The 62,649-nt window shown below is 37.9% G+C and overlaps 1 long non-coding RNA gene and 1 pseudogene across 8 annotated transcripts; both read left to right on the top strand.

Moving 5' to 3' along the window:
* The first annotated feature begins 13,610 nt into the window (after positions 1–13,610).
* Positions 13,611–13,710, top strand: LOC138813028 (U6 spliceosomal RNA; annotated as a pseudogene).
* A 14,971-nt stretch (positions 13,711–28,681) lies between these two features.
* On the top strand, positions 28,682–55,175 carry LOC138813025 (uncharacterized). Of its 8 annotated transcripts, XR_011367687.1 has the most exons (9): positions 28,682–28,862; positions 29,478–29,525; positions 30,186–30,385; positions 33,229–33,333; positions 37,206–37,375; positions 46,492–46,579; positions 46,938–47,072; positions 53,938–54,172; positions 54,457–55,175. It is a non-coding gene; the product is annotated as an uncharacterized lncRNA (long non-coding RNA). The 8 variants fall into 8 exon arrangements; XR_011367686.1 differs by lacking the exon at positions 29,478–29,525 and having other exon boundaries at positions 30,186–30,468; XR_011367685.1 differs by lacking the exon at positions 29,478–29,525.
* Positions 55,176–62,649: the final 7,474 nt, after the last annotated feature.

The raw sequence follows: 62,649 nt of genomic DNA on the forward strand, positions 1-62,649 counted from the left end.
ATGGAATATTATCAATGTTACGGTTGAATGATTTGATCGTGAATGATGTCTCTACAAAACTGGACAGCATGACTTCAGGAGTCTGATTTTATTTAATATTTATGAAGCATTAAAATAATACTATTACAGGAATGCAATAATTTCAGACATTGACTGATTTACTTAATAGTTTGTTAAGGATGATAACAATAACATTAATTACATGGAGGCATAATAAATTGGTAGGAATGTAGTCTATATAACTGAATAATGCATAGACATCTCTAGCATTCTATCAAGATATATACTTATTAGCTTACTACCATCTGTATGTCAATCTGTTCTTATTTTCTCAACACCTGGGGCTCGATCTCAGGTCCAAGGAACTGCCTGTCAGCTCAATTTGCCTCAGGATGGCATGCTGACCCTCACCCATCCATGAATTGGGTCTTGTAGGCTGTGAGTTCAGATGCCAGCACTACCAAACAATGAATCGTGGAGTAAGAAGCTGATGGTGACATACATTTTCCTTTTCTGTGTAAGTCTTGGGTGTCAGGTATGAAGTGGAATATATATGCAGACCTATATCCTATGCAATCTATTTAATCACTATTCTATATGTCATAATAGTCAATAAAATAAACAATCAATACATGAATAAGACTAAAAATAACTACACTGAATGCAATATGGAGTCAACATATGTATGTAAGTATAAATAATATATTTACAATGTACATGAATAGGATGTTTTCTAATGGTGGGGATTGATTTCAGCCCTAAGGAACAGATTTGAATTTCTTGACTTCAAGGAGGCAAACCTCCCCTTCCCACACAGTGCAACAGAATTACCCAGACCATGAGTTCCAATCTCAGTCCTGGCAGAAAAAAAATGGCACCTTTCTACTATGTGACATCCAATTCTTAAGTATTTCATTATGCCTCCATTTAATGAATGTGATTGTTTAAATGCTTCATAAAGTATTAACTAAAATTGTTCAGTGTCCTATATATAATTGTGTATAATTTTATCCTAGAATCATTCAAGAACTGCCCATTCAATCATGACATACATCACATTCCATTGGTAATCATATGAAAAGAAATGAGTTTCTTAGTATCTCCTGCCATTTGGAGGTGGCAGGATCAGGATTCAAACTGTGGGCTCCAGCTCCCACCATTTAATCCCGAGGATAGGAAACTCACTGGTCTGTCAAAGAACATCAGTAAGACCAATGATTAGGCAGGCACCAGTGGCTCTCAGTAGTCCTCCTTGATACTTACAAGGCTGTGATAGGAGGATCATGGTCAAAGTCACCCTAGGAAGGAAAGTCTTTGTGACCCCTGTCCAACTTGTACTAACAAAGCCAGAAGTAGAGCCTTGTGGCTTCAGTAGTAGAGGGCTAGCCTTGAGCAAAATCAATTCATGGACTGTGCCCAGATCCTGAGTTCAATGTCTGGGATTGACAACAATCTAACATACACAACAATGGTTGCAGCCATCCAGCTAAAGCAGGTCACCCTCTTGTCCCCAACTGGATTGGACACAGTTATCTGGGAAAGGGGCTGCTGCCATCTTGACTCCGGCCATTCTGCCTGCATCACAGGATTCCGGCCACACCCCCATTCTTTCATGGTTTATTCTGACCAATGTGATACAAGAATGGCAGTCGCACCTACATTCCATGCTGCCAGGAAGCACCAGGATTCCCTGTTTGTTGACAACACTATCAGCATTTGAGGAAGATAGATGTGGCTGAGTAGTGAGCAAGAGACTCGAGGCCTAGGAGGAGAAGCCTTGCTCAGTCCCACCAAGTGCCTGCCTGTGCCCCGGCTCCCTGCCCCCCTTCACTATGGAGTAGAGTTTCAAACTTGGTGCTTCTGGCTCACACCCACAATGACTCTTGGGGTCCTCATGTAATGGTGCAATGGTGCACCTCTGGCCAGCTTGAGTCCCTGACCTGGTCCTGGCCCTCCTGTCCTCGACTCTGGACCTGAGTGTCCGCCATGCCTCCGCCATCAGTGCTCGCCCCACCTGGAGCAGCTGCCAACATCTTCTTCCAGCAGCACACGAGAGTGGCTGCCACACAGTCCCGCATCTCGGGACCAAATTTCTCCCCCCACACCAGGATCGGTGCCTCCCTTGTGCCCCACAGTCTGGTCAGGGCTCTGCCACAAGTGTGTACAGGGATGGGGGTGGGTGTTGAGCCGTGGATTCCATCCCCATCCCTAGCAGCCAGTGTCCCAGGAAATGGGGAGATAAATGGTTGGGTCAGGAGTGGGCGCCACAGAGCCCCTGGCCTGAAGCAGTGGGAGCCACACAGCAGCACATCTGCACCCTTCCTCTCCCTGGTGGGAATGTGGTGGCTTTAGTCAGAGATGGGAAGCAGCATCTCCACACCTGCCTTCTGGGGTCATTTCCTTTTTTCTGGGGGTAGGGTATGTTGGATGCAGAAGATAGGCCCCCTTGCTCTGTGAACCCTTGTCTTCTGTGCTCAGTCACCATTTCACCTGAAGAGGGTCCCAGAAAAGGTGCTGGAGGTCAGAGCAGAAGGTGAGTATCTGGGAAAACACTTCCCCCCCAAACACATACACATGGCCTGTCCCCCCCTTCCCCCAGCTGTCAACAGTTCTCACAGGGTTATCAAATTTCCCGGCTCTGCCAAATTCTGCTGGTGTTCCCGGTCCATCTGGTCTCCAAAAAACTCTGGAGAGGCACTGATCTGAGTTTGTGTGTATGTGTGTGTGTGTGTGTGTGTGTGTGTGTGTGTGTGTGTGTGTGTGTGTGTGTGTGTGTGTGTGTGTATGTGTGTGTGTGTGTGAAAGAGAGATACCGAGAGAGGCACAGAAAGAGAGAGAGAGAGAGGGAAAGAAAGAGAAAGATCATCTTTCTCCTTGTACAGCCTGACTGTGCTCAGATGAGTGATCAGTTGGCATATTGCAGGTGTTGCATGGACAAGTCTTCTGTCACCAGTCTGGATGTGTGTGTGTGTGTGTGTGTGTGTTTGTGTGTGTGTGTGTGTGTGTGTGTGTGTAGAAGTGTGTTGTAAAAAGGAGGTGGATGCTTTGTTACCGGCTATCATTAGGGAGTGCATGGGCTTTGCAGCTGAGGTCTGGGGACCTGGAAGGGTGAGACGCTTGAAGGGGACTCAGCACTGTTAAAATAGAAGAAGAAGCTGTGTACTCCCTTGGGCCTGATTGGTGGCAGTGAAAGCTTGGGAAGATCTGGGAGTGCAGCCTGCAGGGGGTGGCTTCCCAGGGGCAGAGAGAATGGCCAGCACTTAGTAAGGATATGAGCCCTGCTAGTATGGAGCGCAACAGCATAGGTCAGACTCTGGGTCTTCTCATCATGACCTCTGATGGCCGAGGTGAACACTATTTTAAATCTTGAGCTGTAATCTTCAGATATCAGCCTCCTGAGTAATAGGATTATAGGCATGAGCCTCTGGCACTGGGCCTCTGGTTCTTTTTGGTATATTAGGGTTTGACCTCAAGGCCTTTGGCTTGCCAGTCAGGTCTTCTACCATGAGAGCCAAGCTTTTCTGTCTTGGGCATTTCTGAGATGGAAACTTAATATGTGGTCTGGCTGGGCTGGATCCTGGTCCTCCTATCTGTGACAGGCATGCAACAGGAGAGCTGGTCCTCTGTAGTTGGGATGGTAGACATGCATCACCATGCTCAGTCATTGGTTAAGATGGATTGTACCAAATTCAGTGCATGGCAGCTGATTATTGACCACAGGTGAAGCTCTGGGTTGGGCCTCGACCCTTGGCCCTCAATCTCCTCATGGGATTGTTTCGAGGAAACAAGGGATTAATACAGAAGGATCTCTGGAGCAGGGCCAGGCACAGAGGGAGCGGCAGTCAGATATGGTTCTCAGCAATTCTATGAGCATATAACAGGAAGATACCCAGAAAGGGCTCAGAAGGTGTGTGTTATTAATGGTGTGACAGGTATGGGATTATGAAACAAGACATGGCTCTATTTCATTATTACCCTATCCCCATGAGGAAGAAGATCCTTCACTTTGTTCAGTTTTGCAGCTGGGGAAACTGAGTCATGGAGATGCCAGGTGACCTCCTCATGACTCCCAGCTGACAGGAAGCTTGGCCTGACTTCTCTGCCATGATCCCTAGGACAATGGGTCCTATTCAGTCCACATCTTGTGGTGAGAAGTCCACTGCTTGTCAGTTGTGGGGCTTGAACTCTTGGCCTCGGCAGTGTCCTCCAGGTCCTAGGCTCAAGGCTAACTCTCTACCACTTGAATCACAGTGCCACTTCCAGTTTTCTGGTGGCTCTTTGGCGATAAGAGTCTCACAGACAGTCCTGCCTGGGTTGGTATGAACCATGATCCTCATATCTCAGCCTCCTGTGTAGTTAGGATTATTGGCCTGAGCCAATTCTGACCTTCTCTCTCTCTGTCTCTCTCTGTCTCTTTCTGTCTCTGTCTCTGTCTCTGTCTCTGTCTCTGTCTCTGTCTCTGTCTCTGTCTCTGTCTCTGTCTCTGTCTCTCTCTCTCTCTCTCTCTCTCTCTCTCTCTCTCTCTCTCTCTCTCTCTCTCTCTCACACACACACACACACACACACACACACACACACAGGAATTGGTTGAATGCGTAATAGAGTAGGTGGCCCAGCATCCCCATGTGGCTGGAACCATGGCGGCCCTCTCATTCTGGAGGTAGGCTGTGGGTCAAGAGCTTTCTCGCTCAGTCTGTTGTACCAGCTCTATGAGGTAAGCCCTTCTGTGGCTGGCTAGACCATGATGGTTACTCATTGTCCATCTAGCCTTACTGAACTTAGTATTGTGTTCTAAGTCCTTTTCTAGTTAAAGTTTCTGGCAAAAATTATGATACATATTTAGGAATGAAAATGTAATGCCGTCTTAAGAACGTCATTTAGGGCTCTGGCAATGTGGATTCATGTTATGGTGATTGCCTAGCATGTATGAAACCAGGGTTCAATTCCTCAGTACACATAAACAGAAAAAGAAACCCTGGAAGTGGTGTTGTTCCTCAAGTGGTCGAGTGCTAGCCTTGAGCAAAAAAAAAAAAAAAAAAAAAAAAAAAAAAGCTGAGGAATAATTCCCTAGCCTTGATTTTAAGCCCCAGGCCTGGCAAAACAACAACAACAACAATAAGAACAACAAACATTCAGTTAGTAAATGCAAAATAAAGAACCCATACTTGGAATACATAATTGCTCCTTCCATACTGATACCTGACTATAGTCCCCAATTCATGTATTTTACCTATATTAGGATACTGTTTTTAAAAAAATTTTGTTCATTAGGTCACGGCAATTAATGACAGGAATGTGCTGAGATGTCAGGTGAAGATTAATTCTGGAAATTCAAAGTTTCCAGGCTTTTGTAAGGTCACTGCTAATCAGAATGAGAAGGGTAGCCTAAGTGAGATTTGGAAAACTTTTTGACCAAAAACAAGAAAGGGATACACAGTTGGAAGTTTGGGCTAATTTTGTCACTATGTTTTCAGAAGTCAAGTTTCCTATTGAAATGCAACTCATATATAAGCCTCAGTTGTGTTTTAAGTGCTCTCTTCATTACAGAACATTCCTAGATGCTAAATGGCTCATGATTCCCATCCAAAAATTCTAAAAGTAAATAAGCATCATTGTGTTGGATTCCAAAGAAATGATGAAGGATTACAAATGGTTAAGCCTCGAGAAATATCAAAGTACTTGTAATGTAAGAGTTTGTAGACCTTGCTAAATTAGAATTGAGATTTAAAATAAATATTTTGGTTTTGTTTGTAATTTCATATTCTTTAGGATACTACAAAACTCTTTTTAAGTAGAAGGTTTAATTGACAAATTCACAAATGATTCTGGCATTCTATTTTCCTAGAATATACTTTCAAGAGAGTTATAATTAGAACTTAGTTAATAGATAATTCCAACACTTCATGTATAACGTGATAATGTGAATAATCTAGACAGAGTAGCATACAATTAAATGACATTAATTTATAATTTTAGAAAATAAACAATTGTTTGAGGGTTTGGTATACTATGGTATGAAGAGAGTAATTGTGTGACATCTTTCTTCTACCTATATGTAATTCAGGAAGCCATTTCCTTAATTAAGTTCCACTTTACAAATTGAGAAAAACACTAGGTTTGGGATTTGTTTTCATTTTTGTTTTTGTTGCATTGGCTTGTCATAGAGCTTGAACTCTGGGCCTGGACACGGTCTCTGAGCCTGTTTATGCCCTACCACTTCAACATCATTGGCACTTGAGTCTGGCTTTTTCTGAGAAATTTACTGCAGATAATTATCAAAGAAACCTTCCTACCTGGGTGGGTTTTGAACCATAATTTTCTGATCTTTGCATCCTGAATGTCTATGATAGTGAAAAAGTATAAATGTATGTAAATAATGATTGCAAATGTTCTGATCTCAAAAATACCAATGGGGGGGGGGGGAATGATGCAGCTCAGTTTATTGTGGTGTTCTTTCCAGAACAAGAAGGGAATCACATTAGTAGAAATGTAATATTTTTTTCACAATAGAGATAAGCTATTCATTATGTGAATTAAGGAATTTTAAGGTAAGGTGCACCTTACAAGTTGGAAATTGTTGGGCTAGGATGAATTTATGGCATAAATCTTGGGACTGATGATCATAGAAATAATAGCTTACTCTGATAAAAAATATTGCTTATTCTTGAAGAATTAATTAGTACAGATGCTTCAGAGTTTTATTTTCTACCAGAATGTGGCTATTTTTCTGTTTACCTCTCAATCTGTTAACGCCCATTGGAAATTGTATGTATTGCAGAATTTCATAAGATGCGAATAGGTTTTGAATCTCTCAGATATGGAATGTTGAGAATTTTAAAATGAGTAGTTATCAACCATAGGAGTTTTGAAGAACCCATATATTCTGTCCTCTTAACAACTTATTTAATTATAAAAATTATGGGTTTCCTTAAAATTAAACTGTTTTCAGTTTTAGTAAGAAAAAGTACTAAATTTAATCTTTTTCAAAATATTGGCAAGTATATTGTGAAAATATTGTCTAGTTGGATAACATTCAAATTGAAGACTCTCTGATAGAAAAGGGGTAATTAATTCACATTAGATGCAAAATAGAATTATTATTTTTTTTAATTTAATTTTATTTTATTTGAGAACATACTGTACAGAGGGGCTACAATTACATGGGCAGGATAATGCATATATTTCTTACCAAGCATTGCAGCCTCCTCCTTTGTTTACCCTTCACCTCCCTTCCCCGCCTCCCCCCTCCCCCCACCCAATTATACCCCCCTCCCCCCCAACACCGACATTGTAAAGCTGGTTTTGACATGACATTTTGTACTTCTCATTGTTGCAACAGGTCCACCTGAATCCTTAAACGACTTGTTTGTCCCCATCTCGTCCACATGTTATACTGACATCAAATATAGTGAAAGCGGGGGTTACACTGTGGGGGAGGGACATACAAAGCAACAAAGAAATAATCTTATAAATGCGTTAGAAACACATGCATGAAAGAAACGAAAACATTAAAATACATATTTAAGGGTTCATTTTCCTAACATCACATTATCTGACCTTTTCCGCTTGACTCATACCTATACTGTATATTGCAAATAAGGGAAACCATGGGACCTATGCTTCTTTGGGCCTGGCTTACTTCACTTAATATAATTTTTTCCAAACCTTTCCATTTCCTAACAAATGGGGAAATGTCATGCTTTCTGATGGAGGCATAGAATTCCATTGTGTATATATACCACATTTTCTTGATCCATTCATCTACTGAGGGGCATCTGGGTTGGTTCCAGATCTTAGCTATGGTAAATAATGCTGCAATAAACATAGTTGTGCTGGTAGCTTTAGTGTGGTCTTGTTTGTAAACATTTGGGTAAATGCCCAAAAGTGGGATTGCTGGATCATAGGGGAGATCAGTAAATGGTGCTGGCAAAATTGGTTAACTACATGTAGAAAACTAAAGCTAGATCCTTATATATCACCCTGCACCAGAATCAAGTCCAAATGGATCAAAGACCTTGAATTCAAAGCAGACACTCTGAAAACATTACAGGATGGAATAGGAGAAACCCTAGGTCTCCTTGGCTCAGGCCGAAATTTCCTGAATAGAGACCCGGAAGCACAACAAATCAAAGAAAGGTTGGACAAATGGGATTGCATAAGATTGCAGAGCTTCTGCAGGGCAAATGACATAGCTGGCAAGATCAATAGAAAGCCCACCGATTGGGAGAAGATCTTTACTAGCCATACAACGGACAAGGGTCTCATATCTAAAATATACTTGGAACTCAAAAAATTAAACCACCCAACAACAAATCCTCAAAGAAACAACTGCCCAATAAATAAGTGGGCAAAAGACTTAAAGAGAAGCTTCTCTGAAGAAGACAGAAGGATGGCCAATAGACACATGAAGAAATGTTCAACATCCCTAGCCATAAAAGAAATGCAAATCAAAATAACATTGAGATATCACCTCACTCCAGTTAGAACAGCAAAAATCAAGAACTCTAACAACAACAGATGCTGGAGGGGATGTGGACAGAAAGGAACCTTACTTCATTGTTGGTGGGAATGTAAACTTGTTCAACCACTTTGGAAAGCAGTATGGAGGTTCCCCAAATAGTATTATTTTTTAAAGGTTACTACATAAACAATAATATTTACTGTACCAATACAATGAAATTATATTTTATACAGCTTATTTTTTAATTTTATTATCAAAGTTATAAACTGTAGGGTTACAGTAATTGTAAGTAGTGAATACATAACTTTTCAAACTTGTTAACCTTCCCTCATATTTCTCACAGTTTTCTTTCACCCCTTCACCCCTCACAAGTTGTAATGTACATTTCCAACATATTGTCTTGTGCGTATTGCTATTGCATTGGTTGGCCCTTTGTCCTTTGTTCCTCTTCTCTTCTCTAATTAAGGTAAATGAATACACAATACACAGGGTAACAAAATCAAATACAGCAGGGATAAACCATAGGGAAAAAAATCCATTGCTGTTCTTCTTCCCTTCTCTAATTAAGGTAAATGAATACACAATGCACAGGGTAACAAAATCAAATACAGCAGGGATAAACCATAGGAAAAAAACCATAAAAAATAGAAATCACATAGGACATTAAAAACAACAACTGCAAATAAAAATCTCTTGGATTTTTATCTTGGATTTCATTTTGCTCAGCATCAACAAATATGGTCATATATATGCATAACAAAGTCACTGGAAAATAATAGTTGCATGGACACTATATAATGAAAACAAGATGTTAATTTTTTTATGTTAAAGATGGAATTAGGATTGGTGAATTCGTGGTTCTGATAAAGGAATTTCAAAAGAGTTTAAATTTTAATTGTTCAAAATTTTTAACAACATAGCCTATTAAGAAAATTTAAAATTGCCTGGGAAAATAGGCTTTCATGCAAAGAAGTCCATGGAGACTTAGTAGAGAGGAAGCAATGTGGTTGAGGATGTCTCTTTTTCACACTAAACAAACAAACCTCAGAAACCTTGCTGTAAATCCTGTAGGTTCCCTTGAGAATTGTCTTTACCCTGGAAATATACTCTCACTGTGTGAAACAAGGTTGTAGTGGAATTTAAATACAAAATTCTTAAAAACATAAGATATCAAAATTTGTGAATTAACCTTTAATTATCAAACAGTAATTCTCTGAAAATGAAAATTTGGGTCAAAATATTTAGGGAGAAACTGCCCTCCCCAATGAAAGAAGGTATTGGGTTACACTTTTCTCTTTGTAACATTTTCCACAATGTCTTTGCACGTGAAGCAGTGAAACACAGAAAAAAAAATCTGATTGGATACATCAAACCAATGATTTCACATTTCTAAGTGGTTCACAAAATATAATATCCTTATTAACATGAGATAGTGAAGACAAATTACATAAGACAAAAAATTTTGGGATTAGAAAAGAATTAAAAATAGAAAAGGTTAGAAAATTGTTCTTAGAAGTCCTAGCTAAGCACGTTGGCTTCAGCAGTGGAGGGAGGCCCAAACTTTTTGATATAGATTGTCTTAATATTTTTGCTACCTAAAGTGACAGAGCTTATTTGGCTCACTACACTGAAGAACTGATTGAATGAAGACAGGAAAATAAATTCTACATCCAAATGAGACAACTTAAGAGAGTTTTAAAAGAGAAACCATGAAGATGTAGCAGTGGCTGAGGCTGTGTAGTCCGTCACTAGACGTAAAGCCAAGGACCAGTGATAAATTGGAATCAAGCAAGAGCTAAGAGGAGGACATAGAAGTAGGACATAGAAGCATTGTCCTTTTGTACCAGACACTATCTTTCAAGGTATGGGTAATTTAATTCTGTTCTCCTTCATACATCTTGTTGAGCAAATGCAAGCCCAAGAGAAAAATAATCTATTGAAAAAATTTTGCAAGGAATAACTTCACTGTTCCTGATATGGTATCTAAGGAGAGTCTTAAGAGAGAAGATAAAAGCAGTGTAGTTTTTAATTCGTCTAAGCATCATGTTAGGAATATATATCTTTGAGGTTAGAATTGATTAAACCAAAAAGTGATGGAGTACTTATTTTTCTGGGCACTTTAGACACAAGAAGACATTCAAGGTAACAGAAAAGGAAAATGTATAGCTAAATATTTGTGATCACAGAATCTTCGACTGGTTTTCTGGAGAGAAATGTTTACATTAGATTTTCCTCATTAACATAGATGTTCTTTCATGGCAACCAAATGCAAGAGGGAAGTTTAATGGACTCGCTTGCCCAATTCAATAGCATGATAAAAAATGGCAAGTAATATTTAGTGAATTACTTTGACTAATTAATTTGCCAGAACAAAGAAGGAAAAATATAATTCAAAATCGACTTAAAAGTATGAAGAAAACGTAGTGAAGAGAGATGAAAGAAAACATAGAGGATTGTTTTCTCTCCAGTGGAGCAATGGTTTCTTGATCTTGTTTCATCCATTCTATCTTCTCAAGCTATCAAGTGTGGCTGAGGGCTGGAGTATCCAGTTCATCCAAAGAAAATTAGCAGAAGAAAGATAATATTTGCAGCTGATGTAGGTGATTTATAACCTTAGACAATCTATTTAAACCAGTTCAAAATTCTCCCATACCCCAAACTGCCCTCTTTGAACAGCTTTATTTGCTTTTACCAAGAATGCCCTTCATTAACTCCTTACAATTTTGAGAGGTCATATTCATACTCTCTAGAGATTGCTATTTGGTTGTGATTTTTGCGTGTTTTTTTATTTCTTGTTGTGTTTATTAACTGAATTTCATAAGGTTGTGCAAGTGTGTTACAATTAAATATATCCATCCAATTATCTAATACTCCTGGATCACAGTGACTCCTTCTATCATTCTCAACTAACCCCTTCTCCAAGATTTATTTCTGATATATCACTTCCTTTATCACATGTGTATTCTAGCTGTACTTACCCTTTGTTCAATTTTTCATCTTTACTATTATTCCTCTCTGGTTTCAACTTCCTCTCTGATACTCATTCTGTTAAAATGTCTGATAATACTTTGAAAGGAGTTTCAATCCTGCATATACTTGAACTGATGTCAGCTTATATTTCCATAATTCACTCATCTGTAGTAACAATTTGCAAGAATGGAGATGCGAAGCACCTAGACATAATTGTATTCTCATCTATTTGGAAGATTGATCTTTAGTCAAAAAGAAAGTTTAAAATGGCATAGAATGTATTCCTAATTATCAATTTTTATAAATGGCTTTGTACAATGGTGTGTGATTATTTTATTTTACCTGGGATAATATTTTCTACTACTTGTAGGTTTTGGAAAAAGAAGAAAACTAAGATTTACTATTATAGAGGAATATGATAGAAATAGAAGACAGATTTTATGTTTTTCACATCTCTGATGAGTATTCATATTCAAGACATAAAGTCATATTTCTTACTATGTTATACAGATAGAGAAAAAATAAAACAACATTTGATAAGGCAACTATTTCTGACTATTGTCACTATTTGTGGAGCACATGGGCAGCAAAGATGGTTCTGAGAGGGAGTTGAGTGGGCAGAGCCCAATTTACTTTACCTTCAGTGCATAACTTGACCGTGGAAGTTTAGGTGCATGATAGGGTGTGGCCTTTACAGTGATTGGTTCCTCTTCCTCCCCTCCCAAGCCACGTGCTCTTTTTTTTTTCTTTAAAAAGGGCTTGCTCTGTGTTAATAAACGAGTTTACTGCTTGACTTGACTCCCTGCTGCGTCTGATTTTCTCCTGGGCTAAGGGAGGCTGGGGAACGGGCTACCAGCCACACTTACCTTTCCTTAGACCCCTTTTGTCTTTCGTGGGATGGACGAAAACCCAACAACTATTGTGTTGAAATTAACTTCATTAGCTAACCTTAGGGTTTGAAATATGGGAGGCTGATCTATTGAACACATTTTTGGAAGGCACCTACTGAACAACACAAATGGTGGGTGGTACTCTTTCTACACTTTAATGAATGGTTGAACCTGTTTGTCATTGGTGCTGGGTAAATAAATCAACTCTATTGTAACTTGCTCCCTACACTTGAAAAACTTGTAATGGCACTAAGTATCAACTACTTGTCAAAAGTTATTTTGGTGAATATGATTTTAAAATGTTTATTTGAAAAGGAATACACTTTCAGGAGATTAAATGTACGTTGTCATTGGTTTGAGAGTGACATTTTTATATCACAGAACCAAGTTTAACTGAAGTATCAATGTTTTGAAGCACTAAGGATCTTCTCATTTAATGTTTTTCTAAATTACATTTCACCTCTAAGTCAAGTTTTCCAAAAGTTGATAGAGCAATTATGGATCGATCATTCCAGGAACTCTTTTTTGGATCACTTATGCTGGACTGAAATATTTCATTACTCATTAGAGGAGGAGTATTAAAAATAATTTTATGACATTTTGTGATCTTGTTCACTCATATGGATTGGTCATATGTAAACTGAAAGTTTGAATTACAGCACTGTCTCTCAGATTTTGTGATCTCCTCATTCATTTTAAGTTGCCTTGCATTTCACAATTGCTTACTGATAATTCCTGCATCTCAAGGAATTGGGGATCTGAAATATAGGAAATGAGAAATTGATATGGGTCTTCAATTAGTTTCTGTTGGCATGTTGCATGGGCCTAGGTGAGAAATCTTGCCCATGTTATCTGATGATGCAGATAACTGGGTCCTGGGATCCTAGGATCTCATTTAGGAAGTAAGACCTCATTTGGGAAAATTTCAACTGCAGAAGTTTAGAAGTAGCTCTTAAGCAAGGCTTACTTTGAATCCATTGGCTCCACAGAGCTATCTCAGTTGGATAAATTACTACTTGAAACAGCCATCACCTTTAGACCTAGCTATAAATACTTGAAAGTACAATCAAATCCAAAATGGAAAATATTTAAAATAGGAATTGACAAAAACTTGCAAATGTGAGCAATGGACTGAACAATAAAATTTTTCGACTATTCACAGTATTTCAGGGAAATAAGATCAATAGCACTGTTAGAAACAATAAGGTTTCCTTGTAACAAATAGGCACCCAAGAATATAACCCTGTATAAAGATTGCAACATTAACTATTTAGTTTAGATGATACTATATGCTTCAGCAGCATGTATAACCAAATTACAACAATACAGAGATTAACAGGGCACTTGCATAAGGATGCTATGAAAATTTGTGAAGTATTCAAAATTTTTCATTCTTCACATACAAGAAATGAAAAACATTAAAAATTGATTACAAAATTACAAGTAAAATTACACGTAATTCATATAATTAATAGTTTGACATCAGTGTATTAAATCTTCACCTTAGAAAGGCCTTTATATTTCCTAACAAATGGGGCAATGTCATGCTTTCTGATGGAGGCATAGAATTCCATTCTGTATATATACCACATTTTCTTGATCCATTCATCTACTGAGGGGCATCTGGGTTGGTTCCAGATCTTAGATATGGTAAATAATGCTGCAATAAACATAGTTGTGCTGATACCTTTAGTGTGGTCTTGTTTGTAAACACTTGGGTAAATGCCCAAAAGTGGGACTGCTGGGTCATAGGGGAGCTCTATGTGGACTCTTTGAGGAACCTCCATACTACTTTCCAAAGTGTTTGAACAAGTTTACACTTCCGCCAACAATGAAGTAAGGTTCCCTTCTGTCCACATCCCCTCCAACATCTGTTGTTATTAGAGTTCTTGATTTTTGCCATTCTAACTGGTGTGAGGTGGTATCTCAATTTTGTTTTGATTTGCATTTCTTTTATGGCTAGGGAGGTTGAGCATTTCTTCATGGGTCTATTGGCCATCCTTCTTTCTTCTTCAGAGAATTTTCTCTTTAAGTTATTAGCCCACTTAATTTTTGGGCAGTTGTTTCTTTGAGGATTTGTTGTTGGGGGATTTAATTTTTTGAGTTCCAAGTATATTTTAGATATGAGACCCTTGTCCGATGTATGGCTAGTGAAGGTCTTCTCCCAATCCGTTGACATTCTATTGATCTTGCTAGCTATGTCCTTTGCCATGTTGAAGCTCTGCAACTTCATGCAATCCCATTTGTCCAACCTTTCTTTGATTTGTTAGGAAACAGAAAGACTTGGAAAAATTATATTAAGTGAAGTAAGCCAAGCCCAAAGAAACATAGGTCCTATAATTTCCCTTATTTGCAATATCTAGTATATGTATGAGTCAAGCAGAAAAGGTCAGATAAGGGGATGTTAGGAAAATGAACCCTAAGATATGTATTTTAAATGTTTTTTTTCTTTTTTTTAATTTAATTTTATTTTATTTGTGAACATACTGTACAGAGGGGTTACAATTACATGGGCAGGATAATGCGTACATTTCTTACCAAGCATTGCAGCCTCCTCCTTTTTTTACCCTTCACATCCCTTCCCAGCCTCCCCTTCCCCCCAATCCCAATCCTTCTCCTTTGCCCCCCCTCCCCCCCCCCCCGCACCGACTTTGTAAATCTCGTTTTGGACATGACAACTTGTGCTTCTCATTGTTGAAACAGGTCCACCTGTATCCTTAAACAATTGGTTTTTCCCCATCTCCTCCACAAGTTATACTGACATCCAATATAGTAAAAGCAGGGGTTATACTCTGGGGGAGGGACATACAAAGCAACAAAAAGATAATCTTATAACTGCGTTAGAAACACATGCATGAAAGAAAAAAAAACATTAAAATACATATCTAAGGGTTCATTTTCCTGACATCACATTATCTGATCGTTTCCCCTTGACTCATACATCTACTAGATATTGCAAATAAGGGAAACCATGGGACCTACGTTTCTTTGGGCCTGGCTTACTTCACTTAATATAATTTTTTCCAAATGTTTTTTTTTCTTTCATGCATATGTTTCTAATGCAATTATGAGATTATTTCTTTGTTGCTTTGTATGTCCCTCCCCCACAATATAACCCTGCTTTCACTGTATTTGATGTCGGTATAATTTGTGGAAGGGAAGTGGAATAACAAGTCGTTTAAATAAGGATACAGGTGGACATGTTGCAACAATGAGAAGTACATGTTGTCATGTCAAAAACGAACTTTACAACTTGGGGGGGAGGATTGGGTGTGGGAGAGGGAGGATAGGAAGGGATGGAAAGGGTAAACAAAGGAGGAGGCTACAATGCTTGATATGAAATGTACTCACTATCTTGCCCATGTAATTGTAACCCCTCTGTACAGTATTTTCACAATAAAAAAAGAAATAGAGGGGCTGGGAAGTTGGCTCAGTGGTAGAGCGCTTGCCTTGCATGCATGAGGCCCTGGGTTCGATTCCTCAGCACCATATAAGCAAAAAGAAAAAAGCCGGAAGTGGCGCTGTGGCTCAAGTGGTAGAGCACTGGCCTTGAGCTGAAGAGCTGAGGGACAGTGCTCAGGCCCAGAGTTCAGGCCCCACAACCGGACCAAAAAAAAAAAAAAGAAATAGAAAAAAGATAGGCCTTTATATGGGGCTGGGAAGGTGGATCAGTCTTAGAGTGCTTGCCCTGCAGGCCTGAGGCCTTGAGTTCGATTCCTCAGCACCACATAAGCAAAAAGAAAAAAGCTGGAATTGGCACTGTGGCTCAAGTGGTAGAGAGCTAGCCTTGAGCTTAAGAGCTGAGGGACAGCGCCCAAGCTCAGAGTTCAGTCCCACAACTGGGCCCCCCCCCCAAAAAAAGAAAGGCCTTTACATAGCATATCCTCTATAAAACTTTTGAAATTAGACAACATTTTCGTTCTATCCCAAAGAAATATAATACTATAAGGACCTAGGAAACAAAGGAATCTTAAACTATTTCTATATGGAATGAAACCTGAAAGGAAACATTAATGAAGCTATATATTATAAAGTAGCATAAAATTCAAAGTATTATATCTGGGGGACAATAAAATAGATTATGGACACTATACAAACATAGACTATAGAATATTTTAAAATATACTTTTTCAGACAAGCACGAGAAATATCTTTAGTTTCTGTATTAATTTCAATAGATAAGTTAAAATTATTTCTGATTAAAAAGCCACAAACTCTGAAGAAATCATTATAGATGTATACAAAAACACTTGAATACATTTTGACATCAAAGGCAGGCAATTCACTTGAAAGAATTCCACAGAATCCATGAATTTTTACAGTAAGTGATTGCTGTTATTTGTATTTTGAAAATATTTTGTATGGACACAAAGGATGGAATGGCATTTTTGAAATTTAAAAAAAGTAATTGAATCATTAGGACTTAGTGGAAAAATTTATGCATTCTTCCACAACTTCAAAGAGGTAGTGATACATACTTATCCTTTTAGCAATATCAAACGCAGTTTCTTCCAAATTGTTCTTCAGTCATGGTTTTATGTAATGTTTCATCAGTAGGGGATCAAATGAATTTTTGCTATCTTAATTTCCATCAGCAAGATTCAAGGGGGTCAAGAGGCCTTTACAATGGGCCTTGGAATCTGCATCATGATGAAGTGAGAAAAAAGCCACTCTGTTATTATTCCACTTATAAGCACTGTGCAGATATGTCCATCCATCTACAGTTATTGTATGTGCCACTTGAGCCACCAACTCAAGGACAATGTCTAAGTGTCCACTGTAGACTTCCTGATGAAGAGGCATATACTCATCGTCATCCCTTGTATTCACATGAGTGACCATTTTGGAAAGTAGTCTCGGCACTGTAGTAAGCCAATTATTTTCGGCAGCACAAAGAAGAAATTTGCTTGGATCCTTCTCTATTTTTTTATTGCAACTGATATCATTTCTCATATTTTCATCTTGTTCCTCATCTTTATCAGAATTGCCTAACCAGAGACTTTGAGTGCCAGTGAAAATGAGGTGTCCATGTATTTCCCTAATAGTTCATGTTGGTTGACCTGCTCAAAAATATCTGGTGAATTTTCTGCATCTTTTTTCACCATGTTTTATTTTCTCTTTTTCCATTTTTACTATTCTAAATTATTCTTACGAGAGTAGGGATTTGATGGAGAGCAGAGGAAAGATGTTCCTCCGTATTCAATGGTACAGACTGAAAATGAGGACTATGGCTGTCTTCATGTGCAGCTTATTCTAGGAATGAGAAAATATGAAATAATGCCTTCTACATTAATGATTTGTGAAATGGCAGAGCAGAAAATGAAATGATGAAACCAAAAATATAAAAGCAAAATAAATTAGGATAATTATGGAGCAATCATATTATCCATGAGAACCATGAAAGAGAGAGAGGAACAGAGAGATGTGCAAGGACCTACCTAGCCACAAATCCATGCCTCTGATCAATTTATAGAGCAAGCAGAATTTTATTTTTTAAAAAAGATGTAAAGAGAATTCATGTATTAACTTGAAATTTGTAAATTCACTTTTGTAGCCTACATAAAGAGACACAGATTTACTAATATACAGACAAGAATCTAAATCCTTGATACTTCTAGTAACATATCTCACTTAAATCAGTTGAATCACACTTTTCCTGTACAATGAAGGAATAGGCCCAGACTAGGAAAGCAGCTAGAGAAGGCAGGCCAATTATATCTGTCACAAAAACTTTGTGGAAAATGGTATTTAGGATTACTTACTGGTGATCCACTTGCACTGGAAACATGATTCTGACCTATTGCTTGCTGATTCTGAACTATTGTTTGATCATTATATTCTCCAAGAAGAAAAAGTGAGAATTGATAACAAAGGACTATAATGCATTTTGATTTCTCATTAAGCACTTTCAATCATCAAAATCACATGAAGACAATAGACAGCCCTATTTTTTAAGATGAAAACAGTGCCTTAAAAAAACAAGGAATTTACGTAGTCATGCAAAGGAATTCTATTTTATTACTGCATTATACATTTTTTCTAATGTTGGTACCAATAAATATTGGATCAATTAGAAAGCTCATATGTTCAACAGTGAGTTCTATTACACTATATCATGGTATTTTTTGTGTAAGGTCTTAAGAAGAAATTTTCATTACTAACTTGAATTTCTGATAGGACAATATCATCACTCTCAGTTTTAAATTGCTACCTAAGTATGTGCATTAGATAATCGTAGAGAAGGGAATATGTCCAGAAAGGAAGCCATAACTTAACTCAGCAAAAGTAGGTACATTGAATCCTTTTGGAATTATTTTCTGTGCTTGCGAAGATTACTATTGACTTTGTCATTCCTTTGGGGGAAACAAAGTCATATTTACACATTTTCTGTCGGTCGTGGGGCTTGAACTCCAATCCTCGGCACTGTCCCTCAGGTCTTCAGCTCAAATTTAGTGCTCTACCTCTAGCTACAACACCACTTCTGGGATTCTGGTGTCTAATTGAAGATAAATGTCTCATGGATTTTCCTGACAATGGCTTGCTTTGAACCACAATCCTCTGGTCTCAACCTCCTGAGTAGCGAGTATTATAGGAATGAGCCACCAGTACCTGTCTCATATTTGCATTTATGTGCACTAAATGACATTATGTAGACAAAGAATGGAAATTTGAATCAAATGATGTGACATTGCAGCTTTTTAGAAAAATTGAGGTAGCAATAAATATGTCCTCCTTTTCCATGTTGTTACATTAATGACTCATGAGGTGTGGGACTCTAACCTTAGCATCCTCTGCTGTCTGCTTTTATGGACTTAGTATCAGAAATTGTTCATAGAGAAATATGAAAGACATAGATTTTTAGAAAGCAAAGGAAATCAGTTGTGAAAGAACAGTATAGAAGGATATACAACTTATCACACAAAGATTAAGAACTAGTCTAAGTGATTAGAATGCTAAAGGCACTGAGGAATAAGCCTAGTTGATAACTAGTTCTTCAATAACCATAAATGCTTCCATAGAACAGTTCGTGGTGTAACTTAGTTATTACTATCATTTATTCCTTCAATCTGGAGTTATTCCTTCTCCTCTGTCAAAACTATTAATTAACCTCTGCCTTTTCGGTGCCCTGATTTACCAAAAAGATTTCCAAATCTCACATATGTACTAACCTTTTTATTGTGATTAGCAGTTACCACTCAAAAGCCTGGAATCTTTGAATTTCCAGGATTAATCTTCACCTGATATCTAAACATACTACTGGCATTAATTACCATGATCTATTATGAAAACATTTTTTTGTTCAACACAGTATTCTAATATAGGTAAAGTACATGAATTAAAGACTATTGTTAGATATCATTTGGAAGGAACAATTATATATTCCAAATATGGGTTCTTTATTTTGCATTTACTTGATAAATGACTCTTTTGCCCATCCTGGGGCTTGAACTCAGGGCCAGAGAACTGTTCCTGAGCTTCTTTTTTATTTTACATCAGTGCCAACACTCTACCACTTCAGACAAAGCACCACTTCCAGTGTTGCCTTTTCTGTTTATGTAGTATGGAGGAATTGAACCCAGGGTTTCATGCATGCTAAGCAATAACTGTTCCATAAAGCCAAATTCCCAGAGCCCTAAATGACTTTCTTTTTTATATTCATAAGTTTTTTTTGTGTGTGTGAAAATATAGTACACATGGGTTACCATTACATGAGCAAGGTAATGAGTACATTTCTTTTTTTTTTTTTTTTTTTTTTTTGGGTCCGGTCGTGGGGCCTGAACTCTGGGCCTGGGCACTGTCCCTCAGCTCTTCAGCTCAAGGCTAGCGCTCTAACTCTTGAGCCCCAGCACCACTTCCGACGTTGTTGTTTTTTTTTGCTTATGTGGTGCTGAGGAATCGAACCCAGGGCCTCAGGCATGCAAGGCAAGCGCTCTACCACTGAGCCACCTTCCCAGCCCATGAGTACATTTCTTTTCAAGCATTATTGCCTCCTCCTTTGTTTCCCCTTACCATCCTAGCCCACCGATCCTCCCATCCCGTCACCAAAGTTGTAAATTTGTTTTTCAAAATAACGTCTTGTGCAATGGGACTTTCTTAGGATGGCATTACGTTTTCATTCTGTTAATATGTATTATAATTTAGGGGAGGTGGTAGAAAAGGAAGTGGAAAACAATACTAAATCCAGTAAGGCTGACATTCCTATCACATTACTAACGAAGTCGTGTTAAGACCTACAGGACTCATAGGGCTGTTGCATGTGACATTATTATGGAAAACACTATTAACTGTGATCTCCAACATCCATAATATGCTGCTTCCACTTTCAAGGTCAAGAGCCAAATATCTAAGACTTTTTATTGACTGGGTGTGTTTCCTAGGAAGGAAGAAGGAGGATGTGATAGGTGATGGTGGAAAAATATGCGTATTGGCTCCCTGTCCACATTTTTTACAGTTTTAAAAAGTGATACTGATGAACTCCCACTTACATCCAATTGACTTGCTGTCTGCACAAGATGAAGATAAATGAAGATATTTATTCTGGTGGATAGTCACATATACTAACAAAATCCATTTCTGGAAAAAAAAGATACTTGGTAAGAAAGTATAAAGTATTGTCTACAAAATGGTTTCTTTTCTTGGAGAACATAATGTAGTATTGAAATGATTACTCCAGCTTTCATTGAGGTTTTATGCTCTCTCAGTATCAAAATGTTCTCTAATTCCTGTAACATCCTAGCATAAAAGACATGATTTGAAGTAGTTTTAGAAACAAAGGTACATAATAACTTCCTTCCTGCAGAGACTGTGATGGCAAGTATGATAGATTATATTGTAGTTCTCTTTTTTTCCCTCTTTATCTCGTGTTGCATATCTTGGCATATTACTCTATGTTCTTAACCAGCTTCCTGTAAGTGAGCTTTACCTCTACTCTGCAATGTCAAGATGAGTCATGTGACTTACTTCAGCTTACAAATGTGAATCAGAAGTGGTCAAAGGCTATTTCTAGGGGAAGATTTCTATCTCATTGTCTGTGTCTAACAGTTGACTTGTTTTCCTTAGCTATAAAAATAGCATATTTCCAGAGGGAGTCTTCTTTCAACTTATATACTGGGAGAATATAGCATGTGAAATTGAAGCAAAACTCAAATACAGCCTCATATATATAACACAGGCAGAACTAAGCTAATATTAGAATGTGATATTAAGATGTTTGTTTTTTACCATCCTTGTATAACTTTATAATTGACTATAGCACACCAGTATTTAACAAATCCTAAACAAGAACTAAAGAAATAGACAATATTTCCTGTAGGAAATTATTACATTTTTTTAATTTTAATTTTGTGTTAACATACTGTACAGAGGGGTTACAATTACATGGGCAAGATAATGAGTACATTTCTTATCAAGCATTGCAGCCTTCTCCTTTGTTTACCCTTCACATCCCTTCCCAGTCTCCCCTGCCCCCCCAACCAATCCCCCCCACCCCCGCACCAAACCTGTAAAGTTCGTTTTCGACATGACAACTTGTACTTCTCATAGTTGCAACGGGTCCACCTGTATCCTTAAACGACTTGTTTTCCCCATCTCCTCCACAAATTATACCAACATCAAATATAGAGAAAGCAGGGGTTATACTATGGGGGAGGGACATACAAAGCAACAAAGAAATAATCTTATAAATGTGTTAGAAACAAATGTATGAAAGAAAAAAACATTTAAATACATATCTAAGTAGATGAATGGATCAAAAAATGTGGTATATATAAACAATGGAATTCTATGCTTTCATCAGAAAGAATGACATTTCCCCATTTGTTAGGAAAGGGAAAGGCTTGGAAAAATTATATTAAGTGAAGTAAGCCAAGCCCAAAAAAACATAAGCCCCATGGTTTCTCTTATTTGCAATATCTAGTATATGTCTGAGTCAAGCAGAAAGGTCAGGTAATGTGATGTTACAATTTTTTAATAAATAAACATTATCCATGTATTGTGAGGTTATCTTTTTTATAGATGTGTTTAATCACTCTAGAGCACTGTATAAATATCAAAAATCATTATCTAGACCTTGTGATTGAAATAAGGAAGAACAAAAATAAATAATCGCCTTTCATTTCCCAATAACACAAATTTGAATAATTATCACATGGGGGAAGTATACTCAAATGGGTACTTAATAGTCCCAGGTGTGGTTCAAAAGAGACATGATTAGGTAAGAACCATCAGAAAGATATAAAGATTCCTAGTTAGAAGATAAAGGAAAAAACAACAACCCAGACTCTGAATTTCTGGAAAACAGAACGGGAAGTAAATGCGTTTTCCACTAGAATCATTTTTTACAACTTATAGACAAATAAAAATAATAATATACATATATGTCTATATGCATGTATTTACACATCTGTATATTCTTATATATGTATATATAGGTATTTGTATATAAATACACATTACACCATTTGTTAAGTAATGGAAAGACTTGGAAACAATTATATTAAGTGAAGTAAGCCAAGCCCAAAGAAACATATGTCCCATGGTTTCCCTTATTTGCAATATCTAGTATATGTATGAGTCAAGCAGAAAAGGTCATATAAGGTGATGTTACAAAATGAACCATTAGATATGTATTTAATTTAAATGTGTTTTTTTTCATGCATTTGTTTCTAACGCATTTATAAGATTATTTCTTTGTTGCTTTGTATGTCCCTCCCCTACAGTATAACCCCTGCTTTCACTGTATTTGACGACGGTATAATTTGTGGAGGGGAAGGGGAAAAACAATTCATTTAAATAAGGATACAGGTGGACCCGTTGCAACAATGAGAAGTACCAGTTGTCATGTCGAAAATGAACGTTACAACTTTGGTGGCCGGGGAGGATTGGGTGGGGGGGAGCAGGAGGTGCCTGGGAAGGGATGTAAAGGGTAAACAAAGGAGGGGGCTACAATGCTTGATAAGAAATGTATTCATTATCTTGCCCATGTAATTGTACCCCCTCTGTACAGTATGTTCACATTAAAAAAAAGTTTGTGAGACACATCTCAATTAATGTAACACACATCACAACACACACACACACACACACAAAGCCAGAAGTGGGGTTTTGGCTCAAATGTTAGAGCAATATCCTTGAGGAGGGGAAAAAAAACTAAGGGATAGGTCTTTTTTTTTGGTTGTGGGGCCTGAACTCTTGTCCAGGGAGCTGTTCCTCAGATCTTCAGCTCAAGGCTAGCACTCTACCACTTGAGCCACAGCACACTTCCGGCTATTTTTTTTCTGCTTATGTGGTGCTGAGGAATCTAACCCAGGGCCTCATGCATGCAAGGCAAGCACCCTACCAGTGAGCCATCTTCCCAGCCCAGTTATAGGTCTTGAGTTCAAATCATAAGAACAACACACACACACAATATTATGTCTAAATTCTTATTTTCGTTTGTCGTAATAAAAAATATCATGAAAAGCAATATTTGTTACATATCCTGAAACTTTGTTAAGTTGTTTTAGTACAATTTGTCTTAAGATATAGCATAGGTTATTCAAATTAACATTAATCTAGTATATTCACAATTACTCATCACACCTTGGAGTACAACAGTTGATATTTTTTCTACAGCCATAAGAAATATTCTGAGTAAAAGAAATAAAGGAAGGATGGAAGAAAAAGAATGAAAGAAAGGAAGAAGGAAAGGAAAGAAAGGAAGGAAGGAAGGAAGAAAAAAGAAAGGAAGGAAGGAAGAAAGAAAGAAAGAAAGAAAAGAAAGAAAGAAAGAAAGAAAGAAAGAAAGAAAGAAAGAAAGAAAGAAAGAAAGAAAGAAAGAAAGAAAGAAAAAGAAAGAAAGAAAGAAAGAAAGAAAGAAAGAAAGAAAGAAAGAAAAAGAAGGAAAGAAAGAAAGAAAGAAAGAAAGAAAGAAAGAAAGAAAGAAAGAAAGAAAGAAGAAAGAAAGGAGAGTATGAGAGAGAGAGGTAGGGATGGAGGGAAGGAGGGAAGAAGGAAAGAAGAAAAGAAAGAAGGAAGGAAAAAAGGTAGGAATGAAGGAACCTAGGAACAAAGGAAGGGAGGGAGGAAGGAAAGGACAAAAACTATTTAATTTATAAAATCTATTTACCCCAACATAAACTTCATGCAATTAACACTTTAGTAAATGCAAGTTTGCCATTGTGACTTCTCTGCATGTTCCCCATGCATGAATCCAACCAACATGTGAAGGATCAGAAATAACCAGATGAATCTGTTTGCATCTGTAGTAAATATGTACACAAATCTTTTTCACATTTTCTATACATCATCAAATTGTTATTTGCAAAAATTTTACATTTAGTTATAAATATTTTAAAAATTGAGGTAACCAAAGATGTCAATGTATTATATAATTTGAATACTAGTAATTATAATGCTATTAATATTACAGTCTTCATGTTACATTAATTGTAACAAATTATTATGTATTTTATCAGAGAAATTAGCATCCTCTTATTTTGGTGACTGTGGGAGTCCTAATAGTGGACTATAATTAAAATCAAAGGAGATATATATTTGTTGGCTCAAACGAATATTTCTGAAAACAATTAACTCATCAGAGATTGTTCAAATACATCAGAAGGGCCTTAGAAATGCTGTAGCACGTTTACATGGTTACCTATGATGTGATTCGAGCCACTAAGCAATCATATTTCACTTTGCCATCAGTATAACTATTCCCTTTTTAGGAAGAATCATTCACATAATTCAGATGATATAAGCTTGTCCTTAGGGGACTGTCTTCTATGAAATAATATCCTAATGATACACCACACTTAGTTAAAGAAAAAGTTGCAAAGTTTATTGGATGATGTAACTCCTTCCAGATACACATGTTGAAATTGAATTCCTCTGTCTGGTTACATTACAATGAACCTCTCCGTGATGACCCTACTGATCCTGATAAAAGAAGCCCAATTTAATTACTCTGCCTTGCAAATGCCCAGCAAATAGCTTATAATGAACCAGAAAATGAACTCCCATAAGACAAAAAATGAACTCCCATAAGACCAAGAATTTCTTTGAATAACCATTTTTATAATAAATGTTTAAGCTACTAGGGTATGGATAATGTACTCTTGATTATTTTTAAGCCTCTTACTATGAAATATTCTAACAGCCCAATGGCTGACAAAAGCAAAGTAGTCTTGATTTAAATTTCACAAATTCTGTTAAAGGATTAATAATGTTTTATTATTTGAATTTTATTCTCCAAGTCTCCATGTTCAAAATATTTTTAAATGGGAATTGAGTTGAGGTTCAACTCTCTATTCAACTATCATAATTATTTTTTGCATATTTTTATTATCTTTAAGTAATTGAACAAAGGAGTTGCCATTCACTGAAACAATGTATGGATACAGTGCATCTTGATCATTGTCACGCCTTTCAACATTCTCAACCACCCCTTATGTATCTCAATATTATGTTATGGAATTACTTGACATTTAACAAAGCAGTTTATGTATACAATGAACCTGGAATTGTGTTACCACTTCAACATCTTCACCCCCATTTCACGCTACCCCTTGCATTGTATATTTCAATTATGGGAAGTATACAATGGGTTATTGCCTGTATTTTATCCTTTTCCCCTTCAAGTTCCTTCCCCTCTCACATTGTCCCCCACTGTCCTCTCTTGCAATACACATTTACTGGTATTTAATTGTTGGTCTTTGACTTAGTCTTTTAAGAGAATTATAGTAATTTCACTCTCCATGTTCTCTGACACGTCAGATAATTCATTTGTACCTCCTTGCATACCATGCAGTGTGTTTACTTTTACATTTATAGACAACTTCCATTTACCACAAATGAGGAAAATCATGCAACGTAAGTTTCTCTGGTTCCAGTTAATTTCAGTTAACATCATTATTTCTAAGTCTTTCATTTTCCTTAAGAATGGTGCAATGTTATCCTTTCTGACGGATGAACAGAATTCCATTATGTATGTATATATGTATGTATATATATATATATGTATATATATACACATACATACAAATATATATACATACATACATAATTTTAAATGGGGATCAACAAAATTATATATGTATGTATATGTATATACATATATATGTATATGTATATACATATATATGTGTATATATATATATATACATATATATGTGTATATATATGTATATAATTCCTGGTCCCTTTTTACAATGAGAGGCATCTGGGCTGATTCGTAATAGTTCCATTTTGGCAATCAAAATGAAAAACAGTCATGGTTTATCCTCAAGAATATCATTATTTCATATGCAAAAAAGTAAAATAAATGTAATCTTAATTCAATGGAACTAAGAAATCAAACACTTATTCAGTGCATCAATTCCATAGATTATATGATCTATTGATAAAATTAATAAAACTTGGTTTAAGTAGATTACTTAAGTCATGAAGCAAGTGATAATTTTCTTTTCTAGGTGGATTTGATACAGAAATCAAAACCCAAAAAGTCCAGAGTTCTGTGTGCTTGATATGTATGAATTTACACATATGCTTGGCTTATCGCAAAGTTATTTGAGGATAACTGAGAACAGGATTCGAATTTTAAAAAATCACTCAAAACTTTAGCCATATTTTGTAACTATATATGTCATTTTTTATCTGTTTATTTTATTTAAAAAATCTGGTAAATGTATTTAAGTTACATGAAAAATAATGAGAAATAAATAGCCCTCAGCTCCTTAAAAGACAATCAATAAGAAAAAATAACACAACAAAGAAAAAAGTTGAACTTCATTTTGAAATAGTCTTTTTATATTGTGGTGTTTTGCAATTGTGTATTATGTTACTATCCCATGAATCTGGGCTCAAATCACTAGGGCTACTAGAAGAAAATTTCAAAATCTAAAGCAGCTAACACAGCTGTGCAGTTGTTGGTAGGTTTCACTACAGTAACACCAGGCATAAACTGTACAAGAGAAATAATTCTAGTGGATTGCAGGCAAGAATGTGATGAAAAGCATACTTTTATCTTCCTAGATTAAATAAGAAGACCACACTTTAAAAGCTTACTATGTGATCAGTCCTTAAATAACAGTGCCACTTTTAAGGCACTCTAGAGAATTCAAGTCCTTTAGTTCCCCACAACCTTTACTGCCATTCACTGCAAAGGTGCAGTCCCCGTTCTTTTTGATATTTCAAATGGCTTCGAAATAACATTAACAATAGTTCAAGTTGTTGAGAAAATTTACTTTAGAATAAGCAAAAAATCAGAGTCAACTGCATATCATAACCTTTAGGGAAAATGAATTAAAAAATATGGCATATCCTTTCTAACTTAATATTAGACATTAGGGCAAAATGCCAGAAACAGCTTGCAAGAAGGAAATACAAGCCTTTGATGAGATATATTAAAGATTACTGAGGCACGAGTAATTTTCCTTGATTTTCTATGATAGCATATTTTTGTCTGCTAATTAGGGAAACTCAAAATGATTTTTAAATATGATATGAAAAACACATCATCATAAATGAATGAAATCAGGGAGTAGATGGTTAAGGAGCTGGGTCATTCTGTTAAATATTGTCATTATTTTTAATGATCTGGTGTCTTTTTATGTGTGGAATTATGAATGTATTTTATGTCTGGGCAGGAAAGTTTGATTATTTGATCATTGTCTCATACCCAATGTCAGGAACCAAACCTGAGTTAGAGTGCTAAATATGTGTGTGTATGTGTGTGTGCCTTCAAGCATGTATTTACAAGGAAGAATCTACTTTCTCTCAGGGTATGTACTTAATTGTATTAGTTATACTACATTAATGACAGCATATAAAGGTAATGAACATTTTGGGCCATATGCTTATGTTGCTAAGATTGCATGAACTAAATATTATATTTGGGGTGTGAGTATTGTGGTGAAAGATTGAAATTGGAGCTATGTCCATTTTACAATATGCTAACTGCTAATTCTGGCTTCTGTAAACCTGTTTGCGCAAACACTGACCCTTCCCCTTCCAGAAATAAGTTAAAAAGTTACAAAGTCCAGATGGAGTCCAGCCCCGGGACAAGGTTTTCAAACATAGATAAAGAACAAAAGAATATGTTCTCCTGAATTCCTGTGTAAAAACTCACGGCAGGGGGCTCAAGACAAGGACCATCTGGCTAGCCCAGCAAACTAGGTCAAATGTCAACCAATTGCAAGCCTGTAAATATGTGGACTCCCCTCCAGAGAAGCCTCCCCCTTTAGGGAACCAACTAGTTTTCAACAAGTGTTACAAAACTTCCTGCACAGAGCTGAGCCAATCCTGGGGAGCCTGGGGTCTTATGATAATCCTGTGGTTTTTGTCTTTAAAAGTGCCTGGCTTCCAGTCTGCCTTCGACAGGGAGCCCGTTTGCGCAAAAGCCTAATAAACTCCTCTTGCTTGTTGCATCTGCTGGTTTGGAGTCTTTGTTCTTGGGGTGCCCTCCCATTGAAGAAAGCATCCCAGTGCGTCTGGGGTCCTTCAGTTGGGGGCTCGTCCGGGATAAGGCGCCCCCAGACCCAAAATTTCAAGACCAGTTGGAGGTAAGACAGAGCTCTAATTTTCTGTGTTCTCCATGCTTGTCATGTTCATTTTGCGTTTTGGGGATCCAAAAGTGCCTGTACAGGACTTGTGTGGTGGACCAGAGGGAAAAGCAGATGTGCCCACTACCCTGGTCCCGCCCTGGAGTCCTACTCCAGGGTCGCGTGAATTTGTGGTGGACTAGAGGGAAAAGCAGACATGCCCACTACCCTAGTCCTGCCCAGGAGTCCTACTCCAGTGTCGCATGGAGGGGGGACGAGATCCGAGTGTCTCTATGTTCGGAGGAGTTAAGGCAAGGGCGGCCTCTCCCTTCTGAAGTTTCGCTCCTCATTTGTGCTCACTTGGGGACCGTACGGCGTTTGTCTAGTCTTGTCTGCATCTGTCTAACGTTGATTGTCTTTGGTGTCTGTTTTGTGACGCTCAAAGAAATGGGACAACAACTAACCACCCCCTTAAGCCTGACTCTAGATCACTGGAAAGAAGTCTCAGCCCAGGCCCACAACTTGTCGTTGGAGGTCCAGAAAAAGAAGAGGATAATTTTCTGTTTCTCTGAGTGGCCCACCTTCAATGTAGGGTGGACTAAGGAGGGCTCCTTTAATTTTGGTATTATTTTACAGGTGAAGGCTCGAGTCTTCCAGCCCAGCCCTCACGGACATCCTGACCAGGTCCCCTACATATTTACTTGGGAAAACCTTGCTCAGGACTTCCCGAAGTGGATTAAGCCTTTCCTTTCCCATTCCATCCCTCTCTCAGCCCCTCCACCCTCTCCCATTCCCCTCACCCTTCTTCCTCCTGCCCCCACCCAGCCCACCTTTCCTCCCCTGTCTGTCCCTCTGCCACCCACTCCCCTCACTCCTCCCCCACCACCCTTATGCCAGTCTTCCCTTTACCCCCTAAAGGAATTGTCGAAACTTAAAACAAAGGACTCCTCCACCTGCTCTCCAAATCCCCCCGTTCTGCCTGACAGTCAGACAGACTTGCTATTGTTAGAGCCTCTCCAAATGCCAGACCCTCCACCGCCCTATCTTCAGCCCGCTCCAGTGGAGGAATGCAGGAAGCCACAAGAGAGCTCCCTTGTTCCACCTATGCCTTCTCCCAATTCCACTGAGCCAGAGGCGGAGCCACAGGTGCCATAGTCGCCCAGAGCACCCTCGCCCCCACTTAGCAGCCGCCTGTGTCTCTGCCGCCATCGAGGAGGGGAGAGCGAAGGAGTCTGAACAGCTCATTCCTTCCTCCTCCCGACCGTGGGTGGCCAAGTGCAATACTGGCCTTTTTCTGCCTCAGATTTACATAATTGGAAAACCCATAACCTGCCCTTTTCCCAGGACCCCCAGGCCCTGACGGGTTTAATTGAGTCCATCTTGCTAACGCACCAACCCACCTGGGACGACTGTCAGCAGCTCTTACAGACCCTCCTCACTACAGAGGAACATCAGCGAGTGTTCCTAGAGGCTCGCAAAAACCGACCCAATGCCAAATGAGATCGATGAAGTATTCCCTAACTGGGACTTCAACACCATTGCTGGTAGGGAATGGCTCCGTCTTTATCGCCGGGTTCTGTTGGCGGGTCTTAAAGGGGCCGGGAGACGCCCCACTAATTTGGCCAAGGTACGTGAAATAGTGCAGGGTTCTGATGAAACGCCTGTGGGTTTTTAGAAAGATTAATGGAAGGATATTGTATGTATAAGCCCTTTGACCCCCCCACCTTAGACAGACAATCCGATGTTAATATGTCCTTTATTGGGCAGTCAGCCCCGGACACTCGGACTAAGCTGCAATGGCTGGAGGCACTTCAGGGGTATACTTTGCAAGATTTAGTCAAGGAGGCAGAGAAAGTTTTCAATAAGAGAGAAACTCAGGAAGAAAAGGAAGAAAGATTGCGTAAGTTGCAGGAGGATAGGGAGGACAAGCGAGACAAGAAACGTACCAGAGAGTTAAGTAAGATCCTGGCCACCATAGTCAGACAGCCAGAAGGGAGAGAGAGTAGGCCAGTGAGGAACACGGGAGACAAAAAGAGACCACCATTCAGCCGGGACCAGTGCACATACTGCAAAGAATTTGGGCATTGGGCCAAGGACTGCCCCAATGACAGAAAACAGGCCAGGGGAGCTGGGAGACCGGCACTGGTGTTGTCATTAGGAAGTGACAACTAGGCTAGTCAGGGCCAGGAGCCCCCCCTGAGCCCCAGATAACTTCACGACTTTACGAGTGGGTGGCAGTCCAGTTACCTTCTTGGTTGACACTGGTGCCCAGCATTCGGTACTCACTCAACCAAAACGTCCCCTAAGTAATAAAAAGTCTTGGGTGCAGGGAGCCACTGGAGGAAAATTATACCAGTGGACAACTGAGCGAAAAGTGCATCTTGGAACGGGGTTGGCCACACACTTGTTTCTCCTGGTTCCTGACTGCCCCTACCCGCTGTTGGGGAGGGACCTCCTCTCAAAAGTAGGGGCCCAAATTCACTTCCAAGAAGGGGGGGCCTCCATTAGAGGACCCCAAGGACAATCTCTCCAAGTTCTGAATTTACGCCTAGAAGACGAGCATCGTTTGCATGAAAGCCCTCAGCCAGTCTCAATTGACCCCAAGTGGTTGTTAGGTTTCCCTCAGGCTTGGGCAGAGACAGGGGGAATGGGATTGGCCATTGGACTTAAGCCATCGGCTGCCCCAGTGATGATACATCAGCATCCACTAAGCAGGGAACCTAAAAATGGAATCAGGCCACATATACAAAGGCTGCTACAATTGGGCATCCTAAAAACATGCCAATCCCAATGGAACACCCCGAGACTTTGTCCTAGTTTGTTTGCTTTTGTAACTTGCTTGGTTGTCAATTATGAAGCTGCCATTGACCACCTGCGAGTGGCCCCAGTTATATCTCAGCCTTGGGCCTTGGCTAGGGGTGTTCTGAGCGTGGGGGAGAACCTGTCAATCTGAGGGGATGGCCACAAGGGACTTTTGTTCCTTGCCCCAAGATGACTGGGAATACTCCTCCACCTTGGAAGGCCCCTGGGTCAACGTCTGCAGGAATCTAAGAGAAAAATCCTCCGGAGGTGAGTGGGGGGGTTGAGTCCCCTGGTAAGTGAATGGTGGTGAGATGTTGCCCCATTCACTGAGACTTGATTTTGTCTTTGTGGCCACTTGTTTGTCTTGTTAAGTTTAGTGTGTGTGTTTAATGTTTTCTGGGGTAGGGAAGTTATGGGTGAGTGTGGCAGGCTCACTCAGCAGACTCTGGATTCAGCTTGCTGAGTGGGAGCAGCACAGAGTTCCGGCAGGGATAAATTGGGGCCCATTAGTCCCCAACTCAGCCTTCAGTTCTTGTCTAGTTCTGTTTTAGAATTGGTACCAGTTTTAAATGTGGATTCTTGGTTTTTGTGTTTATCTGTGTTTTTGTTATTTAATTGAACATCTCTGGGGGAATAAAAGTTCCAGCTGGGTTTGGTCACAGACCTGCTATGCCCACCCTCCCTGTGAGGAATGGAAGGTTACTAGGCTAGTTTGGTTCCCTTCTAGCCTCAGGATGCATTTTCTCCTTGTGGAGGCTGCCAGCAGGGAGGGTGTAGAAGGCTGTGTGCCTGGTTTGGACTTTTTCAGCTAGTCCTGACAATGTAACAATTTGTAAAGTGCTCTTGTCTAAAATTGGATAGAAAAATTCGGCCAGTTTAAAGTGACCCCCTCCCCCAGCCCTCCTCCAACAGAAGGGATTCAAAAGACTAATTAGTGAATTGCCTTGCTAGACAAACAAGCAGTCACTTTCTAAGACAATGGGTTTTCTATCTTTAATATGACTTCAGTAGGACAGTATCCAACACATAACATATTACTTAATGGATAGAAGAAAATCTCTAATAGGAAATTATTTGATTTGGGCATGGAAGTTATGGTTATACTTTTAAAGATTAGGAAAAGAGGTAAAAGTTTTATTAGAACTTGTAAAACGAGTATGAAGTCTTGACCTTAGACATGCCAAATTCTTAACCTGGCACACACTTAAATTCTTAGTGGTACTGAAGGACTAAACCCAAAACCCTATACTTATGAAACAGCATCTCTACTACTGTCATACCTGCAGATTATAATTGGATTTCTTATTTTGAGGTAGTATCACTATGCCTGGGTCTGATTGGACTGCAGTCCTCCTAACACAAACCAAACATTGTACCCAGAAAATGATTAGTTTCTGAAACTTCTTTATATTGTCTGGGCTTGCCTGGAACTGGAATTCTCTAATTGTTGATGCCCAAGAAGATAAGATTACAAGTTTGAGACACTTTATCCAGTAAAAATATACAATTTTAAAATTTCTTGATATTTTCTATATTTGTGCTTTACATATGTAGCTAACCATGATTTTCTCCCTTTTTTGTTTAGTACTCTTGAATTGAAAACATTGGTTTGTTTTGGATGGAATCCCATGAAAATCAAAAAAAAACTCCCAAAATTTTATTTCAAACATCATGGAAAAGAAGGCTTCAGGTTGGAATAAAACATTGATCCTTAAGTTATAAATGCTATATATTTATAGTGTTGGTCAAAGTTTTCTTAACTATGAGAAGGAAGACAGAAATGTGAAAGATGTCAGACATAATTTTGATAAACTTCTAGGTCTCCGTAGAAATTCTGTAGTTGTCACTTCATGTTATCTTCCTTCCTTAAAGCTTGCTTTATTAAAGCCCTTTGGGTGGATATTGGCTGGACTGATTGGTAATATTCTCCAGGAAATGAAACTGATTTTAGAAGGCTGATGGTGTGGTAAATAAAGGAATGATGAGAATAAGTACAGATATTGTCACAGAATGAGCAGACCAGGCTCAACTACTGACCACCAAAACAAAGCAAAGTTTCCAGTCTAATGATCCACATTGGAACATATATATGTAAATATATAGCTACATAAACATATACATATAAATATACATATACCTGCATGCATGAATTAGTAAATCTCCAGTAGAATATAGAGCAACTTGGCTTGACAATTATTAAACTATATCAAACTGGTTGCAGGAAAGGTGCAGTAAAATAGCAATAATTTAGAATACATTTTTTTCAATTTTTATTTTTTATTGTGAAAAAACGGTACAGAGGGATTACAATTACATGGGCAAGATGATGAGTACATTTCTTAACAAGCATTATAGCCTCCTCCATTGTTTCCCCTTCCCAACCCTTCCAAGCCTTCCCGAAAACTAATCCTCCCCCTACAACCCCACCAAAATTGTAAAGTTCGTTTTTGACATGACAACTTGTACTTCTCAACTTGCAATGGGTCCACCTGTATCCTGATTAACACTTGTTTTTCCCCTTCCCCTCCACAAATTATAACGACATCAAATACAGTGAAAGCAGGTGTTATACTGTGGGGGAGGGACATACAAAGAAACAAAAAATAATCATATAAATGCATTAGAAACAAATGCATGAAAGAAAAAACTTTAAAATACATATCTTAGGATTTATTTTCCTAACATCGCCTTACCTGACCTTTTCTGCTTGATTCATACATATACAAACTATTCCAAATGAGGGAAACCATGGGACCTATGTTTCTTTGGGTTTGGCTTACTTCACTTAATATAATTTTTCCAACTCTTTCCATTTCCTAAAAAATGGGGCAATGTCATCCTTTCTGATGGAGGGGTAGAATTCCCTTGTGTACATATACCACATTTTCTTGATCCATTCATCTACTGAGGGGCATCTGGGTTGGTTCCATATCTCAGCTATAGTAAATAATGCTGCAATAAACATAGTTGTGCCGGTAGCTTTAGAGTGGTCTTGTTTGTAAACATTTGGGTAAATGCCCACAAGTGGGATTACTGGGTCATAAGGGAGCTCTATGTGGAGTCTTTTGAGGAACCTCCATAGTGCTTTCCAAAGTGTTTGAACAAGTTTAAACTCCCACCAACAATGCAGTAAGGTTCCCTTCTGTCCACATCCCCTCCAGCATCTTTTGTTATTAGAGTTCTTGATTTTTGCCATTCTAACTGGAGTGAGGTGATATCTTAAGGTTGTTTTGATTTGCATTTCTTTTTTGGCTAGGGCTGTTGAGCACTTCTTCATGGGTCTATTGGCCATCCTTGTTTCTTCTTCAGAGAAGTTTCTCTTTAAATCTTTTGCCCACTTATTTATTGGGCAGTTGTTTCTTTGAGGATTTGTTGTTGGGGGGTTTAATTTTTTGAGTTCCAAGTATATTTTAGATATGAGACCCTAGTCCGTTGTATGGCTAGTGAAGAACTTCTCCCAATCCATGGGCTTTCTATTGATCTTGCTAGCTATGTCCTTTGCCAGGCAGAAGCTCTGCAACTTCATGCAATCCCATTTGTCCAACCTTTATTTGATTTGTTGTGTTTCCGGGTCTCTATTCAGAAAATTTCGGCCTGAGCCAAGGAGACCTAAGATTTCTCCTATTCCATCCTGTAATGTTTTCAGAGTGTCTGCTTTGACTCCGAGGTCTTTGATCCATTTGGAGTTGATTCTGTTGCAGGGTGAAATATAAGGATCTCACTTTAATTTTCTACAAGTAATTACCCAATTTTGCCAGCACCATTTACTGAAGAGGCTGTCTTTCTTCCATTCTAGTTTTTTAGATCCCTTATCGAAAATTAGATAGCTGTAGGTCTGTACGTTCATTTCTGGGTTTTCAATTCTATTGCATTGGTCCTGAGGTCTGTTCTTGTGCCAGTACCAAGCTGCTTTTATTACTATGGCTTTATAGTAGAGTTTGAAATTTGGCATTGATATTCCTCCAGCAGCGTTCTTTCCGTTGAGGAGCATTTTTGCTATTCGGGGTCTTTTATTGTTCCATATGAATTTTTGGATTGCCTCTATTTCCTTGAAGAATGAGGTTGGAATTTTGATAGGTATCGCATTGAATTTGTAAATAGCCTTGGGAAGTATTGTCATTTTCACTATGTTAATCTTTCCAATCCAGGAGCATGGGAGTTTTTGCCATTTTTTAAGTTCTGTTTTGATTTCCTTTTTCAAGTTTTTAAGGTTTTCATCATAGAGGTCCTTCACTTCTTTAGTTAAGTTAATTCCTAGGTGTTTTATTTTTTGTGGGGCTGTTACAAATGGTTTCGCTTTCCTAATTTCAGCCACACTTTTCTCATTGTTGGCATACAGAAAAGCCATTGATTTGGGGGGTTAATTTTATACCTTGCTACTTTGCCAAAATTTTGAATCAGCTTGAGTAATTTGGGAGTGGATTCTATGGGATTCCTTAAATACTGGATCATGTCATCTGCAAAGGGGGAGAGTTTTATTTCTTCCTTCCCTATTTAGATCCCCTTTATGTTTCCATCTTGTCCTATTGCTGTAGCTAGGCATTCTATTACTAGATTGAAGAGAAGTGAAGAGACTGGACAGCTATCTATTTCTACAAATTCTAATCAGATCTCAGCAGATTAAATATTTTATGGAATTCCTATTAAAATATTGCTTTGCAGACTGACTGATTCTTCATACTACACCTATATATATCTGTGAGTTTGTATGTGTATATTTGTGTGTGTTTGAATAAACTAATACAACAATGTAGCAGATAAAATATTAGTATGGCCTATCCAAAGAAACATACATCCCATGGTTTCCCTAATTTTCAATAACGAATATATATCTGCGATAAACAGAAATGTTCAAAAGCTATGTCCATTTGACCAGACAAGATAATGTTAAGGGAAATGAACCCCAAGATAGGGACACAGTGGTTATTTCTTTCTTGCTATTGTTTCTAACATACTTATAATGTGCAATGTGATTTTTTGTGTGTCTTTATAGGTTCCTCCCTCAAACTATAACACCTGTTTTCACTGTATTTGAAGCTGCTACATCTTGTATATATGCTCCTCTAGTTTGGGAAGGGGAAGGAAAAAACCAAAATGCTTAAACGGGATACAGGTTGACCCATTGTAACAATTAAATTCACAAACACTATGTTGAAAAATGAACTTTACAATTTATGTTGGGGACTGAGGGAGGGCAGTATACTTTTGGAGGTAGGAGGGAAGGATGGTAGGGGAAAATAAAGGAGGAGGTAACAATGCTTGTTCAGAAATGTACTATTACATGTAGTGAGCAACCAAAAGTAATATTATCTATTGACCATGCTCTGCTTCCAAGGAAGCCAGGTGGATAACTTCTCATGCTGTAAATCAAACTGGTTATCTTATGTCTTGGTATTGTAAAAATATCAGGAACAGAATAATGAATGAATGTTGTAAACTGAGGTGAAGTCCATATATAAATGTGAAAAACTGATAAAACAAAAGTATCTGAGCAATATATTGTGTTTTACATCATAAGGAAGACCTAGAGGAATGAATTCTCTTTTTGATATCCTATCATAGGTCCTTAGAAGGTTGAAATCTTTCCTCATTCTTGTAGAGGCATCATCAGATGAGAGGAACTGTATTTTTTTTGTTTCCTTCAATTTATTCTTCAGTCCAAATCTGAACTACTTGAGATTGAAAGAAACCAAGGGAAATTATACACGTATACTTTGGAATGAATAATCAAGGTAAAATAAATAAAATACTTACAGCCTTGTAAAAGGTATAACTAAATTGAGTTATATATTCGCAAGTGTAAATAGAAAATGATTTAAGCAATATCAGGTTATTGCTAATTGAAAAATGTTGAGTTGCTTAATATTTTTCCTTTCTACTACCTTGAATTATTTATTGATTTTGCATAGAAGATTAAAGATGAGATTAACGAGAAACTTGATTTAAAATGGACAAAAGTTCTGAATAGACATGTTTTCCTTAAATCCCTGAAGATCGACAGTGGGTTAACAAAGTTGTACTTAATACAACTTCTATGCTGGCTTAATGCTTTGAGACCAGAATTCATTAGCGAAATGTCACTCAAAATTACTATGATACTACTTAATTACTTTTATAACTCTTATCAAAAAAATCAAAGGAACCAGGTGTTGTGGTAAAGGCTTGTAATTCCAAGCACTTAGGAGGTTGGATTTAAGTCTAAGGCCAGTTTGGGGTGTGCTGCAGATAGTAAAAACTTGCCCATTATTATAAAATATAATAATGGTGAGAGTGTGGAGAAAAGGAAACTTTCTACCCTCTTGGTCAAAATCCAGGTTAGTATTCTCGTTGTAGAAAGTAGTATGCAGTTTTCTAAAGAGGCTGATATCTGAGGATCAGGTTCAAAGCCAGCCCAGGAAGAAAAGTCTGTGAAACTCTTATCTCCAAGAAACACCAGAAAACTGGAAGTGGTGCTGTAGCTCAAGGGGTAGATCGCTAGCCTTGAGCTGAAGCCCTGAGGGACAACACCCAGGCCGTGAGTTCAAACCCCAAACCGACAAAAAAAAAAGAGAAATGCTAAGTTAATGTATCATCTTACCCACCAATAATGTGATTATTTCTCTCTCGGTAACTCGTGAATATATCTGTAGTTCATTGTTATTTACCTTATTCACAACAACAGCCAATATATAAATCAAAGTTGTGTTCAACTACAGACTAATAAAGCAACTGTGGTACATGTACAAATTTTTCACATTTCTGCCTTCCTTCTCTTCTGATATAAGAAAGCACTGACTAACACTATAAATATATTGCATTTATAACGGAAGGATCAGTGTTGTTGTTGTTTTCCAACCTGAAGCCTTCTTTTCCATGATTTTTGACATAAAATTTTCAGAGTTTTTTTTATTGTTATGGGATTCCATCTAAAACAAAGCTATGTATATCAAGAAACCCAAAGTTTTCAACTCAGAGTACTAAACAAAAGAGGGAGAAAAGTAAGGTTAGATCTATATGTTAAGCACAAATACAGGCAATATCATGATATTTTGAAATCGTGTACCTTTACTTGATAAAGTGGCTCAAACTTTTAATCTTATCTTCTTGGGCAACAAAGATTAGAGAATTTCATTGCCAGGCAAGCCCAGACAACAAAAAAAAGTTTCAGAAACTCTAAGCATTTGCTGGGTGCAATGTTTTCTTGCCTGTGTTAGGGGGACCGCAGTCCAATCAGTCCCAGGCAAAATGATACTACCTCAAAATAAGCAATCCAATTACAATCTGCAGGTATGGCACTAGTAGAGATGCTGTTTCAAAATTATAGGGTTTGGGGTTCAATCCTCCAGTACCGCTAGGAATTTGGTAAGAATTTGGCAAGTCTAAAGTCAAGACTTCATACTTATTACTATCTTTGTGATAACTGCAGCTTCCTTATTTGGAAACTGAGCTGTTCAGTTAAGAGTGAGTAGATGAATCTTATTATTTAAAATTTCATTTAACTGAAATTGGAAAGATTAATGTCTCAGACATTATTCACATTTGAGATTCATTAGCCACATATAGCCAGTGGGTAGTATGTTAGACAATGCATATATAGAATATTTCCATTATCACAGATGTTTCTGTTAGAACTGTTTTAGAGCATGTTTCTGCTTGTTAAGGGATGGTTCATGTTCATAAACTACATATGCTACATAGATGGTACTAAGACTGAAGATAAGACCAGAAATGCTAGACACCCATGAAGTTAAGATATAGATATAAATTGTTCTACATAGGCACACTTATTTGTGAGGAGGAAGAGGATCAAACAGTCAATGCCAGCAGAATCAACGCTCTCAACTCTTGGAAAGAATAGGTGGAAATTTTAGCAATTCTTGCAGCTTTGCTTCTGTGATTGAAATTGGCTGTGGTATTCTCAATGGTGATTTTGTTGGAAAATATACATGTGTAATTATCATATTAGCTCACAGAAGAATTAAGATTTGTGCTTTGTAAATGTCATTTGGTATTTATATGTGACATTTCAAATTCTTCTGGTACCAATACACCACAAATATCTTTATATGGCTTCTGAGTTTTTGTTTTCGTTAGCTTTGTTGTTCTTACAGCAGACATTTAAAAAATAGTGGAGAAGTTAAGACTTCCTTGTGTTTTATAATCCCATTAGTACTCAGTAAGCTTAATAAACAGTGAGAATACAATAACTATGTGAAGAAATTATATCTCCAATTAATTACTGGAGCAAAGAGAACTGGCTCTCCAGAATCTCACCTTCAAAATTCAAGAATGAGATTGGAATAAGACAAGCAAAGACAGAGATAGTAATTTGCACTGAAGTTGCTGTGCTGTCACAATGAACACCTGTTCTCATGCAATCTTTTTGAATCTCACAGTTAGCTTTTATGTGGTTTTTATTAGTATGACAAAGATGACTGACTTTCTCAGATTTACATTTGGAAATGTGTGGGACACATTCCTTTATCTATGGAATCTACCTTAAAATTGTGCATCATTCACTTTGGTCCTCGGTGCCTTTTCTATCCTTGTCACAAGTATGTATTTCTACAAATGGAGACGCTGGATTTTGGAGGTTGTGTGATTTGCAGTAGAAGCAAAGTATTATGGGTAGGACCCTTTGGTCCATTTTGACGCTTCTTTGTAGAATTCTTATCGTGGTACTTAATCATGGACTCATGTGTAAGTAATTCCCCCCATATTCTCTATTGGGTGTTCTAAAAGCTTCTTGTATCTGAATAGGCCTATCTTTTTGCATGTTTGGGAAGTTTTCTGCTAGGATCCTGTGAAACAAATTTCCTAGACCATTAACTTCTGTCTCTAGGTGTTCCTCTACACCCATTATCCTCAAATTAGGCCTTCTGATGGTTTCTTCCAAATGTTGAATAGATCTATCATACTTCTTGGTTTTTGTCTTGGATGGTTGTATATTCTTTCTCTATAATATCTAGGCTGTATTCAATTCCCGAAATTCGATCTTCTGCATGGTCTAACCTACTGCCAAGACTTTCTACTTTGTTTTTTATTTCTTTTTCTTCTAGTTGGTCAGCTTTCAAATTCTTTGCTGGAGCTTTGTTTTAGATCTTGCATGAAACTCTTTAATTCCTTAATTTTGTGTTCAGTGTTTATTCTCAAATCACTTAGTTGATTGGTTATGGTTTACTTGGACTGCCATTCCTTCTCTTGGGTTCCATTCAGCATTCCATTTGTAGTCTCCCTGATTTCTTTCAGCTTTCTGTTTATGGATTCCATGAATGCCTCCATTGATCTTTGTCTATTCTCATCCGGTTCTCTCAGTTTCTGTATTTCTCTTTGATTAGCTTCCTCATGTTCACAGAATTCCTGTAGTTCTCATTGAGTGTTCTCAGCCTGTTCACACCATTCCTGACTTTCTCTTTGTCTGTTCTCAGCCAGCTCATGCAATTCCTCCTCTATCTCTTTGACTGATCTCAATCTGCTTATGCAATTCCTTTATTTCTCTTTCAGTGTTCTCAATCTGCTCACAAAATTCCTGTATCAATTTTTGAGTAGCTTCCTCAAGCTCATGAGTCTCCTGTATTGATCTTTGGTTACCTCTTCTCTCTACCTATCATCCTCACACTGATACTTTGCAAATGTTCACTCTTTTCATTTACGCTGTTTATCTGTAGTGTTTGTAGAGCTTTTTGGGAACGTCCTCTGGTTTATTCATTATCTAATCTGTCCCCTGATTGTCATGAGTGGGAGCTGAGATCCCCGGACTTGCTATTTTTCTTGAGTTTTTCTGGCCATTTGGGATGAGTGTAACACCAGTTTTGGGCTCGAACACTATTTTAAGGTAAGCATCAACCAAAGTCTGTAGTTACACAGTCAAAAGTCTGCAGATACATTCTAGTTCAAGAGATAGAATCTATTCAACATCAAACAGTAAAGGAGAATTTGGCAACTAGAAATTATTCGGTTTAGGGAGTATGTGGGGAAAAATAGGATTAGTGGGATGTGGAAAGGTGAGGGAGAGTGGAATTAACCAAGTCCTAATCTCAAATAAGGGAAATGGATTGGACAGAATGAAAGCAGATAGAGGAAAAAAGAAAAAGAAAAAAGAATAAGAGAAAAAAAGAAGAAAAATAAAAAAAAAGATAAAAATGGGAAAACAAAAATTTACAATTAAAATGTGAAACCCTTAAAAACTGCAAGTTTGAAGGACTAGTATTCAGAGAAGAATGGGGATGGGATGAGAGGAGAGGAGGGATCAAAAGGAGACATGAAAAACTAGAAAAATAAAAACCTTTTAAAATATTATATTGGTATAAAGAGGTAAAACTGCTCTTAAGGAGTTTAAGTCTAAGGTTTTGAGTTGAGTAATAAATTTCTGGATTAAATGTGTATTCCTTGGGGGATAAGATCTAATAATCGGCAAGAGGTATATCTGAAGATGAGCAGAGCAGCAATTAAGTCACACAGAAAAGAATGAAAGAGAAGAATTGAAAAGAATGAGAAAAGAAAAAGAGAAAAAAATGATCAAAATGTCAGTAGAGATTTTTAAAAAGCATACAAACATATACACCTAAAATTAAAATTATACGAGGAAGAAAAGAAAAAAATAATAGAAAACGAAATTTTTTTAAAAATTAGAAATTAAATTTTTTTTTAATATTTAAAAATAAGGTACAAAAAAGAAAGTTCTTTGTTTTTTTTTGGGGGGGTGGGAGACGGGAAGATTCTGTATCTCCCTTTTTTTCATATCCAGTCTCTTGGTGGAGTCTTTGATCTGCTTGTGGTGGTTGGTTTTCCTGTGGCTTAATTGGTTAATAAAGTCAGTTTGTTTGGGCAAGCAGAAAAATGCTCTGCTTTTCCCAGGATTTTGTGGTCCTCCTCCCAGGCTAGTTCAATGGGATATAGACCTGCTTTGAGTATCAAAAAAGAGGGAGATGGCTGTTACCTCTCGTTTGGAGATGCTGTGATGAGGTTAGGTTCTGTGTAGAGTTGAGGCCTTTCAGCAAACAGTAGCTTTTCCCTGAGGGGCTAGCTTCTGAGACATTCACAGAGCCCAGCCTGGAGCCACTGTCAGGGTTTATGTTTACTGAATTTCAATTGATTGTCAAGGCTTCCATGGGGAGGGGCAGCCTCTGGCTCTGTTTATGCAGAAAAGAGAGCAACTCCTGGGGACAGATTTTCCTCTGCCTGGGCTGAGTGACTGTTTCCTGTGTGGAGTTGAGCCTGGCAGATCTGAGCAGGTTCCTGTGACCTGCTAAATGACTCTCTGTTTTTCTCTCAAGGCCTGAGTTGGCACTAGCAGCTCAGCCGTGCCTTTGTCAGTATCAAAGATGGAGATCTCTGGTAGTAGGGTGGGGGATGATTGGCCTGCCCTCCTCTGCTCCCTGAGAAGGAGTGAGGATGGCAGGCTTCTACTAACACCGCCAGAGTGTTGGTTCCTGGGTCATCTCTGGTCTGTGATCTGCAGGGTGAAAATATCTGCTCCTTGTCAGTTCTTGCTGGTGTTGAGTAGAATTCGCTTACCTGCTGCATCTGACTCTTTTGTACCAGACTCTCTGTGTTGCAGGTATGGAAGCTATGGCTGTTGCTGTGTCGGCGGCAGCCAGCAAGTACTCAGATCTGTCTCTTTGCCTGGATTTTCTCTCTCTGGCCACACTCTCTGTACCGTGCTGGCACACTTGGTGTAATTCTCTGGCCTAGGACTGTTCACTGGAACACTAAAACTCCTTTCTATGCAAGAGCTTTTTTTGCCTCCAGCTTTTCCTCCACCATCTTAGTTCTTCACATTCTTAGATATGTTTTAACATCGATTTATCCAATGCCAAAGACATTGCTTAAGACACCATTTTGATGAATGAAAAGAAATCATGCTGCAATCTCATTATATGGCAATTTTCTGGTTTAAAATTCTTTTAGATTAAAAATTGATGGTGGAAAATGAACATTCCATATTCAATTTTATATTTTCCTAATTATTTTAATATACTTTCCAATATTATATAATGTTAAAACATTACTACTTACTTAGATTTTGGATTTCTAAATTGGCCAGAGTAAAAGTTCTATTCATTCACAATATTAAGACCATAGAGGGTCCATTATGACCAATGAGACATTTTAAACTTTTTATTTGTGGTCCTTAAAGGTTGTGCTGGGGAATCAAGTCCAGTGCTTCATGTGTCTTAGTCTACCATTTGCCTGAGCCTGATGTGACCTGTGGTTTTACTTTTACTCAAATGGAATAAAGAAAAATTTCACTAGGAAGGAAAAATTACTTGGTTACTTTCTCCAATATCTCTTGCATACATAAAGTAATATAATTCTATAGTGACAGAAAATGGTGTTCCTATTAGCAGTAACTGTTTATTTTTTGTAGCCCCACTCTTCACTAAGTCTTGCCACTATCCAATTCCCTCTTCCCATAAAACATGACTATATCCACTGGAAAACCACTTCCAGGCAGCCTCCTCCTTAAAAAGTCAAAACTTAACTAACATACCACCTGGTAGAACCGCTATAAATTTTCAAAGGCCTGACTGCAATCAGACTCCTTCCTGAAATCCCTCCTTTGCTACAGGGAAAGCCTTCTTCCACTCCACCCCTTCCTGCAATCCATGCTCTGCATGGATACCAGGATACATCCATATCTCCTCCTTCTATATCCTGCTTTGCTGCACCAAGAACCCTGCCTACATCAGGCTCCTCCCTTGAATCCTCAATTCATCCATCAGATACTGGGCCCATAACTACTCTAGTTCTTCATAGTCCCATTGCTCCCATATCCTAGTACCTCCAAGCTCCTCCCTTCCCTTTCATACCCCACCCACAACTAGCCTTCTCCCACAAGCTCCTCCTCATTTCATCAGAAACTTCACCCATAAATAGCCTAATTCTAAATGGCCTAACCTCGCAAACACAGCCTTGAACCTACTTCTTCCCACAAAGTCCATAAGGCTATTACAAAAAACCTTCACTTCCCTATAACTGCCCTTGAAGCCCAGCCTTGCTTGGCTAGAAGCCTCTCACACAGCCTATCTCCTGCCTGGAAAGCCAGCCCTGCTCCAACACAAGCATCTGCAAAGATGACTTTCAAATCATCTCTCTAATGAATAATTTTGGAGTTGCTTGCGTTACGATGTATCAGAGATTTTAGTAACAGAAATTCTCTACCAGAATCCATGTTGAATTTCCTCCTTCCACTAAAGTGACCTTTGGAAAAGATTGAAGTAATATACAGGTGAAATGCCAGAAATAAAAACTTATTTGAGATCATAACAAAATTATGATGAAGATCCCATTCAATGTGCTTGAAATTTTCTAACAAAAGGAACTTAAGAATATTTAACTGCAGACTTTGTGAAGACTAGAAGACAAAAATACAAGAAATGTCCTGTTAGACCATGGTTCTGAAAACAAAACAAAACCAAGGAAAGACAATATAATGAGACAGAAGAGAATGAGGAACTTGTACATAGAATGAAAAACATACACAGAATCAGGTAAAAATAATTTTGGTCACAAAATTATTTTTATTATATATATTTCATTGTAAATTATATATATATATATATATATATATATATATATATATATATATATTTGTAAATATTGTTCTTCGCTAACCTGTGACTTAATATAGGTCTCAGCAGGGATCTGCTCAGGTAGTTGTGTAGTTAGTCAATTTCATCATTGCAACATCCTCAGGATGGTAAACTCCCACACACCTTAACATACCTCCAACAACACTAGACATACACTCCTATTGGTCCAACAGAATAAGCCAGACCTGTATTTTACCAAAACTTTCAATGTGGCATTTTACCAAAGCTTTGTATGCTATTGTTTATTCAGGTGTGATACAAAATGTCTCTGCCCAGAATTAAATGATGGCATTTATAGCTAAAAAGATTTAGGGTCATTATTAACATCTATCGCATGCTGAGGATTTATTTATACCTCTCTTTTTCCCTTTCTTTTTTCCTCCATTCTTTCTTTCTCTTTCTTTTTTTTTGGGGGGGCAGAGTCCAGTCGTGGGGACTGAACTCTGGGCCTGGGTGTTGTCCCTCATCTCTACAGCTCAAAGCTAGTGCTCTCCCAATTTAGCCACAGAGCCACTTCCGGCTTTTTTTAAATTATATTGTGCTGAGGAATCGAACCCAGGACCTCATGCATGCAAGGTAAGCATTCTACCACTAAGCCACCTTCCCAGCCCCTTTTCCTTTCTATTTTCTTTCTTTCTTTCTTTCTTTCTTTCTTTCTTTCTTTCTTTCTTTCTTTCTTTCTTTCTTTCTTTCTTTCTTTCTTCTTTCTTTCTTTCTTTCTTTCTTTCTTTCTTTCTTTCTTCCTTTCTTACGTTATTTCTTCTCTTTTATTTCCTCTTTTAGGAAATGAGTATGAATTTAGATATTTTGTTTGTTGAACAAGTATTCTACCATTAGAACATCCTTTTTCGATTTATTTACTTTGCTCATAGGTTATCAATTTTGCTGAGGGCTGAACAGAGGCTAAGTTCCTCACTTCTGTCTGCCAAGTAGCTGGGATCACAAATGCATTCCAACGTGCCAGGCTTTAGGATGATATGAGACTCTTAGTACTTTCCTTGCATATTGGTTCTGAAATGTGATCTTCTCAAATTTTACCTCTTCAATTAGTGATGTGAGTTCCAGTAGGCTCCCCTGTCAGTATATATCGTCTAAGTGAATTATTGAAGGCAATTTCATTTTAATCTCTTTTTCTTTGCCAGTCCAGGGACTGTTACAGTTTTATTTCTATACAGTTTTTGTGTATATGTGCACATTAGTTTTCAAATATTACATTTTGATCGGTTTTTATTTTTTTATTTTTCTTGGTTATGGGGCTTGAATTCTGGATCTAGGTGTTGTCCTTGAGCTCTTCAGATCAAGACTATCACTTTACCACTTGAGCCACAGTGCCACTTCCTGTTTTCTGGTGGTTAATTGGAGGTAAGAATGTCACGGATTTCCTGCAAGGGCTAGCTTTGAACTATCATCCTCAGATCTCAACTCCTGAGTAGGTAGGATTAGAGGCATGAGCCACTGTCACACAGCTAAATTGTTACTTATTTTAAGTTCTATGATTTAGTTGAGGGAGTAGAATGAGTGTGTAGAAAGGTAACTTTCAAGTGATCTCTCTAAATAATTTCAGAGTTTCATTTTCATAATGTTTATTTCAGTGATTAATGTGACAATGTGTACTTGAAATTATAAAAAATTAGTTTGATGGTACATAAAGAGCCAGATAACACAACATGCTTTTCATTTTCTAAAGAAAGGAATGTCATACAAGTATGTTTATTGCCAGGCTTTTTCATCTGAAAAACAAAGAAAAAAGAATATCATAAAAAAGCTGAAAGGGATCAGCAACCATGTAAGAGTGATATAGCATTGGAGACATCAAGACCTGAATTGGTTCAAGTAAAATAATACTCTGGGAAAGGTATCTGTGAACTAAATTTATTCATTGTAAATTTTTTATTTTTATTTATTATGATACTTGATATATAAATACATACATATATGTATATATGTATTTTTGTAGGTATATATGTATGTATATATATATATAAATTTGTATATTTATGTATATCAACCCTGCAACACCACTGAGCATGCAAACTTATGTGTTCATCATTGTAAGCTAGACCTGTGTTTTACCAAAGCTTTATATATAGTGTGTTATATTTTCATTTAGGCTTGACACAAAATGTGTTTTCCCCTAGAAATAAATGATGACATTTATAATTACAATAATTTAGGGTAAATGTTTACATTAAACACATGCTCAGTATGAGTTGTTCTTTGTTTCCTTTTCTTATTTTATCTTTAGGAAGTTGATTTAAGTTTAGATTTTGTGTTTACCAGACAGGTATTCCACCACTGGAGTCACTCCACCAATCCTTTCTTGTTTAAGTTACTGTACTCATAGAGTAGCAATTTTTGCACCCATCCCAAAAAGCAGGGATCATGATTGCATTCCAAAATCCCTACTTAGTAGGTTGATATGGGTGATACTTTCCTTCCTAGACGGATTCAGAATTGTGATACTCTCAAATTCTACCAATTTAGTTAATGGTGTGAGCTCCAGTTCTGCCTACCTCTAGATGATATTATGGAAATAAATGATTACAGGTAATTTGAGTTAATCATTGGCAAATATAGGTGATTTGATATTAAAATATATGGTAAGTTTGAAAGTAAGAAAAAGAAAAAAGGAAAAAAGAAAGAAAGAAAGAAAGAAAGAAAGAAAGAAAGAAAGAAAGAAAGAAAGAAAGAAAGAGGAAGAAAGAAAGAAAGAAAGAAAGAATGAGAAGGATAGAAAGAAAGAAAATTATTGAGAATGAATTTTTTGGAGTCAGGAATCGCATGGTAGAGGTACTACCTGTATTGTGTATTAGGTCTGCCCCAGGCCATGCAAACCCTTTGCACACACCTTCCCACTTCTTGACTAAGTTTCCACTCTTTGTTACCTAGGTATTTGGCACACCTGGAGGCAGCCACCTCCCCCTCCTGCTAAGTCACAACCGGGTCAGCCTCTGGTCACACTTTCCATCTAACCAGAGATGAGTCTCAGGCCTTAAAGTCACATGTAGATCCAGTGTGGCCAGAATTTACCCCGACCTGGCCTCACCTCATCTGGTTCTTTACCTAGATAGGTCCTCGCTGGAGGTTGGGTCACCCCATTTTTTTTACATGCCTTTCTACCATGTATGGTATGGGAAGCAGTTCAGTAAATAAACTACTTACCTGACTGAATACCGTGTGGTGTTCTCTTCATTGACTACTTAATGAAACTCACCTAATTAATATGCCTTACACTTAAGACTTTCTAGTTATGAATCCATAGATACTTTTGTGACACATGTGAGTTCAGTATCTACAAAATATATGTACTGACTCATCATTTAACAATATAATTCTGCCTGGAATCTTTAATAGCACTTTACTTAACCATAAAGTCTATTTTGTTTGCTTTCCTTTGTTTTGTTTGTTTTTTCTTAAAGTAATAAAAGCGTTAGTGGGACAATCTGAAAGGATCTCTGGCTTCATATTTTCTCATCCCCTTGGGCTACAACCTGTGTGCTACCAGCTCAGACGATGGGACTTTGAAATTTTGGAAAGTAGATGCACATCATAATGACCCATGGCTTCGGGATTTCTGATTCTTTTTGAAATGTAATTGTTACTTAAGTATGTACAGTGAGGTTACCATTTCACAAAAAAATCAGACATTTACATGTTTATTTATATTTTTTGTCAGTTGTGGGGCTTGAATTCAGGGCCTGGGCACTGTCCCTAATACTCTGTGCTCAAGTTAGGTAGCACTCTAACAATTGAGCTACAGAACCACTTCTGGCTTTTGAGTTGTTAATTGGAGGTAAGAGTCTTATGAGGACTTTTATTCCTGGGCTGGCTTTGAACTTCAATCCTCAGATCTCAGCCTCATGAGTAGCTGGGATTACAGGTATGAGCCACTTGCACCTGGCTTGAAATGGTCTTTGTGTGTGTGTGTGTGTGTGTGTGTGTGTGTGTGTGTGTGTGTGTGTGTGTGTGTGTGTGTGAAAATACCATAGAGAGGGGTTATAATTATATGGGCAAAGTAATGAGCACATTTCTTATGAAGCATTGTTGCCCCCTCCTTTGTTTCCCCTTCCCATCACTTCTTATCTCACACACACACACCTCACTAACCCCCCCAATCCACACTCACCCCCCTCCCCCGGGCAGGTTGTAATGTTCGTTTTCTGACATAACATCTTGTATATCTCATTGTTCAATGGGTTCAACTGTATCCCTACTTAATTTGTTTTTTTGCTTCCCTTCCACAAATTATACCAACATCAAATACAATGAAATCAGGGGTTATACCGTGGGGGAGGGACATAGAAAACAACAAAAGAAATCATCTTATAAATATGTTAGAAACAATGGCATGAAAGAAAAAAATACATTTGAATCCTTATCTTGGCATTCATTTCACCTAACATCAACTTATCTGACCTTTTCTGCTTGTCTCAGACATATACTAGTTATAGAAAATAAGGGAAACCATGGGACCTGTTTCTTTGGGCCTGGCTTACTTCATTTAATATATTTTTTTCCAAGGCTTTCCATTTCCTAACAAATGGGGCAACGTTATTCTTTCTGATGGAGGCAGAGAATTCCATTGTGTATATACACCATATTTTCTTGATCCATTCATCTACTGAGGGGTATCTGGCTTGGTTCAATATTTTAGCTACGGTAAATAATGCTGCAATAAACACAGTTTTGCTGGTAACATTAGTATTGATTTGTTTGTGATCATTTGTGTAAATGCCCAAAAGTGAGATTGCTGGGTGATAGGAGAACTTTGTGTGGAGTCTTTTGAGGAACCTGCATACAGTTTTCCAAGGTTTTTGAACAAGTTTACACTTCCGCCAACAATGCAATAAGGTTCCATTTTTGCCACATCCCCTACAGCATCTATTGTTATTAGAGTCCTTGATTATACCCAATCTAACTGGGGTAAGGTGGTTGTTGTTTTGATGTTGTTTTGGTTTGTATTTCTTTTATGGGTAGGGAGGTTGAACACATCTTCATGTGTCTATTGGCCATCCTTCTTTCCTCTTCGGAGAAGTTTCTCTTTAAGTCTTAGGTCCCTTATTCATTGGGTAGTTGTTTCTTTGAGGATTTGTTTTAGGGGGATTTGATTTTTTGGATTCTAGGTATATTTTATATATGAAACACTTGTCCGTTGTATGGCTAGTGAAGATCTTCTCCCAGTAAGTGGTCTTTCTATTGATCTTGCTAACTCTTTCCTTTGCCTTTCAGAAACCCTGCAATTTCATGCAATACCATTTCTCCAAACATTTTTTTATTTGTTGTGTTTCTGGGACTCTTTACAAAAACATTGGTCTGTGCCAAGGTGACCTAATGTTTCTCTTATTCACGGACTCCACTCCCAAATTACTCAAACTGATTCAAAACTTTGGCAAAGTAGCAAGGTATAAATTTAACCCTCAAAAATCAATGGCTTTTCTGTATGACAACAATGAGAAAAGCATGGCTGAAATCAGGAAAGCAACTCTATTCGTAATAGCCCCACAAAAAAAAATACCTAGGAATTCATTTAACCAAAGACATGAAGGACCTCTATGATGAGGTCCTTAAAAAACATGAAAAATGAAATCAAAACAGAACCTAGAAACGGGAAAAACTCCTATGCTCCAAGATTGGAAAGATCAATATCGTGAAAATGGCAATAGTTCCCCAGGCTATCTACAAATTCAATGCCATAACTATCAATATTCCAACCTCATTCGTCAAGGAAATAGAAGAGGCAATCCAAAAATACATATGGAACAATGCAATACCCCAAATAGCAAAAACAATCCTAAACAGAAAGAACAGTGCTGGAGAAATATCAACACCAAATTTCAAACTCTACTAAAAAGCCATAGTAATCAAAACAGCTTGGTAGTGGTACAAGAACCTCCCTCAGGACCAATGGAATAGAATTGAAATCCCAGAAATGAACCTCCAGGCAGATAGCCATCTAAAAAAATAGAATGGAAGAATGACCCCCTCTAAGTTAATGGTGCTGGCAAAATTGGTTAATCACTTGTAGAAAACTAAAGCTAGATCCTTATATATCACACGGCACCACAATCAACTACAAATAGATCAAAGACCTCAGAGTCAAAGCAGACACTCAAATAGTCACTTTTAATATGATGAACTGCTTTGTGCTTCTGGCTCACATATATAGTCCTTGCTATAGTTAGGATTGCAGGTATGAGAAACAAACACTAGGTGTGTGTTGGCTTGTTTTAATATTGTTTGTTTCTTATACTACGAAGTTCTTATTTGTATTTTCACCTAGGTAGTGGAGATAGGTGCTAGCCAGTATTGAACCTTCTTTGGTTGAGATGGGACCATGTGGAAGTTCTTGCCTAGAATGACATGGAATTGAAATCCTCCTGCTCTCAGCTCCCCATGGACCTGGGATGATAGACATATTCCATCACACAGAGCAAGAGGTTGGGCAGCATTGCAGGAAAAATTACACTGGTCTTGAAATGATGTCCCACATAGGTAGCTTTACAGGCATATGCCTTCAAAACATTGTTGTATTCAATTTCACTTTGAAGTAGTGTTTGCATATACTTAGAGATACAATGATAACACACTACATGTTTAAGATATAGAATAGTCAATATAATTAGCACGTTTATCTCCTAAAACATTTAAGCTCATGTATTTCGGTAACCTCTTGACTCGGCTAGTTATTTTTTTTGAGTATACCACAAACATGAATGCATTGATAATGTGCATAGAAGATTGGAAGTTGATAGAGACAGACAAGTTGGACTATGTGTAGTAAATATATATTTATCTATTGCTGCTGCTCTGAAGAACATTATCATATATTCACCATGACAATACCACCATATATTCACCATGAAAATAATTTTCCTGCAGTGTAGAATTTTCCATTTCATAATCTGCCATCTTTTATCTTTTTTACATTTTCCTTATAAGTATGAATGTTTTCTTGTATGTTTTGAAATTATTAAGATGTAATGTAAACATTTGTAGAATCTACTGAAATTATCTCAATTTGTTTGGTTTTGTGATGCTAAATCATTAAAACCAAGGTTTTCCTGAAAGTTTTGCTAGCAGACTATATCACTAAATTGTATTCTAAACACTTTTTATTATTGTATTTTGATATAGGGTTGTACTGTTGCTGTTTTATGATATAGAGTGTTGTGAAGGTGGACTAAAACTTGCAACCCCACTGTCTCCAGTAACAATGCTTTATCACCAGGTTCTGTAGGCTCATAATTATAACTAGCTAATCAGGGGTTTTAGACCTGAGATTTAGTTCAGATGGCCTGAGCAGAAAATTTTATGAGTCTCTCCTCTCCATTTCACTACTAAAAGGCTTGCAGTGGAACTTTGGACAATTGTTAGAGCACTACAGTCAATGGCTGAGATCTGAGAATTACGGTTCAAAGCCATCCCGAACAGGAAGGCCCATGAGACTCTTATCTCCAATACACCACTAGAAAACTGGAAGTTGTGTGGTGGCTCAAGTGGAAGAGAGCTCCCCCTGAGCTGAAGGGCTGAGGGATAGCACTGAAGCCCAGAGTTCAAGCCCCATGACCAACAAACCCAGGGCTGATGAGACCGCCTGGCAGAGTATTGGAACAATCGCTATCTCTCTGAGACTGTTTCACTGGGTTCTTATCAAAGGAACTTGGCTTGAGACAAAGAAGTGCCTCCATGCTTAATTTCTTATTACTGGGCTGCCAGAATATTTCATTTGCCTCATAAACTAGTGGAAGTTTAGCAATTTGCATGTGAGAGACTAGGATTAAAGGAATGAGCAAGTGGCACACAATATTCACCCTCACCTAGGAAATAACTACCTTAGAGGCCTTTAAAGGAATATGGACATAAGTAAGGATGTAACTTGAACTTGAATCTGGGGCCTGAGTGTTGTCCGATTTGTAGCACTCTACCAATTGCGCCCAAGGTCCATTTCTGGCGTTTGGCTGGTTAATTGAAGATAAGTGTCTTTAGAATTTTACAAACTAGAGTGGGTTCAAACTGTGATCTTCAGATCTCACTCTCCTGATTAGTAGGTTTAGAGGCATGATCCATTGTGTATGTCTTTGTAGAGATGCATATAAGCATCCTCACAGAATTTCCATGAAATTGTATAGACATAACTCTACTTTTTGTCTGTCATGTTTACATTACCATATGGGACATAGCCAGTCCTATGTGTGTCATGTTAATTCAGAAAAGGAGAAGCATAGAGTTAACTTCCTACTCTCCTCCCATTGGTACTGATCCTTCTACCGTAACTGGGAGGAAGATGAACAAGTGACAAAGTAAGTGGATGTTGGCATAAAGAAAAGTTTTGTCCTTGAAAACTTGATATGTTTGAAGTTTCTGAATCAAAGTCAACTTTCTTCTTTGCTCACCAGTTGTGATTTTTACTAGGGGATTGAGGCTTGGAACTTCAGAGGATAGCAGATTACATAGTTGTGGATGTGCTTGCGGTTTTGGACTCTCAAGGATGACAGGGAGGGCTGTGTAGAGCAAGTCTGATTCAGTAGGGAAACAACATTTTCTTCCTATTACAGGGAGAATTTTAGGGGATTATATTTGAGAAATTTGTAGAAGTGGGTTGTGAGGAGCATCCTGCTTACAGGAGTTTATTCCTACTTTCCAACAACAAGTCCTGCCAGACAGAGGCTCAGAATGGGGAGGGTGGGCTCTAATTTTCCTTGTCACCAATCTTCCCACAGCAATGGTTGTTCCATCATCCCTATGTGGATGGACTTCTACCCTGATGATTTCTATGAGACCAAGGACCATGACACCCTGAAAAAACTTACACAGTATGTCAAGCTCAACATGCCCTCTTCAGACCTGCTCTTCTGCTTACACATTCTTCTGGACTAGCTGGAGGAACCCACGACCCATGAGACAAAGAAAAAGTGGAAGAAGTCCTTGTTTAGATGCCTCAGAGCTCATGAGTAGGTATGGAACCTGCATCTCTAGGGATGGGCCTGATTGGCCAAGGGCCCTTAGTACTCCCTAGCTTGGCAAAAATGTCATTTTATGGATATTCTATGCCAGGTAATAACTGTTCTCTTTTGAAAGAACTTAGAAGTAGCCACTTGTTTAAAACACCCTACCTTCGCATCAGTGTTCAGTCCAAACTCAAATTCTACAGCTTCCCCCATTCTATCCTTATGGAAGTTTAGTCACACCTTAACTTCTAGGGTCTACTCTAAGACTCCTGTACCTATTTCCATTCTCAGGTTTGCATCACCATAGAGCAGCTCCTGCAGAACTCCAGACAAAGAACCCATCAGTGATGTCGTCTATAGTGACTGATGGAGATCAGAATCCATCACTGATCTCAAGAAAGCATGTGAAGGTAGAGGGTTTTTCTTTTCCAATTTGTAGAGAGGCCCAAGTACATTTTGAGTCCTGTGGACAATCCACTGGTTTTGAACCCCAAATGTTATGCAGGTGTACCTGCACATACCACCAAGGAAGAAGATGATCCAGAATTTTCCCATTGATGTTCACAATCAAGCTAGATCAGCTCCAAACCAGTCAAAAAAACACGTCATGGTGTACAGGGTAAATGTATGCTAATGGAAAATGACCCCAGTATATGCTGAGAAAAACCAATACGTGAGATCCAAAATCTAGATTCAGATGAGGTCAGAGAATCTTCCCTCACAGAATACCCAGACAAATCTGTCCTCTTGCATGGGATCCAATTTCCAATTGAGAAATTAGAATCTGTCCCTACCTGGACTCAGGAGAGAATCCTGTCTTTAATGAGGAAATCCCTTTGAGGACTCTGAGGCAGAATTTCTCCCTGAACGCCAAGTTAGAGACCAATCTAGATTTGGAGATTCTTTCTCCCCTTAGTGAGAAAATCCTTCTTTTTCTTTTTGTCCTGATTGTTGTAAAAGTTTCATTCTATTTATTTTTCGAACTTTATTAAAATGTCAATGTTTTTTGACATATTCTCGAATTCTTGATATATTTCCTCTTAAACTTACAATCTGAACCATCGTGTATACATGTTCTGTAGGAGGGAAAACACAGAGTGACAGAAAGCTGTACAAGAAATCCTACTGGATATAATGGAAACTGTTAAATGCACAGGGAGTGGCAATGAAGCCAGGCCATGCCAGCATGGGGTGATAAGGTGGCTACAAAAGGTCTAGGACATAGCAGATCAGATGTCCTAGAAAGTTAAGCTGTCTATTGGTATAAATGCCACAATACTTATAGTGGTATGTGGGACACGCTTCCAACAGTGAGTTCTAATCTGTATACATCTTCATTGTGCTTTGGGCAAATATGGAAGAAAAATTTGGCTCCAATAATATAAAAAGTCTACTTAGTGCTGAAAAAAATTGACAAAATATAAAATAGAAATATATACTGGAAAGTATATACCATCATCAATAGAAGAAAGAAGGCTTACAGATGTGAACAAACACAAAATCAGGAAGAAAAAACTCCACAATTAAATCAGTTTTATGTAAATACATTATATTCTTTATGTAATATATACTATTTTATATAATATATAAGATTGAATATGATTTTTCAAATTACAAAGGCATTTAACTTTTTAGTCTTCAGTATTTTTGCGTAAAACATTAGTGTAAATATTATTAGGGAAAGAAGTGATATAATTTGATTATAATTATATGAATATATATACGTGTGTTTCTAGATATAACACTTGTTATAAATAGATGAATAATTATATACATATATTTGTATATATCTGTCTATGAAGTGAATATAATGAAAGTGAGTATTATGAAATTGATTCCAGTATGTATACAAAAATTGAGTTCATGAAACTTAGGCCTGTAATCTTAGTGATGTGAGAAGCTGAATTCTGACTTCTATTATTTATTACCCCAAGCCTTAGATTTTCAGAGGAGTCCTGGGCCCTCCAGTGTAGCAAAGAGACACATATGCAGTGGGATCACACTCCCTGACCCCAGAGGAAAGTCAGTAGAAATCAGTACAGCCTCTATGTTATGACAGTCTACTCAGTACCTGTACCAAGATGGCCACCTGTAGAACATCAAATGGAAAGTTGGTATTCCCTCCAAAAGGTTCTAAAAAAGAGCCTTCTGAACTATAGTCTCTGACTATATTGAATTAAAACGTATTTCCATACCCAAGCTGCAAACACATAGAAATATGGCAAGGGCTCAAGAGAGATGGTCAAAGACATACAAATACATAAAATTATATACTCTGTTTCAGTAGTTCAATGACAAATCATCAAAAACATGTCTTGAATTTTTCTTTTTTTTTCTTTAAAGAAATAGACACATATTCTGAGTTGATCAGGAACTGGTGATAGTTTGGTTGCTGAATTGTTGAATGGACTCCTGGGAAATTGTGTGGGGGTGGGGTGTCCTCACACAGCTTAACAATACAATGGCCATAACGTCTATGATGGCACAGCCACCTTTGCCATAGCAGGAAATAGGTGTCAGGCACTGATTTGGCCCTGAAGTGGACTCAACAACACCAAAAGGCACAAAGAATGAGAGGGAATGCCTATTGGCCACCAAACTTCAGCCTGAAGAGCTATCCTGACCAGAAGCTAGGATCAATTGAGTTGGAGAAGGCTGATCTCCTTGTAAGTCTGCTGAGCACTAAGGACTAGGCACTATTACAGGTGTTGGAGAAACAGAAGTGAATGTGGCTCTCTCCTCACTAATTTCATGCTGGAAAAAAAACCAGAAATCTTAATGATAATCTCTATAAATCAGAGACGTGAAATTGGTGATTTTGTGGCAACAACTTCACATTGATGAGGGATGTTGATTTGAGAGCCATCATCCAGCAGGTACTCCAGGCAGTAAGAACAGTAAGTACATCCCCCATTGATGGGAATGGAATTGACTTGCCTCAGAAAAGGGAAACAGCACTGACATGCTTGCTTGTGAAATAAGAATGGAAAAGTTCAAAGAAGAAAAAGATCAGAAATGAAGGTAGGAATAAATTAGATAGATATTGCATGCTGTCGTTACAAGAAGAAAAGTTCTGATTTTACTTTAAATCTGACCCACTGGAAACAAAGTGCTAAAATAGTAGTCAGACACATCTGATTCAGTAAAGAATACGTTTAAACTGTGATTCTAGCTGGGCTCAGGTGGCTCACAACTGGAATCCTAGTTACTCAGGAGGCTGATATTTGAGGATCAGGTTTAAAGCAAGCTCAAAGAGGGAATTTGGTAAGATTGATCTCCAATTAATCACCAAAAATATGGACATGAAGCTGTGGTTCAACTGGTAGAGCACTAGCCTTGAGGAAAACCTAAGGGACAGGACCCTGGCCCTAGGTCCAAATCCCAGGACTTCACAAAACAAAGAAGCCAACAAATAAAATTTGGTGCTGTCATTCATCACTTAGCATTCTAATTCAATATATTTGGTATGAGCCTTGAAAATTTTATCCTTAGCAAATGCTCTACCCGGATATTTTGCTTCGTTTGAGCTTTCAATCCCTGGCATCACCACTCTCTCCTCCCAGTTAGCATAGCAGTGTGCCACTGGAAATTTGAAGATATATTTTATTAATCATAAGAATTTGGATCATTTTCCACATACATCAAATGAGTAGTAGCCACATTCCAATATTCTGGATATTTTAATCATCCTTTGATTTAATAAGCATTAAGGCTTAACAATTCTAGAGTGTTTATCAAATTAATTCAATAGTCATCATTCTTCCACCCAATCATGTAACATATGTTTATAAAAGGAGAGACTATATGAAAGTGTGCACATGATAACTTCTAACTATAATACTCTCAAGAAGTAGGGTTGTACAAAACATCCTGATTGTTTTGCCAAAGGAAAGGATAAGAGATTTAAATAAGCCACCTAACATCTCAGAAGGAAAATGCTATTGGCTTTACAACAATTTCATTTGTCTAGAACTGAGGAAATGAGTTTCAGAAATGCCAGAAGCAAAGTGTATTATTTAAATCACCTCGTCATGAAGTACAAGCAGCCTATCTAGATCAACCTTCCAGGAACAAAAGCAATGAATGGAAAACAATTAATGCTCTAAAACAAGCCAGTTGCTGGTGGTTTATGCTTGTTATCCTAGCTACTTCGAAGTCTAGGATGAAAGGATCTCAATTCAAAGCCTGGCCAGAAAGAAAACCTTCTTCTCTGCAACCAGCAGACAGAAGCATCAGCTCTGGGCCTGACGCCCAGTTGGAAGGCTTCTGCCCATAGACATCCAAACACAAGACCACCCCAATCTGAAATATTATCAAATACATTCAAATAATATCTCCTGTTTGGGAGATAATATTTAAAAAGTGTATAAAAACATTTCATGAGTTCCTGTTTAAAAAGGCAGTGTGAAAATGGAAATATGTACTTACTCACTGAAAGGTAAGTTACTGACCAGAATGATGTTAATGGTGCTAGAGGCCCATTTGGTAACTTATCCATTCAACCATTTTTCCTCACAACTTGTCAGTCAGCCTGAACAGTGAGGTTTTTGAATGCAAGGAATGTGTGTGTACATGTATCTTGTGAAAGTAATAATCAAAAGCTAGGCACTGGAAGCTCAGCCCTGGAAAACTAGCTACTCAGAACCCTGAGATATGGGAAACTCAGTTCAAACCCAACTGAGCAAAAAATACTCTTACTACTAATTAAACAGTAATGAAGAAAGCTGAGCAATGCTTCAAATGGTAGAGTGCAAAGCTAAGGGACAGAATCCAGGCCCTGAATTCAAGCTCCAGTACTGGCTCTCATATACCAAATACTCATGACAACAACACAGTATATGCTTATGTTAGCAAGGGATGTAGATGAATGGGATAATGTCATCATTTACCTCACCTTTAGTCTCAAGCATTGTGTACAGCATGCCTCAGTCTGTGAAAAGCCCTAGGTGAACCCTTTCCTCAAAATCAGTAGATACATCCTCGTTTTCCTTAGCACATTCACACACACACACATAAAGGGCTATATTTTTCATTTTTTAGGGATATAGTTTTCTAACAAATTTTGAAATACACAACCATTCATACATGCTTCAGAATTATGTGCCCTTGTTTAAGTTTCTTAGGGAGCTCAATAAATCCAGGTTCTGGCTCATTCTTATAATTTTAGCTGCTTAGGAGGGTGGTATCTGAGAATCACAGTTTGATGCCAACCCAAGCTAATAAATTCTCAATATTCTCATCTTCAATTAAGTAGCAAAAAGCCAGAAGTGGAGATGTGGTTCGAGTGGCACAGTGACAGCATTGAGTAAAATAATCTAAGCGAGAGCTCCAGAACCTCAGTTCAAGCCTGATTCTAGCCAAAAGCCAAAAACCTCCAAAACACCAAATCAAAAATATGTCAAAATATTTTGTCATTGTTAAGGCAAAATCCAATGAGGCAACATAGTTTCTGGTTTGTTGAAGATTTGGTCGCGAAACCCCAAATTCAACATGTGTTTAAGCTATGCAACAAACAAGCAACCAAATAAAATTTCCCAGTAAAGAATCTTCCTTAGAATTCACTGAGACCCATGACACAGGAATTTTTTTCTATGCTTTTTGAAAATAGGTGTTTTTTTTTTCAGTAAAGGAAATAATATAAAACTTTACTATGTGTTATAGGAGTCATTGGAAGCTCCAAGTGAAGTGAATTAACAACAAAAAGCATACAATATTAGAAGTTTCTATGCTTCTGTTGAGACACTACAAACCTGAAATAGTGTGGTTTCTCAGAAAGAGAAGGGGGATGCTCAGCATCACTGGTTATGAAAGAAATGCAAATCAAAACCAAAACCACATTTAGATTCCACTCACCCCAGTTAGAATGGCCATTATCAAGAGAACAAACAATAACTGATGCGGCGGTTGATGTGGTTAAATGGGAACACTGCTACACTGATGGTAGGAATGTAAGCTGGTTCAACCACTCTGGAAGGCAGTATGGACGTTCCTCAAAAGACTAAACATAGATCTCCCCTAAGATCTGAAGTAGGCCCTGAGAGGAAACTTGAGCTGGTACAGTTTCTTTCCAGGCTTTGCTTTTAGAGAAAAAAAAACAACAACTTTAAAAATAGGTTTACTAGACCTTGGCTCCAACCAGCCCAGTTCTTGGAATGTAAAGAATGCCCCTATGCCCCCCCCCCTTAACAATCTAACCAACCTTGATTGTTCTGTTACAGACTGACCAATAAAACAGATAGGTTGTAATTTGGCTTCTACTAGAAATATCTCCACATATTTCACGTGCTTATGGTAAACTCCACTAAACTCCTCCTTTGTGTATGATTACCTTAACCTCTGCCTTTTGTGTGTGCCTCACCTTACCCAATGACTTTGTGAGTCATTTAAACCAAAAGTGATAGACTGGTTTAAACAGCCATTATGTGACAAACTGTAATCTCATTGACCACCTCTGTGTGGTCTAGTATGACTGTGCAATCTTTTGTGTGTGTGTGACAATCTCATTGGTCACCCTGCGTGACCAGGCTTGACTTCGTGAATTTTGCCATTAAAAACCAAAGTACATGGGCTGCTAGGGGTTGTATTATCAGCTCCCGAGTCTGTGCTGGGGCCCTGACAGGTCAGTGTAGGCACCTTCTCAATAAAATTTCTTCCTGGTTAACAACTTTGTTGTGGTGGGCTCTGTCATTCTGGACGACTAGGTGGGCTTGCCTGCCTGATTAGGGGTCTTCCTACTAGAGATCCAACAATCCCAGTCCTCTGCATTTATCCAAACGATCTCAAACTAGGTCACAATAAGCTACCAGAACAACTATGTTCATTACAGCATTGTTTACCATAGGTAAGCTACAGATCCAACCCAATTGCCTCTCAATAGATGAATGGATCAAGAAAATGTGGTATACATACACAATGGAATTTTATGCTTCTATCAGAAAGCATGACAGCGTCCCTTTTGTAAGAAAATGGAAAGACTTGGAAAAAATCATATTAAGTGAAGCAAGCCAGGCCCAAAGAAACATGAACTCTATGATTTCCCTCATTTGCAATGGTTAGCATTAGCCTATTACTCCTGAAAATGGATCATAATAGTTCAAGTTATGAGCATATATATGACCATACAAAATGATGCTAATTGAAATGAACGGCAAGACATAGAAACAGCAAGTCACCTTTTGTTTAGTTGTCAAGCTTGATGTAGCCAATGTACTGCAGGTAGTTCTTACTTCTTACTTTATGTCATTTTTCTTTTTCAATCGGTTTTATCCATGGCAATTCCTTTCTCTAATTTTGGTACCCTGCATCCTGTAAATGCATTTATCTGATTGGGAGAAGGGAAGGGAAATAACAAAATGCTGAAAGAAGTTCAAAAGCTGACCCATTGCAACAATGATATTCACAGGACACTATGGGAGAAATTAAATTTACAATGCAATGGTGGAGGGGTGGAGGGATGGGACAGAGGGAAAAAAAAACTCTGTAGTGGGTAACAATGCTCAATTAGAAATGTAATTTACTTATGTAAATGTAACCCTTCTGTACAGCAGCATTGTAATAAAATCTATTTTTAGGAAAATAAAAATTAAAAAATTATTTCATAAAATCTCAAGCTGATATAATAACCAAATTACTTCTGAGTTCATGTCAAAGAGTTTTTGAGGACTTTCAAGAAGCTAGTACTAAGTACCTATAACCACAATTAAGTGATAATGAGAAAAGTAGCTCTTTTAATTGTATTATATGAATAAAGGAAATTTCATTTCAATTTACTTAGAATTCATGTTTGTGATCTGCATTGTTCTCAAGTCAGATTAATGTCTTGTCCTTAGCTTTCTTTGGTATGTATAGCTTGGACATGTAATCTGAGGTATAAGAAATATTCTTTGTTCCATTTGGAGGCCTATCATAGAGACACTTCTCCCTGGCCAAGAAGTTAGGCTGGAGGAGGCTTAACACTTGCTGTGGTTTCTCTCACACAGCTCAATGAGGAACCTAGGAGTTTGAGAAAGTGACTGCTCATTAAGTGCCTCTTACTAATAAGAATTATTTGTAGAATTTGAAAACTTATTTGGGTAATAACTAGACTAGAAAAAATGTTGTTTGCTATTTTTTATCACTACATTTCTTTTTGGCTAAGTATAAGAGCCAGACTTACCCTAAGGGCCTAGAATAAGCAAAATGGCTTATAGAGCTCTTTCCACAGAATATGACAACAGCAGAAGAAAAACAGGTCCACAACTGGTAGAAGGAAGAGTTTGATTTCTCCTTAAATCTTAGGATTGAATGCTCAATGAGGAGCCCTCGGTACTGATAACAGCTTAAGGATTTAACATTTCCTGTGTTGTTCCATCATAGGAAGCAGTCAACAATCTCTCATCACACTGTAGGTGCCACACCTGACTGGTGACCTTGGCTGTGTCCTGAGAACGTCCAGCAGGGCTCTGTCATGGTCACTGAAGTGTCAGGATTGCACTCTAAGAGGAC

Source organism: Dipodomys merriami, unplaced genomic scaffold (assembly GCF_024711535.1).
Source record: "Dipodomys merriami isolate MVZ:Mamm:240054 unplaced genomic scaffold, mDipMer1.0.p SCAF_575, whole genome shotgun sequence".
NCBI classification, from domain to species: domain Eukaryota; kingdom Metazoa; phylum Chordata; class Mammalia; order Rodentia; family Heteromyidae; genus Dipodomys; species Dipodomys merriami.